This window comes from Neomonachus schauinslandi, chromosome 9, assembly GCF_002201575.2.
Source record: "Neomonachus schauinslandi chromosome 9, ASM220157v2, whole genome shotgun sequence".
Classification (NCBI taxonomy): Eukaryota; Metazoa; Chordata; class Mammalia; order Carnivora; family Phocidae; genus Neomonachus; species Neomonachus schauinslandi.
The window spans coordinates 28,151,511-28,223,151 of NC_058411.1; the positions used below are offsets into that span (position 1 = coordinate 28,151,511).

General features: G+C 45.3%; 2 protein-coding genes across 2 annotated transcripts in view; one reads left to right on the top strand and one right to left on the bottom strand.

The window, feature by feature from the left end:
* Positions 1-2,246: 2,246 nt before the first annotated feature.
* DCAF4 (DDB1 and CUL4 associated factor 4) lies at positions 2,247-31,814 on the bottom strand. The gene is made up of 14 exons (XM_021679543.1): positions 31,778-31,814; positions 19,667-19,763; positions 17,465-17,568; positions 16,891-17,048; positions 15,891-15,973; positions 14,726-14,828; positions 12,686-12,829; positions 11,714-11,763; positions 7,859-7,938; positions 6,525-6,623; positions 6,317-6,414; positions 5,281-5,454; positions 4,718-4,832; positions 2,247-3,281 (listed from the first exon to the last, which is right to left on the bottom strand). The coding sequence occupies exons 2-14, from the start codon at positions 19,753-19,755 to the stop codon at positions 3,088-3,090; spliced, it is 1,491 nt and encodes a 496-aa protein (XP_021535218.1). The 5' UTR covers positions 19,756-19,763; positions 31,778-31,814; the 3' UTR covers positions 2,247-3,087.
* Positions 31,815-68,034: 36,220 nt separating this feature from the next.
* Positions 68,035-71,641, top strand: part of DPF3 (double PHD fingers 3) — a 193,791-nt gene continuing 190,184 nt past the window's right edge. The window contains 3 exon segments of the mRNA XM_021679542.1: positions 68,035-68,115; positions 68,118-68,210; positions 68,212-68,234. Of these exon segments, the coding sequence (XP_021535217.1) occupies positions 68,035-68,115; positions 68,118-68,210; positions 68,212-68,234 (197 nt within the window).

The window sequence follows — 71,641 nt, forward strand, 5'->3', positions numbered from 1 at the left end:
GATGGTTGTGGAAAATTTCGGCCAGGACAGATCTAGGGCTGACAGATAAGGGGCTAACTTGGTCTCAAAGGACACTTCTGGGGACCCGTTGGGGGACACCAAGGAGGCTGTCCGCCCTCCCGAGCACATTAGGCTGGCTGAATTCTAAGGTGGCTACACAGCAGGATGGTGTGAAGCAGGTGTTTATCTTGTGGGCGTTTGTGATCCCCAGTGCTAAGCAGAGCCGCCGTCCTCTCAGCCGCTTACAAGGCGACAAACCAGCAAGTAGCATGTATCATCACAGCGTGGTGCTGCGTCCCATCGCCTGCTCATCCTCCACCTCTTGCTGTCACCGGGGAACAGGGCAAAATGCCCTAATAGATGTGCAGGTGAAGAGAAAAAAAATACTTCATCCGGACTGTGGGGCATTATGTTAACAAGCAAACAGACCATAATGTTTAATTTCTCAGCTAAGTCTGACTTTTCATACAACCTATACCAGATGTTAGAAGTGACTGCTAACCAGAGATCAAGAACAAATTTGCGAAGTTTAGAGTTTTTAAAGAACCACTCCCTCCCTTTTTAAAAAGCCTAGGGGAAATCGAAAACGATTTTTTTTTTTTAAAGATTACTTATTTATTTGAGAGAGAGAATGAGAGAGAGAGCACATGAGAGGGGGGAGGGTCAGAGGGAGAAGCAGACTCCCTGCTGAGCAGAGAGCCCGATGCGGGACTCGATCCAGGGGCTCCAGGATCATGACCTGAGCCGAAGGCAGTCGCTTAACCAACTGAGCCACCCAGGCGCCCTCGAAAACGATTCTTTGACAACTGTGTCTGCCTAACAAGGAACTTGGGCCAGGACACAGGTGTTGTTTAGAAGGTATATGGGGACAGGGCCATCATGTCAGAACTCACTGCTACTCTCCTGAGTAGTCCTGTTGTCTCCACTGCTTGGGGAGGGATCCAAGTTGGACAGGGTAGCCACCCATGGGCTCCCAGCTCCACAGAAACCATACAGAACTGTGGGGGAAACTGCGTTAGATGGCCAGTGCCAGCAATTTTAAATTGCAGATCCTGTAATGAACTTGTATATTGTGATAACCTAGAACTTGTGGGGACAAAAGTGAGTGTTCATGGCTCAGCAGTTCTGCTTGTGTGTTGGGCAGGGACACGCCACCAAAGTTGATCCAAAAGACCCTGCAGTGACAGTGGCCACCTGGACCCTTCGGTCACGTAGGTGTTTCCTGAGACCTCTGTGCAGGTCAGTGCCAGGGTTGCAGAGATACAGGGGCCAAATCTAAATGACTGACCACCTACAAATCCTACCATTGCTGAGGACCAGAAAAGTGCATTTACCTGGTGATTTCAAGATCCTGGGCTGTTAGCTGAACACGTATGCTGGCGCGAGGCCACTTCCTGATTTCTCCACAGCACTTGCCTTGATAACACGAGTGTCGTCCGCGACTGGAGGAGCCTGAGCAGCAGGGAATGTGGTCTCAAGTCTCTCTGCTGAACAGGCCTGAGATCTGAGCAAGTCAGTGTCTCTGTGCCCAGACCTCCCCACCTGTAAAGGGATGCTAATAATTTTTACATTACTCCTGCTGTGCCACCTTTATGGGTTGTTACAAGGATCAAGGAAGATGGGGGAAAGGTCTTTATAAAATGAGACACTAAAAATATTTGCCATAACGTGTAGCTCATCTATCAGATGACCAATCTGATGGTCTCATCATTTTTGTTTTTGGATTTGGTTCTTGTACTAGGGTTCTGGCAGGAAACAGAATTAACTACCACTCAAGGGAGTAACTGAAGAGTTTAACTGGCAAAGTTCCTGGGCTAGCAACAGTGAGGTGCAGTTAGTAGGAGATCTGAAGGGACGAATGGAGAAGCTGCTGGAACCCAGAGAGTGAGCTGTTCCAACAGGGGCTGCGGCCTTGGGTGGAGGGACACAGCCACAGCCGCCCACAACCCAGCCAGAGGGGGACCAGGGAGCTCACCTTTGTAGTCCCTGCAGGTCAGCTTCTTGGGGCGTGCACAGAGCAGGTGGGAAAGGGCACGGCGGCTCTGGAAGGCCAGGTGAAAGCTCTCTGGCAAAGCCATTAAAGCTGGTCTATATTACCCCGCCCCCAAGATCTGAGTAGACGTTACTGCAGCTGGTTCGTTGCTATAGTGGACAATCATCAATCCTGATCTAAATCATTCACAGAAGTGACGAAACATGCATGGTTCTTTCTAGTTTATTGTTTGGTAGAAAGACAGGTTCTTGAACGCTGTATAAACATCTCACAAAGTGCTTCTTCTAGATTACAAAAAGTCAAAGCCAATTTTCTTTGAGATGGGGCCCTTAAATCTGACATTCAAGTCACCGTAATAGAAACAGGAGCTGTTATACCTAACGTTCTGGAAGGCACCTCAACAAAGGCACACTAGGACCTGTTTAAAACCTTTAGCATCTAGAAAGATCCATCTTTCCTTCCAATGCCTATGAATGGTGGTAAAAGGAGAAAGCGAGGTCTGCTATGGATGCTGAATAAGTCTTGAGAAGGCTTTTTAAAAATGACTCCAAAATCCAGCCTTCAATCTTCATCTCTAGAGACTCAGAGAAATGACCCCCCTTCCCCCCGCGCCTTCCCGGTCTCCCCAGCTGACTTTCTCCAGTCCACGCGCACAGCTTTCTGGGACCCAGGCACTGACTGCACTAACAGCCTCACCCAATCTCCTCATTAGGCTTCTTAAGAGGGCTTTTGGTGAAAGCAGCAGCTTTAATTTAGTTACTGCCAATCTTCAGCCCTTAGAAAAGTATTTCTTGTTTAAAAAAAAAAAGGGAGGGGGGGCCACAGACTATTCTAAGGAATTTAACAAGGAAATAAGTACCTTTTATGAAAAGGACTTTTGAGTTCTCTGAGCTCACAACTTAACTGAAAGAACTTTACTGAAGTGTCTCCACATAAAACAGCACCTACTTCCCAGCAGCTGGATGGATGGGATCTGTGTACACAGAGCATCCATTTAAAATGCCCTCAGCGGAAACAGCAATTGTGGCAGAAGTCTGGCTGCTCCTTCCTCCCTTACGTCAAATCCACATCCCTCCAGGCTGCATCCTGTGGAATTAGGTGTAGGAGAAACAGTAAAGGTCCTGCTGGACGGCCATGAGCAGCCCTGGGGCTCCCCGGAAACCCCCAAGCCGAGAAGAGAAGGCCACACTGGGGATGTCAGCCTTGGAGGTGGGGTGTGGGGAGGGTATGGTTCTGAGCAGGCAGGCGTCATGGAAGCTCCAGATTCTCGTGTAGCAGTCCTGGCCCACTAAGAAAGAGGGAAGACACATGGCAGGTTAGAACACACAGGAGCACTTGTATACATGTGGACACGGCTTCTCACGATTCCTAAGGGACTCCACTGAGCCAGAACACAAACTCAAATGGAAATTATTTCTGCTGATAATCTGTACTTCTTGAAAATCAAAGTCACAGGTCTCCCTGGTGCTCCAGAATCACAACTAGTCGCAGGTACTCCAAGTGACAAGATGCACTGGCTGGTGTCCCCAGGCATCCTGGCGAACAGGTGGCCGCTCTGCTTCTCTTATGTCAAGGGCTGCTCAAGGGAGAGCCCAGCCCCCTGGTCTAGATGACATGCAACTCATTTCCTTTTTGTGAAAGAGTAACCAGGAAGATCTCTTCCCTTCAGTATATCCTGGGGACACACCAGGTGACCACTCTCACCAGAGCGGTTTCTGGTTTAACGGCTCAGTTTCTAACACCAGGTAAGTCTCTGGAGCTCACAGCTGTAAGGAATGTGGCGCCCAAGAAGCACTGTCTGCAGCAGCCCAAATAGGCTGCTGGAGACCTTCAGAGGAAAGGGGGGCAGATCTCAGGGTCTCTCGGACTTCACCTCACTCCCTCAGCTGTGATGGCTCAGGCTGCCTGGCACGTCGAGGACTGCACAGCCCACCACCCACGTCTGCCTCTCCACGGGCTCCTCTCCTTCCTGTTACCTAGAGCACAGCGGCTCTACTGAGGTGGAAACTAGGCTTAAACAGGAAGCTAAACAGCCTGAGAAAGTTCTAACAAAGTGATGCTTCTTTGGCACAAGAGAAGATTCACAGAGAATAAGTACATTCTGGAGGCGTATCTGCACATCTGAGGACATGTCAAGACCAAGAACATATTCCTTGATGTCAAGGGCTTACTATTTCATGTGTCAAACCACTGAACTTCCATGCTATCAGAATATTCTGTTGCCCCAGAAACAGCAAAATCTGCAATCAACTTGTAGCCCTTTTCAAGGGAGTTTAGTAGCTCAACACCTCTGCTCCTATTCTGCAGATAGGGATCCCCAGGGATTGTGTTAAGGGGACCAGGAACCAGTTCCATCACAATTACCTTAATTTCTTTTCTCAACATCCAAGACTGGAAAGTGAGCACAAAGTACAGGGAGCCTAAGCTTTTAAACAGGATAGGATAAAGGTCACACTGAATGCTGACCAGGTGGACACCCAAGTCTCTCAATGTTTTACTGCACGTAACTTGCCTGTTACTGAGGTGATGTTCTCCCACCAATGTGAGGACAAAGGGCTGTCCCACCTGGCGGCCATTTAACTGCTCCTTACTAATGTGCTGTTCTATGTCCCATCTAGTGTCTCCAACCAGCAGCCCACAGTCCCACGTACGAGGTTGTGAAGTGGAGTAATTTCTCCCTCTGGCATTTGATAGGACAGAAAGAGCTCCCCTTCCCCAGGTTACCTGCTACCACAATTCCTTCTTCCTCATGCACGTGCAGGGGCAGGTAGGCGTACTCGTTCACATGACCTTCGTACTGCCTTATACACTTAGTGGTCCTCAGGTCCCACAACTTGATCTGTGGAAAGCACAAGGGGCCATTAGAGGGTCCGGGAGGTACACTAGTGAACCCAGGCAGGGCAAGGTGGTCTCCAAACACCTCTTAGAGTGAGGGAAGTCTAAATTTCAAAAGCACCAAAACCAGTTTCATGTCAGTCTACACCAGGCTGGGCTCCCAGGTGGAGAAAGCAACTGCCCTACACAGCCCACAGCTCGTCTCCAGCTGCCCTTCCCCTGCTACTGTCTGGCGCAGGCTCTCTCTCTCTCCCCAAAGATTTTATTTTAAAGTAATCTCTACATCCAACATGGGGCTCGAACTCATGACCCTCAGATCAAGAGTCACACACTCGTCCGAATAAGCCAGCCACGTGCCCCACCACGAGGGTCTTTGCTGAAGAGTCCTTCACCTGGCAGAGCTCTACACCAGCGGCTCCAGTGGCCTGAGTCATCAAGTGCTACCCCCCTACCGTTCCTGCCATGTCGGACGCCATCAGGTTTTGCTCTTCTTGGAGGATTTGCACAGAGGTCACTGCTGAGTCATGGAAAAGGCGGGTGGCCTTCCAGCCCTTGCCCTGATTTCGACAACGCAGATCTATGGCAAAGATCTCCCCAGAACGACAGCCATTAAACAGCAAAGGAGCCTATGGAAAGAGAATGAGTGGTACCACCCCCTCTAAGGCTGGGAGGGGTGTGCCCTCCAGAATACAACTCCTGCCTCGCCTCCCCTCTCCCAGCCCTGGGTTAGCAGTGTGGGCGATGGTGTGGTCAGGCTTTGAGCCTCAGTATAGCTGGAAGGGGTCCTTATGAGAGGGTAAAAGAACTGGACCCAGGTGTCTTCCAGTGTCCTCCCCATTGGCTGCATTGGCCCCTTAGGCCTCACTCTGTGAAGCTCAAGTGAAGGTGCCTTCTCTCCACCAAGATCCTTTGGGAGAAGCCAGGGGGAGGAATATGGGGTAGGAGAGATCAAAGATCCAGGTAAGGCTTGCAGTCCCAAACACGGCAGACAGCTGAAGCAGCCTGAATAACACGCCCTGTGCTTACTGCACAAAGCAGGTCGGCACACTCCTCCATGCTTAAAGAAAGATGGCATTTTCAGTGAGCAAGTCTCTGAAATGTATTGTCTAAAAGTAGGATTTTTAAACTTATAAATTACATAACTTGAAAACTGTAAAAACCTAATAAGTATGATGAATTGGGACTTAATTTATACATTAAAAAAATTACTTGTCCTGCTGGCTAATCCAAGTACTCAAGAACTGCTAACAATTCATTTAAATAGGAAGCTGTTTAAAGCCAGTTTAGCCAGACCTTTCTGAATCAGCCAACTTTCATCCAGTGCAAATATAATCACCAAGTAACCCGCTAATCCTTTCTGATGCCCTCTTTTTTTTCCCCTGAAAAAGTGAGACGACCAGATGCCACACAGAGGGATCCAGTTTCAATCCAGCAAAATTTCCACCCTTGGGAAACTTTACATTGCTCTCCTCCCCTAATCCAACCAACCATGAGAGCAAACTGCTGGGCCAAGACATCACTGCTGGTCCCAAAGGACTGCCGGTGTCCCGTCACCACGTTGGTCACTAGGACCCGCCGAGACAAGCCTGACAGAGACAGAGGGGGCAGAGAGAGAAGCATCACTCAGTCTGGAGAAGGGGTTCGAAGCCTGTGAACGTCTTTCCTCTGGGGACCCGTCGGGGCAGCCGCGGCTCACCTGTGCTGAAGGAGTTATTCGCCTGAATGTTGAGGGACCACGCACAGGACCAGGCTCCAGGGATCCGGAAACTGCAGAGCATGCCAGGCCGGTCTCCTGCTGAGGGCAACAGTGAATATAAAAGGTGGCTGCTCTCGAGGGACCTTCCCTCCGTGCTGCCAGGCCAGTGACCACCCGATCTCGGAGACCTCCAGGAATGGTTGCTCAGAGATCTATACCTTGGCCTCTCTGGCTTTTACGGTAACAAAAAAAGACACTCAGCTGGGGTACCTGGCTCAAAAGGGGCTATTCTGAGAGGGAGCACATGAATCTTTCCTGACTTCGCAGTAGTGTTAGAACTAACTGCCGTCAGGGAGGCAGTGTGGCATCTTGACAAGAGGGTTCCAATCCCACATCATACTATTTGATGGGTGATCTCAAGCAAAACATTTTTAAAATAAGCCTTTTAACTAAGAATCCATAAAGGGCACACACCCCAAATAGAGAGTGCAACGAGTGATCACAAAGTAAATGTAGCCACATGACCGTCACTCAGGTTAAGAAGCAAAACATTCCAGAACCCTGATACCCCTCCCCGTTACGACCTCCCCACTGTTCCCGAGAGGGAACCACTGTCCTGGTCAGTTTTGTAAGGCAGGCTCTGAACTCTCTTCGCCTCAGCTTCCTCATCTGTAGAAACGGTGGTTAACACACTCCTGCCACACAGGCCTGCCACACGATGAAATGTCAGGCACCAGGCTGAGTCTGCATCACCTCATTTAATCCCCCCGTAACCCGACAGGGTGGGTGTTCTCTTCACAGAAGGTAAGCAACCTGTTCATGTTGGTAAGGGGCAGAGCCGGGATTCATGCCAGGTCTGCCTGAAGGCCTGCACTCTTAGAACCTTGAGCCTTGTCTAATAAGTCCTAAGTCTCTGAAAGACTGAAAACTTAATACCCAGAGTGCCACCTGGAAGGAGAAGTCCAGCTGCCTTCAGGCCCACAGATCGCAAGCAATGCCAGCAGCAGGTGCCAGGCTTTTCTGCACCATCTGTACAGGCAGCCCAAATAAATACTTTAATCTCGCACTTTTAACTGTTCTGGCTGCTGAAATGACCCCAAAGGAGGGGTATGTAGGGACGTGCGCACTTGCAGTCCGAATCCTGGGTCAGGTTGCAGGAATTCTCCGACAAGTGCTTTCGCAGGCTGACTCGGGCTCACGCAGCCTGTGCTTCCCACCCCTCCTGTCCAAGCCTTGGCCACGGAGTTTACACCATCGTGGGCTGCAGCTCCTGGAGGCAGGGACCGAGACCTCCCTCAGAGCACCTCCTCCTCCGAAGGGAAAGGACCTGGTACCTGGATGACTACTGACGAACAGCGACGCTGGGAGCAGGGTGGCACAGCCTGGAGTCTCTGCGATGCCCATGAGGCAAAGCCTGCAAAAGCTGTTAAGGACAGTCAAGTACAAGGGTCTCTTCTGGGAAGAGAATGGGCATTAGTACCCTTCAAGAAACTGTAACACCACGAGCCAGATTTAACACGTTCCCATATTCCATATTTAGGTTCAGATTTATTATTTATTTATTTATATATTTTTAAAGATTTTTGTTTATTTGACAGCGAGAGAAGGAACACAAGCAGGGGGAGTGGGAGAGGGAAAAGCAGGCTTCCCACTGAGAAGGGAGCCCGATGTGGGGCTTGATCCCAGGACCCTGGGATCATGACCTGAGCCGAAGGCAGACACTTAACGACTAAGCCACCCAGGCGCCCACAGTTTCAGATATTTTAAAAGGAAAGAAAATGTCACACAGTTGAAAGCCTCTCTGACCCCTCCCCAGTCCAATTCTTCCTTCTCCTCTACCCAGAATCACATTCTAAAACTGCTCTGAGTTCTGCGCCGTGCTCTATTCTTTCCACAGAGCATCTTTTACAACTCTCCATCTCCACTGTCTTCTAGATTCATCTAGGTTGATTTTGTAGCTCCAATCTCTTCACTTTCACAGTGGAGCATGCCTTTGTATGAATATACAACTCATCTGTCTCGTCTCCCGCTGATGGGCACTTCCGTGGTTTTGGGTTGTTTTGCTCTGCTGCTGGAATGAGCATCCCCTCCTGTTTTCCTGTCTCATACGTCATGTGTGGGAGGCTGCTTCAAGGCAGTGTTTTCTTGAACCCACGGTACAAGTTTCATTTTGCTACCAAGCTCTACATACACACAAAGAACTGAAACAAAAGTTTCATAAAGTATTTGCTCTTACTAAATATGGGACTCATTATTTTCTAGTCGGCTTCATTAAAAAAATGCCGCTCACAAATGGACGTAATGGCCCACAGAGGGAGGTCATGTCGTGCAGTCTGGAAACAGCCTGATCTGTGCTCATCTGAACAGGCATAATAACTGACACGTCATCATTTTAACTTCAGTTTCCCAACTACAACCGGGTGTGCTGATGCATCGGATCACAGTTGCTTGGGTTTCCTCTTCTTTGAACCTCCTGTCTGTGCCTTACCCATGTGTCTGCTGGGCTGTCTTCCAAGTGATTTGCATCCTCTCCCTTCACAGCCAAACTTCTCTCAGAGGAGTCTGTGTTTCTCCCATTCCCTTGGTCTTCCTTTCACTCTTCAGCCCACTGAAACCCAGTCATCGTCCAGTTAAATATCCTCCCCGAGGTCTCCAAGGGACTCTGTTTCTCACACTGATCAACACTTTCCAGCCTTGCCTGTGGCCACGCAGCACTGTTTCCAAAGACACGCTCGGTGATGGACTCCAGAACCCCCTCTGGGAGGTCCCCTTGGACCTTCTATCACCTACATTGCTTGGCCTAGATCCTGAGCTTCTTCGACTCGTGCCTCTCCTCCACCCCTGGCTTATCCACCACACCCTCTCCCCTGCCTGCAGTCTTACAGCAACCGCCCCCCTTCCCGCCCCAGTCTGAGGTCTCACCCTTGCCAGCTTTTCATAAGATACGCCTCCAGGGCCACAGTCCTCCAGAACATCCCAGCACCAGGTGCCCCACCTTGCCAGAGACCTTACGGATACTACTAGACCACTTCCCGCTGCCCCAGGTGCCATGCTCCCTCCTGCTGCTTCCTTCTGCTGGGAGCTCCGTCCCCTCCTTCCCATGCGGGAATCACCTCCAGGAAGGCCACCCCGATCCCTCCATCCCGCCAGCATCCTGCTGCCCCTCAGACATCACGGCAGAGACCGAGCGCCTGCCGTGCTGCCCGCTCTAGCACTCACAGGGATGCGTCTGCCCGACGGCCTCTGGTGGAGCGGACGCGCACAGCCCTCACTGAAAACTGTAAATGTCTGCAAAGTTTTCAGGCAACATTCCTGGTCGTCTGAACGTGTGACGTGTGCATGTCACGCTGCCTTGGATGGCAGGCCCCGTGTTAAGTATCTCTAGTTAGAGAGACTGCCGAAGCTATAAATGATAACCCTGCAGCTGGGCAGCCCAAGTCCTTCCTAAAGAAATCTCTTTTGCTTCTGGGTTTGGAGGGTGAGGATGTGGGGAGGAGTCCCTACCCAGGTGCACTTTTAATTACTAGGACTAAGATCCAAACTACCCTTACACTTCGTGTGATGCTAATGGGGCCATATCAGTTGGTCCTTTCAGAGGCCACAGGGGTCGAAGAGCCCAGGAAGGGCAGCCTCAGCCTAACCTCTCCCCATTTTGTGGGGGGAACTGCAGAGGACCGGGCTCAACAAGGTGCCATTTTGGTAAAGGGAGAAAGTTCCATGACCTTCAGCAGAAGCAGCAGGTGCACAGAAGCCTGAAGATTACCGAAGTGACCACCAGAGGGCAAGGGGCTGAAGAAGCTACCACAGACCACGCTCTGTAAACCCAATTATACGGATTTTTATTCTCTCCTTAGCGTAAGGAGAGAAACCTGGGAAAACGTCATCCTGTTTTAAGATCAGAAATGAAAGCAAGGTTCTTGTTTTCTCTCCTTTAAGATCTGGTCTCTTCTGTCCTCTGGTAAGATCATCACAGTAACAGGTGGTCCTATCCCCCCCACAGAATCCCATCAAATGAAAGCCACATAAAATTTTCAATTTACAGGCCACACAGTTTTGTGTTTGTCTTACGTAAAATGATAACCAGATCTCTACTGTACTTTAGGCTTTTAAAATAGAGTGCCGTGGAACAAATTCAAAAAACCCCAACTGGTTCCGATTCAGCCATCATGTGCGGAGAACCCATCATGTGCCAAGCACTGTGCTAAGTGCATTCACAGATGTTAAATAATGTTAGCACCGGAACAACTCCCGAAGTAGGTGCTAGGTACCGTGAGTGGTCAGAGTTTTAAGAACTCATTTATTATGAAAATGAACCATGGATAAGACTCATGCACATGTGGCTTTGGCTCAAACCGTATTACTCCCAGAAGCACAGGACAGACCGTTGTCTTGTCCATCATCAACAGCCCCCAGGGATTCCAGAGGAAGGGTCCAGACAGCCTGACGCTGTACTCCTTTGCTTTTAGCAAAAGAGCCTTGATTGTTCTCTAAGACGGCAGAGACTAGAATGAAGAGAGCTCTAAAGGCGGCTGTCTCTGGGGGCGCCTGAGGGGCTCAGTCAGTTAAGCGTCTGTCTTCGACTCAGGTCGTGATCCTGGGGTCCTAGGATCGAGCCCCGCATTGGGCTCCCTGATCAGCCAGGAGTCTGCTTCTCCTTCTGCCTCTGTCCCCCCACCCCCTGCTCATGCCCTCCTCTCTCTCTCAAATAAATACATAAAATAAAAAAAAAAAAGAAAGTAAGTAAGAAAGAAAGAAGGCTGTCTCTCACAGGGACCCTAGGCACAGAGCCCACACACTCATGTCCAATGCCGAAGGATTCCCCTCTCCCCTTTACTGATGTCCACCCTCAGTTTCCCCCCACAAGAGGCCCGGCCCACCCTCAAACCACTGTAGCTCTGAGCTCCTCCCTCCTTCACCTCAGGAGGATGTGGGGTTCCTGCCTAAGGCTTTACCGTTCCTAAGTGTCCGGCACACAGTGACATCAGTGTCACCGTGGGAACTCCGCTATTGCTCCATGGCAATCCTCATTCTCTACCGAGCTGCACTATTCTTTCCTAAAGGGTGAGATGTGCATACAAAATGGGGCAGACCTCTGGCCACTAAGATGCCACCTCACAAACCCCACAGATGCCCAGCTCCACACCAGGGCATGGCCTGCCCACCAAACCTCTTCATCTGCCAAAAGATACAGAATGTGGGAGTCCAGGTGATTCAGCGAGGCCCAGCACACAGAGTTTACCTGGTGAGGAAGCACACAGTAAGACTGGTTTGCCCACTTGTGGAGAGAAACGGACAAATGCTTTCCTATGGAATAACTAATGCGGATGTAGACACAGGACTTCTTTCTTCAGGTCTCACTCCTTTTAAAGGGGCTGGAACAAGCTCCAGAACAGGCAAGTCTCCCCTGCTCCACCATGTAGGGCCTTGAGACGAACAGGGAGGAAGTAACCCCCAGACTTTGGTCCTCTGTCATTAGCATGGACCTCACAGTGAGACCTCTGGTATACTCTCTGGTTTGGGGATGGAGTCTCTGCAATAGCAGGGGACAAACCTAACTCTGAAAGGCATACTGTATTCTCACTTCAACCAGAAACCATTTTCAACCTGTATCCATCTTGTGGCTCAGGTCCCAAATGAACAGAATGTCACTGCTTCTTACACATGCAGTCATCACCCCCGTGGAATTTAAAGGTTGCTCCCTAGACAGCAAGCTGTGCTGTATTATATTTATTTAACCTCTGTGTAGGTCACAGACCGGCTGAGTGACTGATGCACCAGAGGACTCCCCACTCAGCTACCTCAGCCCCCAAGCCCAGGAACTCTGTGCTTGGCAAGGGCTCCTTTGGGTCACTTCAATCCTCCTGGAGGGAAGGTCTGTCCAACCAGTTAAAGAAGCCTTTCAAGCATTAAGAAGTTTCATGCCTTCTCCCAACTATCGACAGTTATTTCTCTTCCAAGAAAAGAAACTTCGGAGGCCCTTTTCTTCCCCTACGGGTTCTCAAGAGCTACAACTCCATTTTCCTTGGGGAAAATAGGTACTCAAGCTCCACCTTCTTCACAAAGTTCTCTCCTCTCCTCTGAATTGGGCCAACTACAGCAGGGCCCTTGGATCCAAAGTGCAAAGGGGGCTGCAAGGCTAATTAATGGGAAAGGCAACGTACCTTCCGGTTGGTGAAGTAAAGGTTTTCGTGCATATGCACCTTGAATGAGGGGGCCTTCAGACCTCGTAGGCTGATGATGCCATACTTGGAGCCTCCGACTTTGACATCATTCACTGTGAAGAGCCGGTCACTGTTGGTATCTGCCTGGAGGGAAAAGAGACTACAGGTCACCTCCCTGGCTGAGCCAGGCGAGCTGAGCTGCCCAAGACCATCTGCCCATCTCTCTAGGATCCCATGCTCTGTGCATTTTCATGTGAGTGCGCCTACCCACGAGGGAGCGTGGAGCATGGAGGTCATTTAACTCGCCCCTACTCAGCCCAGCTGTCACCCGGCAAGGCTGACAGCTAGGTGGTCTCATAAGCAGGAGCAGGGCTAAGGGCAGTGAGGGAGCGCCGTCAGGAAGTCTGAGGTCTGTATAGTGACTCCACTCAGAATTGGGTTTGGAAGAGTCCCAATGTCCACCCAGGTGAACTGTTTAGATGGGCCATGTGGTGACATGTAGCCATCATGAAAGCCACACACAATGTCGAAAATGCTAGTTGTATCCCTGTGAAGGGGTAAAAGGAGGATACAAAATTGGATTCCCATTACACAAGCACTTTTCTCCCCACCAAGTAAAAAAAAAAAAAAAAAAAAGCAAGCCCACTGCACTGAAAAAAAATTACAATAGAAAAGACTGCATTGGGATCTGAGTTTTTTTTCCACTTAAAAAATGTGATTACTAATCACTTCACAACAAAATGTGTTTTACATATATTTATATATACATACATGGGTTTGGATGCTGGTAAAAATGTATTCACTTTCCAAGTTTATTCAGAAAGCACGCTTCCTGCAGAATCATTACAGTGACTAGAATCAGATTGGAAAAACTGATCTCTGGGTGGCAAAGCACCCTTCCCAAAACTCCAGTCCACACAGCCAGCCAATCAGCTCTAACTCCGGGTGACTGGGAAGGTCTCTGAGCCAGTGCAAGGCCTGTGTGAGGTGAAGCACGAAGACTGGGGGCTCGGGCCATACTAAGCAGCATGTGCATCCCTACCTAGTTTTACCGAGGAACCCGAGGGAAGGGGCTCCTGAGGAGAATGAACCGCAAGAAAATATTCTACTGATTCGGGTCAAATCGTACCCCCAGACGATTAAAGTAAAGCCACAGGAGTAAAGCCACAGGAGAGAATGTGAGTCCTGGAATACCCCTTATGTAAGGGTTCTCCTGTTGAGGTCTCCTGGGGCAAGACCTCAAGGGTCAGCTCTGTGGCTTCAGATTCCAGTCCTGTCCAGCAGGATCCAATCTGGATCCTTCTCCCATTCTCCTTAGCCTTTCCCCGGCCTCCAGGAAGGACAGGGCTTGCAGGGCAGGCCATGCTCTCCTGTAACCTTGAGCTTCTAGTCTAACTCGGCGGACCATGAGGTCCTCTGCCAACATTTCTCTGAACTCTGGGTTCAAGCAGTTGGCTCTGGCTTTAGCCTTGGCTTCCAGCCCAGGTCTAACCTAACGAAGAGAAGACTCTCTGCTCCCTGTAAACGATATGATAAAGGTGTGCCAGATGTGCAGGCCCAGGAGTCCAGGCCTGTGGGCCCCTGCTGCTCAGGTCAGAGCCAGCGAGCAAGGGAGTAACACATGGTTGCTACTGAAGGACACTGGAGCTTCAGGTGTGGCCACCAGATAATGCCCCAGTATAGGAAGGATTAGAAGCCCCTAGTCCACTGCATATCTTTTAGTCTGTAACCAACACACCCAAGGGAAAATTACTTTGTGACAGTTCTCAGTCAATGTGTGGTGGGCCCAGGCTCTCAGACTGAATGACAGAGCTATAGTGCGGGTGAGCATTATCAGCACGGCCCGCCCTGCCAGCTCACCACCTGCTAGCGGGTAGCCAGCAGGCACACGTTAGAACCGTAAAACCAAGGGGACACTGCCTGCTTTCATGGCACTGGCTTCCACATAACTAGGCCTGATGAAAGCCAAGGTTAAGCCACGCAGTGTCAGGGGATAAAAGCTATACCTCTGGCACCCACAGGGAGCTCCCTCCCACTCACCAGTATGAGGTTAAATCGGTCGCTTGCCAAAGCGGAGGGATCCGAGCTCTGAATCTGGACCTTTTTCCTCTGCATGCAGCTCACTCGCAGCTCATGAGCTAAACTGCAGGGGGAAAGAGGGGCGGGGAGGGCATGGACACTGTGCCTAGACACCCATGAAGCAGACTCCGAGGCTCTGCCCTGGCCCACACCCTGGAGACCACCTCCCCTAGTCAGCCGACTCTCCTCCCGAGTAATTCTCAGCAAGGGAGCTGAGCGGGATCCCAAATCATCTCAATTATAGAACTCTTAGGAAAACTAAGGCCAAGAAATGGGTGGACCATCCACAGGGTCAAAGAAAGTTAGAACTGGACAAATTTGTTTTTGGATCATCTAGTACAACTCTTTCCCGAGATGAAAAGAATGTGCCTGAGAAATGAAACAGCATGCCGAAGAAGAGGGCCCAATTAGAAGAACCAGGTATGGAGACCCTTCCCTCTCCATATCACGGCCACCACCCCACTAAGAACAAAGCAGGTTTTCAGGTGAAGAGAGATCTACCTAGACCTTAACTCTTTTCCTTCTGAAGAGGGGAATACAGGAGAGAACTGCCCTACCTACTCTGGCGGGTAACCCTTGCGTGGCCCACCCTTTCTAGCTTTACCTTGAGCCAATCGCTCTATTCTGAGCCTCAGTCTCTTCTGAAAACTGGGGGAAGTACCAATGTAGCTCACAGGGTTTTAGTTGGAGTATCAGTCATCACAAGTATATGAAGTTTAGTACACATACATCCCTTTAATGCTCTCTTTTGGGTGACAACTGATTGGAAGGGGAGGAGGCAGAAATCTCATGGTAATGAAGTTATAGGACCTTCATTACACTGACAATGATTTCGCGTAACACAGAGAAAATGTCTTGAGAAATTTCTGCTGAGTTTCTCTGCCTAGATCCCTTCTCCCTCTGTGGCCTCCTGCAGGAGACTCTCCCCTTGCTCTAAAGGGAAATAATTTTCTCAGGGCTGGTTTTAGCAGAAGGCAGGCTATGCTCCTCCCCCCTCCCCCCGCCCCCAACTGTGAGGACTCCTCAGAGTGGTTATGTGCTCTATCCTGACTGGCTTCTTGGACCATGGAAATAAGAAACAGGAAAAGAACATTCATGAAAAAAGCTTAACGAGGCTTTGTCTTACCGGCAGTAACTGGTGACATTGAGAAAACCCAGCTTGCTTTTCTGTAGCAATGAAGATGCATTAAAGCCCATTCTGGCTATTTTCTAAATAAAACCAAAAAGATTCAATGAAGTTTTAGGTTATGGGATAATGGAGAATGTTTCTAGTTTCATAGGATCTAATGAAGAAGCAGGTGTACTAAGTTGGCAGAAATTATATGCATAGAGATCTGAGGGACTCCTCTCCTTGGCAAGAGGAAAAGTCCATCACAAGAAAGCACATGTGAGCTGGAAAGTTGGCCTGGTGCCCATGTCTAAGCTCCCCATCAATTCACCTGGGGAGCCAGGTGAAGAGATGAAGCCACCCCACTAGTGAGCACAAGAACTGTACTGGTCACTCGGGTCTTCCCCATGCTTTCCGTTTGACCAGGGGTGACCACGGAGCCCCCATAAACCACTGAAAGGTCCTGGCATTTAATCCCCAGAAGGGATGCAGGAAATCCTCATATCCACACACCTTGGTTTTCTATTTAAGATATACAGTTACTGAAACTGTATCATACCAATTCCCAAGATTCCTCTGGGGAAGGACAAGATGTGAGTATCACTGATGAAACTTCGCAGGTAGGGCGCCTGGGTGGCTCAGTTGGTTAAGCAACTGCCTTTGGCTCAGGTCATGATCCTGGAGTCCCAGGATCGAGTCCCGCATCGGGCTACCTGCTCGGCAGGGAGTCTGCTTCTCCCTCTGACCCTCCTCCCTCTCATGCTCTATATCTCATTCTCTCTCTCAAATAAATAAAAAATCTTTAAAAAAAAAAAAGAAAAGAAACTTCACAGGTAAGAAAAGGGGCGGTGGGAGATTTCTTGCCTGTTCTCATCAGAATCTCTTCATCAGATCCCTATAGGGGGAGCTCAATGCCACACCCACAAGTGCACCATGCTAAGTGTTATAGGGGCATCTAATCGGCACCTCCCATCACCAGTGGAGGGGACACGGTGGCCACCAGGAGTGTGGAGCCCACCTTTTTCTGCTTGTCTTCTTCCTCCAGCAGCTGCAGCCTTTTGCTTTCCATCTCCTTCTGCCGGATGCCCTCCTTTGTGAGGGGGTTGCAGTTGTTATGTCCAGGGAGCAAGCGGAAGTATCGTTTCTTTTCAGGGTCAAAGTAATACCCTGGCAGATCTTTAGTCAAAAGAAATGAAATCCACTTCAACTTAGAACACTGCACAGACCCACCTCTGAAGGAACCCAGGGGTCTGTCCATACCACCCCACAGATGTCTGTCTGTTCTGAGGGGCAGGAGGTGGGCTAACGTTGTCAGTCACCATCCTGTGCCCATGGGGGGAGCCGTCTGCCTCAGGATCCCCATTCCTGACACAGCCAGGATGTTTAGTTAGTGTTTCAATTTGCTCCAAAATTTCCTCCAAGCCAGGAAAGGGCTGGTGACCCACATGGAGTGTACCCACATGCAAGTGAAGACACACAGGGCTAAGCAGGGCAGCCAAAGCAGACGTAACCAGATGATGAGGCGGGACGAGGTTTCATCTTTCCCCACAGGCAGGGCCACAGGAGGTCTACTGTCCAACAGACAGCCTCACCTGGCACAGAAGAACTCCCAGCTGTGCCGGATGAGGTCGATGGGGCCTCGTCATCGCCGACATGGCCAGAATCCTGTGAGCTTTGCTGTGTCACTGAGTTACCCCTGTTGACACATAGTCATAGTAACTCACAGTGAAGGGCTGGAGTCCCAGTCATTCTCTTACCGTAGGATCCTGCAGGGGTCAGTTCAGGCAGTTCCATGGCCTTCACCCCAGCCCTCTGACCCTTCTGATTACTTGGGGAGCCCTGACCTCTCCCTTCTCCTTGAAAGCAGTTTACCTACTTCAAATATACAAAAGTTAGGACAAGGTTTTGGTTCCTCATCCTTAACAGGATGTGTGTCACAGTAAGTCCCTTTCCTTATCTCCTCACTTGAGCATTTTGTAAGGTCTTTTTGAAATTTCCAGATGAAGAGAGGAATAATCTTTGCCAATAAGAATATTATCAGCTAGGCTCATTTGTCAGTTCAACAGCAGTTACAAGGCAGGTGCATTTTATTCTTTACTGGATTTAGCAATACAAAGGGTTTAAATTTTACTTGGGCACACCACCTTACAGATGGAGAAACTGGCGTTCAGGGCACAGAGGTGATTTGCTCAGTTAATACTGGGATAGAGCCATGGTTTAAACAGTTGATTTGCAAAGCTACAAGCAGCTTCTGTGGCAATTACAGGCTGAAGGATATAATGATAGAGCAAAACACCTAATTTTAGAATCCTGACAAAATCTGCTTTAAAATCAAGAACTTCCTCCCCATCCCCCAAAGGAATACAAATTGAATAAGTATGCTGAAGGAATGAAAGAACTTTCTCTTTTGTCTGTAAATACTAACCATGCAGTTTCAGAGAAAATTATTTATTCTCCCTTTTTATGGCCTGGAGCTTTCTGAGGCAGCTCATGTGTGATCAGCAGCAAGAGGAGGAAGGATTAAGTGTCACAACAAATGTCTACATTTCTAGTCCAAGGACTGCTGCTCCATTCTTTCCACACAGAGCCCAGAAGGTGGCTGCCCAGTGTGTTTCCACATGACTCTGCCAAAGTAGAGTTGAGACTCTCTTCTTGCACAGATCACATTTTGCTACACATTGTACTCTTGTGGGAAGGCCTGGGGCCCAAAAAATATCCATGGTTCTCCTTACAAAACATACAAACATTGGGCACTGTCCTGATTGTTCTACAATATGGGTCAAATCTGCGACTCTGCCTTAGAGTAATAGATTTTATTCTGCCCCACCATGTATGAAGGGCCTACTCAGAGCCAAGCAGCCCATCAGAGGCTTTCCATGCAGTATTGCAAACCTCGTATTAGCTCTCTTTTGTATAAGAGTGACTCAGAATGATTAAGTAACTTGCCCAAATTCATATAGGAGAAGGCAGAATGTCAAATCCGGACCTCCTAATTCTGAAGCCCTGTTCTTTCCACAATATTTTGATGGTTTTTGTTACTGTTTAGGTTCACTTGTTCTAGAGAAGCATCTTGGTATTTGTCATCTTCTGACCCTGTAGCTAGAAATCTGTCCATTTTAGGAGGAGGTCTGAAGTGTGGAAGAGTTTTAAAATTGGCATGTGGGCCTCTTCTGGTGCAAAGACTTCTGCACGAAGGAAATACAATCTAGTCTCAGCACAAGATAACCCGCCCACACCAGGAGAAGACACCTCCTCACAGTCCAGGGCCAAAAGGACTTCTGGCCATAAGAACAATAAGCTGAAAGTGGAAAATGTTTGCACTGGGGGCTTCAACTCAGTATAAACTAGGTTTTACTTTCTAAGCGGGGTAGTGGGTACATGATGTTCACTGTATTATTCTGTATACACTTTTGTATTCATTAAATACAATATGATATATTTAGCCTTTCTAAGGACTTAGGCTGAATTAATGAAATTAGATCTCCAGGAAGCTATTTTCATTGGCTGGGAAAAAAGGGAGAGAGACAGAAAAAGTGCAAACTAGAAAAATAGCTTTCCAGTTCTATCTGATACTGTCTACTTCTAAGCCTCTGGCTAATGCTCTGGCCAGAGGTCATGGTTACTCTGAAAAGAAAGAGCGTGGCCATATCTCCTGACTACTCCTACTGCAGCAGGCGGGCTGACTTGCGGCAGTGGCGCCCCCCTCAGACCCTGCGCTGCGGTGACAGCCCTGGTGACTCGCGCGCACCTGAGGCCGCCACAGGGCTCGCGTGGTCCTGGGTAGCAGCACTTGCCTCTCGTCAGAACCCTGTTGCCTGAACCGAGGGTTCTGCTGGTTGCTCCTTCTCCCACGTCTTCTATTCTGCCAGCTGTTTTTATGCATTTCTTCTCCTAAAAGAGAAAAAAAGCAAGTTCACATGCAAATGTGTGTGTGTGTGCGCATGCGCATGCACGTGCTTTGCTGTCTGCTTGACAGCTCCTTCATGCTCGGAGCTAGGCAAGGGGGTGGCCCGACCTGGGTTCTCACCGGAGCCACCACACCACGCCTCGCCTGTAAGGGCTGCCTCCAGGTGGAGACAGCGATGAGACCCCAGGCTTCTGGAGCCACTTCTCCAGCTACAGTTCTTATCTCACAGTTGACACCTGGCCTGCCAATCTGCTGACCTTCGCTTCCTTGGGTCACTGTGTGAGGTGATGACAGATTCTCGCAAGTACTTTAGATGGCAGCTGAAGCTGGCATGAGAACTCTTAGGTTATTCTTCTTTCTTTTCTTTACCAGATAACACCAGAGCATATAATCTTTCAATCCACACACATCCCTATTCATAGAGAATAGTTGACAGTGAGCACTTTCTCCTACACAATTCCAGCACTGAGCAGGGAAAACTGTGAACACAGTTGAACAACAGCCCGTGTGTAGGATTTCTCAACGTGCTTTATAAAAGTTTTAGCTTCCCGAAGTAAGCAAGCTGTTAAAGGGACAGATGTGCACATGCATTTTTTTTTTTTTTTTAAATAAGGAATGAGAAAAGAACACTTCTTACTGATATTGCCATATTTCAGGTGGCTTTTTCAAGTCTTATCTTGTATAGCCTGAATCTATCACTTAACTGCCAGTTTCAACATTGGGAATCACATTAAGAGTTTTTTTTTTTTTTAAGATTTTCTTTCTTTATTTGAGAGAGACAGCGAGAGAGGGAACACAAGCAGGTAGAGTGGGAGAGGGAGAAGCAGGCTTCCCACCGAGCAGGGAGCCCGATGTGGGGGCTCGATCCCAGGACCCTGGGATCATGACCTGAGCCGAAGGCAGACGCTTAACAACTGAGCCACCCAGGTGCCCGACACATTAAGAGTTCTTAAAAAGACCAAAATGGTACCTGGACCAGCTGCTGTGAGTTCCATGCCTTCCCAACGCCTGATTTTTCCCCCACTCACAGGAGACAGTGATGACATCTTACTGAATATGCTTTTATTTATTTTTTACTGAATATACTTTAAAACCACATTCAAATGCCATAACAAAATTAGAAAAACATTTCTAGGGCTGAACGAAACCCAAGAATAGATTAGAAAACTATTTGCCTTTATTTCCCAACTTCTCCTTCTGAGTGAGGAATGCCTGTTGGCATCAGAGCACCAGAAGTCTGGACTCCCGGTCCAGTACTTAACCCAACATTTTGCGAATTCTGTAACCAAGGCCTCAGTTTGCTTGCTTCAGACAGTCTGCCACCCCCACGGGGCCATTCCACAACCTGGATTACTTGCACCAGATGCTCTCCAGTCCTGTGCCAGAATTAATAAGCACCACTGAAGAAAAGCATGTAGCCGTGCTGAAGTGGAGCTATGAGAAATATCTTATTTTCATCCTCTGATGAATTAAATGACTTTAATTATTCCTAGTCTGAGTCACTCCTGACAGCCCAACATATCCCTTTCCGCTTTCTTCCAGTCCTCCTTCCTTGCTAGCATAGCTCCCTACCTCACAGAGAAGAGAGATGTTGCCAGGTATGAATACTCCCAACTTCTCTCCCTTCCCTTCCACAAATACCTGCCTTTAATATTTCCAATGGTCTTCCCGCTTGTCTCGGGAGAAACGGGTGTCCTTGTGCCTTTTCCTGGCAAACCCACCCCACCTGGCTATTGCTCTCATTCCTTCTCAGACCCTACAGATACCTTTCCCGTATGTTTAACCAATTTCCCCTGTCCTTACCTCACCTATGGACATGCTCAGGTTTTTCATTTGTATGTGCTTCATCTCTGACCCAAAAGGAAGAGGATATCCTGAGCATGTGGTCTATGTGCACACATCCCACTGCTTGTTTCCCAGTCACTCTTCAACCCACTGCAGTTAGGGCTCCTCCCTCGCCTTTCTGCTCAAATGCTCTTGTGAGGTATTTAACTAATGATCCCCCTACCTGCCAAAGTTAGTCGTCTCTCTTTATTTAGCCCTTATTCCTAAAACATGTGATGCCACGAAGCTTCACTCTTCCTTTGGCTTCTGGAATAGCTTTCTCTTGGGTCACCTGCCCTGTATCTGTTTTCTACTGTTCTGTCCTAGATCCTCTTCTTTTCATACATATACCATCTCACCTGCCAACACAGGTTCATCTCCAACCCCTAGCATCCCTCCTGGGCATCAACTTCTACCGCCACTCCTCCTTCCACAGCGACAGCAGTCTCAGCAGGTTCGGAGCCGAGAATCTCTCCCTACTTCCCTGCCTGCTCTTGTACCTATCCATATTTCCCTTCTCTGTAAATACCACTGCTGCCCTCACCCCTGTCCAACAGTATAATAACTTTATTCAATTTCCTAAGCAACCCACTTTCATGGCTCCTGGACACCACACGCATGGGTCTCCCTAAGGATCAATCACCTTAATCTTTATTTACGAATAAAGTTGTACTTACTAACTAGTTAAGTTACAAGCTAAGAGGCACTATGCAGAGGAAGGGAAATAGGGCCAGTGTTAAGAAAACTGGTAAGGAAAAGAAGCCATATTGACCTAAAGATTATTATTAGCAACTCTATAAAAAGATAAAAATTTCTCTAGATTGCACATTCTGTACATAGGACTCCAGTTTGCTTTAATTATGAAATAATGCAGGACTACATTGAAGAACACATATAATGGTAAGTCAAAGGCTTCAGATCAGGAGGCAGGAGCATGGCATTCCTGTATCCTCAAAAGAGGGGTGCGGGGTGCCTGGGTTGCTCAGTCGGTTAAGCGACTGCCTTCGGCTCAGGTCATGATCTCAGGGTCTTGGGATCAATCCCGCATCGGGCTCCCTGCTCTGCGTGGAGCCTGCTTCTCCCTCTCCCACTCCCCCTGCTTGTGTTCCCTCTCTCGCTGTGTCTCTCTCTGTCAAATAAAGAAATAAAATCTTTAAAAAAAAAAAAAAAAAAAAGAGGGGCGCAAAATCAAGGACATAGTAAATAATGAAATAACTGGTGACTGCTGATTTTGGAACATTTCTAAACCACTAACTCACACAAGCACAGGGTCAGGTCCTGCAACACAAGGAGAGGCTGACGACATTAACTGATTTAATAAACATGATCAAGCCAAAGTCATTTTAAAAAGTCACGATAAATAGAAGTTGACTCAACACAGAAAGGGTTAGAGTGGGATGAAATGATACCTTTTCGTACTTTTAAGCCTATTTCAGGGGTGGGGAGAGTGTCTTCCCCGAATGCAGACATAGTTCACGCTCAGTATCCACTTTATGCATTATGCTTGCCCTTATCACTCTGTACTAAACTTTGTACTCCCATCTCATATTAGGTGTAATGTGAATTCTCTAAGCAAAGATCTTGCCTTGTTCCTTCTGTTCCTAACACCCATGACCTAGTTGGTTCTCAGTAAATGTTCACTGAACTAAACAAAAAACAAACCCAAACAACCCTGCAGCTACTTTAAAATCCCAGGTAGCCCCTTTCTGCTCTAGGCATTTTCATTTGCTATTCAACACAGATTTACGGAGGGCCCACTGGGCCCTGGGGAGCAGGCAGAGATAAACTGTGGTTCCCATTCTCAAGACACTTGCTGATCACCAGGGACATAGTCGTGAATGAACCGATTCCTGCAGTGCCTCATAAGTGAAGACCCAGGTCTCTCCAGGTGTAGCAAAGGAGGAGAGTCATTCTTTGAGTGGAAGGGCTGGAGGAGAGACAGAGTTTGAACTGCATCTAGAAGAATGAGTGTCAGGCAAGGGGGTGAGGAAAGGGGCCTGCAAGCAGCTTGGTATGGCCAGAGGCTGGGGGATGAAGGTGGAAAGGGAGGCAGGGCCAGCCCATGAGGGCTCTGACAGGATTAGACACACATGTTGGAAAGGGCACTTTACAGGTAGCAGAGAGAATAAGCTGGAAGTTAAGGACTGCTGCAGCAAGCTAGGGGACATGAACCTTCCCACTATGGAAGTGACACTTGGGACAGAGGATCTTGAATTTAGAGAGACTCAGGAGGTGAATTTCATGGGAGAGGTGGAGACAGAGAAGTGAAGAACCAGTAAGTGACTGACTGGTACGGTCCTGACCTGGGAGACCAAGATTAAGGACGAAGAGCAGTTTGGGGGAGAGAAGAGAATCAGTCTCATTTTGAACAAACCAATCTCAAGTCGCCTGTAGAACACCAAGGCAGGCAACTGTACACAAGCTCTGGGAATCCAGAGAGGAAACAAGGCTAAGGATAGAGATTTGAAAGTCATCAACACATGGTGACAAAGACTCAGACAAATGTAGATCCAAAGCCAAATATATAGTGAGGCTTTGATTTCAAAATTAGATATAATTTTATTGGATAGTAATAGGAAATCCAGCATGTATCAGTTTTTAGATCAGTGTGTCTTAATGAGGACAATTTTAACCACCAGGGGACATGTGACAATGATGGGAGACATTTTTGTTTGTCACAACTTGGGGGGGAGGAGGTGGGGCTGGTGGTGGCTGCTCTTGCCATTTAGTGAGAAAAAGCCATTGATGCTAACCATCTTACAATACACTGCGAGTTAATCCAGCAACAGTGCTGAGGTGGAGAAACTCTATTCTTGATAGAAGTGCTAACAATTTGCTGGATCAAATGCTGACTCCTGGCTCCTTTGGAGCTGCTCTGCCAGGCAGGTACTAAGATGTGTTCTGAAAGGCTGGACCTGGCTTTGCCTTTCAGAGAATCTTTTAAGTACTTGAAGGAGTAAAGAGAAATAATTTCTGAGAGACCATTAGTCTGGAAAGACAATGTTAATCTCAAACAAATAAACATGATTTAACTTTTTGGAAAATGACTAGGCAATACTTATCAAGTAATTTAAAAATGTACAAGCCTTCTTTTGGGAATCGATCCTAAAAAAATAATCCACAAGATTATAAAAATTACAACTTTCCAATCACTTTATGAGGCTAGTATTACCCTATTACCAAAACCAAAGACATCACAAGTAAACTATATATTGGGGTGCCTGGGTGGCTCAGTCGTTGAGTGTCTGCCTTCAGCTCAGGTCATGATCCCAGGGTCCTGGGATCGAGCCCCGCCATCGGGCTCCCGGTTCCCTGCTCCGCGGGAAGCCTGCTTCTCCCTCTCCCACTCCCCCTGCTTGTGTTCCCTCTCTCGCTGTGTCTCTTTCTGTCAAATAAATAAATAAAATCTTAAAAAAAAAAAAGAAAGAAAACTATATATCAATATATCTAGGACACAGACACACAAAATACTAGCAAACCCAATCCAAAAGCTCATGAAAAGGATTATACATGAGGAGCAAGCAGGATTTATCCCAGGAATACAAGGTTGATTCAACATAGGGAGATCAATCACTGTAATACAGCATATTAGTAGAATAAATGTAGGGGAAAACCCCATGTGACTATCTCAATAGATGCAGAAAAAGCACTGGGTAAAATCCAGTGGCCTCTCATGATTAAAAACTAGGAATAGAAGGTAACTTCCTCAACGTGATAAAGGGCATCTACAAGAAACTCAAAGCTAACATACTTTATGGTGAAAAAATACAAGCTCCACCCCCTCCCCCATTCAGGAACAAGACGAGGATGTCTTTTCTCACCACTTCTATTCAACACTATACTGGAAGTTCTAGCCAGGGGCAATTAGTCAAGAAAAATAAATAAAAGACACTCAAACAGGAAAAGAAAAAGTAAAACTACTTCTATTTGTAGATGGCATGATCTTATAAACAGAAAATCCTAAAGAATCCACAGTAAAACTATTAGAGGTGATAGATACATGAGTTAAAGTTTCAGGATACAATCTGAAAATGAAATTAAAGAAAACAATTCCATTTACAGTAACATCAAAAATAATAACTTAGGAATACATATAATAAGGTAAGTGGGTAACTTGTATATTGAAACTACAAAAGAAACTATAAAATACTATGAAAGAAATTAAAGAGGACCTAAATAAATGGAAAAACATCCATGTCAGGAATTGGAAGACTTAAGATGGCCTCCAAATTGATCTAGAGATTTAATGCAATCCCTATCAAAGTTCCAATTGCTATTTTTTGAGAAATGGACAAGCTGATCCTAAAATTCACATGGAAATGGCAAGGGGCCCAGAATAGTTAAAAAAAAAAATCTTGAGAAAGAGCAAAGCTGGAGGACTCACATTTCCCAATTTCAAAACTTACTACAGGGCGCCTGGGTGGCTCAGTTGGTTAAGCGACTGCCTTCGGCTCAGGTCATGATCCTGGAGTCCCAGGATCGAGTCCCGCATCGGGCTCCCTGCTCAGCGGGGAGTCTGCTTCTCCCTCTGACCCTCCTCCCTCTCATGCTCTCTGTCTCTCATTCTCTCTCTCTCAAATAAATAAATAAAATCTTAAAAAAAAAAAAAAAATTAAAAAAAAAAAAAAACTTACTACAAAGTTACAGTAACTAAGGCAATGTGGTAGTGGTACAAAGACAAAAATATAGATCATTGGCGTAGAACTGAGAGTCCAGAAATAAACCCACAATCTCTGGCCAATTGATTTTTTAAAAAATTTTAAGTGGGCTCTACACCCAATGTGGGGCTTGAACTCACGACCCTGAGATTAAGAGTCACATGCTCTACTAATTGAGCCAGCCAGGTGCCCCCCAATTGGTTTCTGAAAAAGGTGCCAAGACTATTCAGTGGGCGAAAGAATAGTATTTTCAACCGCTAGGACAACTGGATATACACCTGCAGAAGAATGAATTTGAATCCCTACTTCACATCATAGATAAAAATTAACTCTAATGGATCCAATATCCAAAACTATAAAACTTAAAAAAGAAAGTTTTTTTTTTAGAGAAAGAGAGTGTGAGCATGAGCAGGAGGGGTAGAGGGAGTGGGAGAGGAATCCCAAGTAGACTCCATACTGAGTGCAGAGCTCCACACAGGGCTTGATCCCACAACCCTGAGATCACGACCTGAGCTGAAACCAAGAGTTGGACGCTTAACTGACTGCACCACCCAGGTGCCCCTAAAACTATAAAACTCTTAGAAGAAAATAAAGATATAAATCATCATGATCATGGATTAAGTAATGGTTCCTTAGATAGAACACCTGAAGCACAAGGAAAAAATAAATTGGACTGGAAGAGGTGGTTTCCAGGGGGCTGGAAGTAGGGGAAGAGAAGGCAGAGAATGGGGAATGACTAACTGGCACAAAGATCCCTCCACTCCCAAATATTCCTTTTGAAAGAAGCTTGTTGGGAGTCTTTTTTTCTGTTATGAGTAAGTGCTTTTCCCAGTCACCCCCAATTAGTTTATAAAGGCTCTGATTAAATCGTTTTATATTTCTAGGAATAAGAGTCACTGTTATGGGCGCCTGGGTGGCTCAGTTGGTTAAGCAACTGCCTTCGGCTCGGGTCATGATCCTGGAGTCCCGGGATCGAGTCCCACGTCGGGCTCCCTGCTCAGCGGGGAGTCTGCCTCTCTCTCTGACCCTCCCCCCTCTCATGCTCTCTCTATCTCATTCTCTCTCTCAAATAAATAAATAAAATCTTAAAAAAAAAAAATGTTAAAAAAAAAAAAAAGAGTCACTGTTATATCCTTTCATTATCTAGGTGGTAGCTTAGCAAAATTTTTATAAAACGTTAAGTGATTTACAATGTTCCATGTGTACCTGTTTATGTTTTCATGCCACCAAATTTTTAGCTTTGGTACCAAAAGCAATAGTCACATATATAATACTTCACTATGACAGTTTTGTTTTAAAACCAGAATCAGGTTGAATGTGACTTTTATTTAAACTAAGATTTATGCCTGTGCATTCATAAAACACTGATACACTAGTACCATGTTTCCTTTACTTTGTTTGATTAAACACTTACTGAAAGGTAAATACATAGATCAAATGATGAGACTTCATGTTTCAGTAAAAGTTAAAAAAAAAAACAACTTGTCTTTTTACTTAACACTTCATGAAATAGAATTTTTTTAAGAGAGTGGGTAGGATGAGGGGCAAAGGGAGAGAGAGCCCAGCACCCAGCCCTATGCGGGGCTTGATCTCACAACCATGAGATCATGACCTGAGCCAAAATCAAGAATTGGACGCCTAACGACTGAGCCACCCAGGCGCCCCTGAAATAGAATTTTTTAATCAGAACAACTAGATAGGATCCTTTCCTGGAGTCGAACTTAAAGAACTGGAATTGGCAGATTTCTTTGGTTTCTGTTATCTACTTATTATAGCATTCCCAACCAGGAATAGTGCAATAATATGAAACACTTTGAAATCCATAATCTTAAAAAAAGGAGGGGAGGGGATTATACAAAAAGACCACACATCACAAGGTAAGAGGTTAAAATGACTGAGTATGTAATATTTTTTAAAACCTTCATTTTAGGTCAGCACAAACTTCCTTTATTTTTTCCCCCTATTTTCAGTAGCATTTCGAAGTTTAACATAGCAAGCCAGTATAAAGTTTTACAATTCAGTCCAGCAGACCCCCTGACCCAGTTTCACTTTCCCCGGGTTCAGTTATCCTCCATTAGATCCAGAAGCAGATGATCCTCCTCCGGATGTATCCTTGGGAGATCAGTTAACAGTCTAATGCCGTGTCACAATGTCTATAAGTTGTCTCATTGCACTGGCATTTTATCATCTTACATTATCACAAAAAGGGTGAGTACAGTACAATAAGATTTTGAGACAGATCATGTTCACATACCTTTTATCACAGTATATTGTTGTAATTGTTCTATTTGATTATCAGTTAATTGTTGTTCATCTCTTACTGCCTAATTTATGAATTAAACTTTATCACAGGTATGTCTGTATAGGAAAAAAACAGAATATACAGGTTTCGGTACTACCCATGGTTTCAGGCATCCACAGGGGGTTTTGGAATGTGTCTCCCTGGATAAGGGGTACCACTGTAATCCTGGATTGAGTCATTTTAAGATGAAAATGGAAACAAGTATAAGAAAATTAATTTTCTTCTGTAACATCTCAATCATCTGCTTGTTGACCCTTTCTTAGTCGACAGGTGATGTCCTGTTGCAGATATACACTTAGCTGACAGTGATCTCTGGAAACTCTGAATTTGTTCTTGTCAGTGAGCCTTCTTGCTTAACTACAGATCCCAACAGTTAAAACCAGAAATAGACAGGATGCCTAACTCAAGCTCTAACTGAAACCTATTGCTCTTATTTCTAATCATGCTTTCCTGAGGCACTGATGAAGAGGTTTTGCAATGACCAGAACATTGGAACCGCCAGGCCAGAAAAGCCCCAACAGCAACAGAATGCCTAGAAAGACCACATCCCATACATCCCCTCCCTGCCCACGATCATGGGATGCACACATACCAACCCCCCAACCTGTGATCACACACTCTGTCTGTTCTTTGGCACGTACCCCTCTGAACCTCTCCCTATAAAACTCTAGGTATCCAACTTGTGGGCTGAGAGGTCAGTTAAGGCTTGAGTCTGCCACCGCCTCTGGCTGCTGGCACCTGAAATAAATTTCTCTTTCTCTTTTCCAAACCCTGGTCTCTTGAGTTACTGGCTTCTCTTGCGATGAGTTATCCGAGTTTGTTCCGCAACAGGTTTGTTGGCAAACCTAGCCAGGAGCTGTGCTTTTGATTTGTCCAGCTCCCTCGGTATTCCTGGAGATGGAGCACTTGGCCTCACAGTGCACAAAAGCTTTCCTTTTGGTTTCCGGAGTTACTGGCTGAGCTAGATCATTGGGTAACATTCTTACATTATCTAAATGAGGTTGATAATCTGGTGGATACCTAAAGCTTCTGAAAAACCTGTAAATCTTCCTCATCAACCTTTGGTGCATTTTGGTAGGCAGCAGTGTATACCTCTAATGCTTTGCTTTACTGCTTTTCAATAGTGATAAAATTGAAATACAGTATCGGTATCCTTTACTCTTTGCTTTTCAGAACTGCCAATAGCTTTCTCCAGATGAAAGCTGTTTGGATAGTATCCACTGCAGCTGCCTGTAATTGGGTTCCGCCCGTGAAATAACATGCCCATCAGATGGGTTTGCAGCCTTGCCCTTTCTAATTCAGTTTAGCTTCTCCATTCTTTGCTGTTATGTTGCTATGAAGTCATTCCGTTTCATTTTTACCTTGGTTGCAAGAGCTTTCAAAGGTTCACCTCCTTTGGCTCCAAGTCTGAACCCCCGCTTGTCGATAATCCTGAAGTTTGGCAAATTCCTGAGTTTTTCAGGCCCTGCTTCAAATCTAGTCTCTGTAGAGGCCCAGTTGTGGGATCTCATCTGGAAGTTGGGTTGGCCTGGAAGTCGGGCAGTTCTCCCCATAGGAATGGCCAAGATTTGGCACAGCTCTCCCAAAGGCTTGTGGTTGGAACATCCCACAGTTTCTTGGATAACTGGCCCTCCCCCTCTCCCGAGACACCTCCCCATGCCAGGGGGCTGTGGGGCAGCCTCTACCTGGGCCTCTGCTCAGCAGGTGTGCTGGGAGCCCAGGGCTGAAATTCAGGGTGGGAAGAGGCTCCATCTCCCCCACCCAAGACCTCAGGTTGGGAGGCCCTGGCAGCTGGGCCACAGGGTTTCTTTTTGGGGTGATGAAAATGTTCTGGAATAAGATCGTGGTGATAGTCACACAACCCTGTGAATATATTACAAAACCCACTGAACTGTACCCTTTAAAATGGTGGATTTTACGGTATGTGAATTATATCTCAAAAACAAAAAAGATTTACTACAGGAGAACTATAATACTTAAAATCCTAAAAATCCAACGGGGTAATTACGATTATGGAGACTACCGGATTGTAATACGGAAAATGCTAATGCTGAATGGTTTGTAAAGCCGAATACAAAATGGCCTCTACAAGGAGCTTGCCATGCCCACCTTGAGTTGGTTTTTCTATTTTTACAAATGAGGAAACTGAGGCTTCCAGGACTAAGTATCTTACCCAGCAGGACACAAAGAGTGGAGAAAAAGGAATCTCACCCCGGCTGGTCAGGCCCCGGGGGTTGGTTACCCACCGAACACCACCTCAAGTGTAATTTCCATTGTTATTTAAAACCAGACTTTGGAATTTCGGAATTTCGTCTGTTTCCTCCAGGAAGTTATGACAGCTTTCTTTCCGCCTTGCTGTTTCAGTCACAAGAAAAGAAAGGACTGTGGACTACCCCACGCCCATGGTGGGCGGGGGGAAGGGGGTGGTATCACCGTTTCTGAGGTCAGCGGGGGCGGGGCGCGATGAGGCGTCCAGGACCCCGAAGGCACAAGTACGAAAAGGTGGCTTTCTCGCCAACACACGACTCGGTGTGGAGGTAAACTCGGAACGCCTGGGTTCAAACCGGGGCTCTGCTACTGACTAGTTCAGTAGTTATCCTGGACAAGCGAAACCTCACTAGGCCTCTTCCTGCGTCTGACAAAGGTACTCCTACCTACCTCACAGGGCTGGTGCGGGGGGAAACTTAGTTAAGGGTTGTAAAGCAGTTAGCACGGCGCGGAGCACTCAGTACGCGCTCAAGGTGCGTTAGCTGTTCTCACAACCTGAACTCTCAGGGAAACGGCCACCAAGGGTCCGCGCTCCAGCCAGAGGCAGGTGTTGGGTGCTACCTTCAGCACCAGGGCTTAATAAAACGCTCTTTCGGGTCCGACACAGAGCGGCGACACTCGGGGTCCCCCCCACGTTCCACCGTTTACGGCTGCAGAACCAACCCGACAGGACGAGCCGGGCTGTACACGCCTACGGAGCCCGCGCAGCCGGAGCTCGCCGGCCCAGCCCCCCATCCACGCCACGCTCAGGCCGGCGTTCCACGTGCTCCGCTGCTCCCCGCCCCTTTCTCGGGCCTTCCCCCACGGCCCGTCCCACCGCGAGCTCTGAGGGAGAGCAGCCGCAGGAGAACTATAATATTTAAAAGTGAGAACATCCTAAAAATCCAACAGGGTAGTTACGATTACCGGACCGACGCCAACGGCCACCGCCGCGGCAGACACTTACTTAGTAGACGGTCCTTTCCGGCTCGCCCTCAGGGCCGGGACCCACAGGAGTACGGTCTAAGCGGGGAAGGACCCGGAAAGACCACGGTGTAGCGTCTGCCAGTTAGTTGCGTCCGTTTTTTGTGTTGTCGCAGCGGATAGGACCAGGCGGCCGCCCGTTCCGTCTCATTGGACGTGGCTTCTGACTGTCTACGCCAATAGGATGGATCTTAGGGGGAGGGCGGAGATTGGAGCTCGGCTCCGCCCAGGCCAGGCGAGGGGGCCGCGTGTCGGCATGCGGGTCTGGGGCGGGGCCGAGCACGTTGGGGGCGGGGCCGGGCGGGGTAGGAGGCTGAGTTCTGATCCCGGAAGCTCGGAGGAGTCGGCTTCTTCTGAAGAAGTTGGGTGTCTGACCCAGCAACGGGTACCTTCTCTGTCCGCAGCCAACTGATCCAGCCCAGAGTCGTCCTCTCGCCGCCCTGGGCTACTGTCTTTAAACCTGAGACTTGGGGGGAGGAAAGATTTTACTGTGGGAAGGACAAAGGGGTCTCTGAGATGAGGGAGAGAAAACAGGTGGTGACGTGTTGGGCAGTGACCGCAGGTGGCTGAGTCGGCTGACCCTAGGTCTGTATGGCTCCAAGGTGCAGAGGAGCGTGGCCTAAAGGGCCGTCATGGAGGGTCACTTCTCGGTCTAGTTGTGTTTTCCTGCTTTGTTGTGTGACTTAGGTCGAGTCTCTTCTCTTTTTTGTGCCTTCATTTCTTCTGTTGTTGAACAATGAAGTTGATCTGATGTTCTCTTCAGTGCAAAGTCTGTTCGTACGACTAATAATTCCAGAATGTTCTGTGTGCTTTGACTGTTCCAGATATCAGCCGGCAGCTATCAGAACTTCTAGAAGCCTGTGATGGGCACTTGGCCAGAAGTGACAGTTTTGTGAGAAGATCTGGGTTCAAATAGGCCAGGCTTGGAGGGGAAAAAAAATTAAATAGGCCAAGCTTGGTTGTTGCCACTAGCAGACCTGGCACACCATGTGCGTTTTTAATCCGGGTCCCTGTGAGTGGCTGGACCAATCAGAAAATAGGTCGTGTGGTTTATCAGTTGTATCTCAGTGTGAAAACATTTCAATCAATAATGAAGAAGGTAGAATTTCAGCTCTCAAGGAGTTTACAAATAAATGCAGGGTGTGGAGCAGGGAGAGGTGGTGAGCAGAATGAGAAGTGAGTATAGTCAGAATAAAGCACAGCTTTGTGAAGCTTGAATGGCCCAGAAGAGAAGGCAGACAGAAATTCTAAGCTGAACGAACAACCTCACTGGAAGTCTGTTCAAGGAATAGTGAGGCATTCATTTTGGCTGTATGGGAGGGGAGTCTTGGAAGCAAAACTGGCAGGGTAGGTTGGGTCAAATATCAGGGAAAGGAGCAGGCAGAGGGGACCTCAGAAGGTTTGGAAGTTGGGGAGTGCAGGACTAGAGCTGAGCTTTGGAGAGATCACCCAGGTGGCACAGTGGGAGAGACTGGAGACGACAGATTGTGGAGGCTGGGAGCCTCCTTAGGAGCTTAGTGCAACCACAGTCCCTGTGAAAGGTAGTGAGGGCTGAAGCAGAGTGGTGGTTGCTGGGATGGAAGGGAGGGCAGATGGGGGACACACTTAAGAGGAGGGAGGATCTGCAAGGTTTGATGAACCCTGTGGGAGGAGTCAAAGGGGATTGCAAGCTGAAGAGCTAGGGTCACTGGAGGAAGTCAGGAAGGAGTTGGCTTGGGGCATGCTGAGTGAATGGCCGCCAGCCGGGCAGAGGGCTCAGACGCAGGTTTTGCCTTCGTGATGTGCAGTAGGCATGCCAGAGAAAAAAGATTTAAGAATATTTGCAAATCAAGGCACAAAGGGAGCTTGGTCTCAGATGAGAGTCATTTGGTGTCTGTGAACCCCAGTTTCTTCATAGATAAAAGGAGGATGATGCTATGTACTGAAGAGAATTATTGTGAGGAGTAGATGTGGTGACTATAGAGCACCTCACTGCTTGGTCTACATGCCCATGGATTGAGACCCTCCATTATGAGGAAGGCTGGATATCTGGATGGTACATATTACCATCAAAAGTAAAAATAGGGTGACCTTTGGGTGGCTCAGTCCATTAAGCAGCTGCCTTTGGCTCAGATCATGATCCCAGGGTCCTGGGATTGAGTCCCGCATCAGGCTCCGTGACCAATTTAACAATTAGTAATACAGGTTTTTTTTTTTTTTTTTTTAAAGATTTTTCTTTTTTTATTTGAGAGAGAGAATGAGAGAGAGCACGAGAAGGAAGAGGGTCAGAGGGAGAAGCAGGCTCCCCGCCGAGCAGGGAGCCCGATGTGGGACTCGATCCCGGGACTCCAGGATCATGACCTGAGCCGAAGGCAGTCGCTTAACCAACTGAGCCACCCAGGCACCCCAGTAAAACAGGTTTGATGCAAAAATGTACGAAACAGAAAAGCATGAAGTAAAAAAAAAAAATACCCAAATTACCTATGATAAATCCATTCCTTGAAATAAACCACTGTTACTATTTGGATGTCTTTATTTCTAAGCATGTGTTTGTTGTACTTGTTTATATAGTTCATTAATTCATTCAAATATTTATTGAGCACTTGGAATGCCATGCCTGTTCTAGGTGCTGGGGATGAGTTGTATTTTTTTTTAATAATTAAAAACTTCTTTTTGAAACAATCACAAACGAATAGAAAATTCCAACTGTAATACAGAGGAATTTCACACTGGAATACTCTTAGTTTGTATTTTCCACAGTATAACCACTATATATATATATATATATACATATATATATATGTATATACACAATATAACCATCAAAATCAGGAAATCAGCATTTTTCTACAATCCAATCCTCGGCCCCACTCAAGAATCACCCATCGTCCCAATAATTTTCTTTATGGCAAAAGGATCAGAATCACATTGTATTTAGTTATGTCTCAAATCTCCTTCAGTATAGCACAGTTCCTCAATCTTTAATTTTCATGACCTTGACACTTTTGAAGATTACAAGCCAGTTAATTTGTAGAATGTCCCTCAATTTGGGCCCTCATCTTAGGTTTGCCTGCTGTTTTCCAGGATTAGATTCAGACTGTGTCTCCCAACAGGGAAATCACAGAGGTGACACTGCATTCTTCTCCTTGCATCCTATCAGGCTGCACATAATTTTGATTTGTCCCATTACAGATGATGTTAACTTTCATTTCTTGATTAAGGTCATGGTCAGACAGGCTTCTCTAATGTAAAGTTGCTCTTTTTTTAAAATTAAAATTTATTTTATTTATTTATTTTTAAAGATTTTTATTTATTTGACAGAGAGAGAGCACAAGTAGGCAGAGTGGCAGGCAGAGGGAGAGGGAGAAGCAGGCTCTCCGCTGAGCAGGGAGCCAGACGTGGGACTCAATCCCAGGACCCCAGGATCATGACCTGAGCCGAAGGCAGCCGCTTAACCGACTGAGCCACCCAGGTGCCCCTAAAATTAAAATTTATTTGAAATTATGAAAGAATTACAGACTCACAGGAAGTTGCAAAAATAATATAAAGAAGTCCCTGTACGGGGCACCTGGGTGGCTCAGTCGTTAAGCGTCTGCCTTCGGCTCAGGTCACGATCCTGGGGTCCTGGGATCAAGCCCCGCATTGGGCTCCCTGTTCTCAGGGAAGCCTGCTTCTCCCTCTTCCGATCCCCCGGCTTGTGTTCCCTCTCTGTCAAAAAATAAATAAAATCTTAAAAAAAAAAAAAGAAAAAGAAGTCCCTGTATCCTTCATATAATTTCCCCCATGGTAGCATCTTACATAACCATAGTACGACATTACCTTTTTTTGGTAACTTGGTAAGTATTTGTCTATGTAAATATCCTATTCTTTACCAAGCATTCAATTAATCAACTGATTAATGTGCTCAGAGTTTCCTATGTTATTTGATGGGTTAAATTCAGTCTTATCATTATTTTTATGCTAAAATACTCCCAGTTTGGCTAGTAGAAGCTTTTCAAACTGACTTCTGTGTCCTTTTGACATGTCTTCATTATTCTTTGGTCATTCTTTTCTGGCAAAAGATGTTGTAGGCTCATCTTGTACTGCTCCTGCCCCGGGCCTGAGTCCTAGTATCATTTAGTGGGACAGTGGTATTTAGAAGCCAAGATCTAGGGGCGCCTGGGTGGCTCAGTTGTTAAGCGTCTGCCTTCAGCTCAGGTCATGATCACAGGGTCCTGGGATCGAGCCCTGCATCGGGTTCCCTGCTCAACGGGAAACCTGCTTCTCCCTCTCCCACTCCCCCTGCTTGTGTTCCCTCTCTCTCTGTGTCAAATAAATAAATTAAAAAAAAAAAAATCTAAAAAAATAGAAGCCAAGATCTGAGTGCTAAGCATACTCATTACTATTAGGGTGTCCCTCTTGCAAGGCCCACTCAGGGTCACAGTTGGGAATATACACCCACATACTTCCACACAGAATGTACACACTAACACATACACACATTTACATCTATATTTACTTGTACATTTATCTATCTATCTGTCTTGCTATCTTCACTTGATCTTAGCCAAAAGGCTGAGAAGTAATTAACTATCTTGAAAACCGTGAATTCACACCAATACCTCTAATTCCAATCCATCACCATAAGGCTCATTCAAGTTTTCTCCCTTTCCATATTTGTATCTTCTCTAACAGTGAATTATCTTTTTTTTTTTTTAAAGATTTTATTAATTTATTTGAGAGAGAGACAGAGAGAGCACAAGCAGGGGGAGGAGCAGAGGGAGAGGGAGAAGCAGGCTCCCCACTGAGCAGGGAGCCCGACACGGGGTTCAATCCCAGGACCCTGAGTTCATGACCTGAGCCAAAGTCAGCCGCCTAACTGACTGAGTCACCCAGGCACCCCAACAGTGAATTATCTTTAATGTATTTACTTATTTGATCAATCCTTCTAGATGTAGCCATACATACAGGAGTCTCTGCCACCATTCCTTTCCCAGCGCAGATGCCCTCCTAACCCTGTACATGTTCTGAGAATGTGTGCTGGGCCATACTCTCCACTGCCCTCCAAAGAGGATGCCTTCTTCATTCTTGGGTTCCAACACTCCATGTGGGGATATAGTTTTGGAGAGACAAAAATCCTTGCTTTCAAGGAGCTTACATTCTAATGGTGGGAGAGGGGGAACAGAGAGACAAAAATAAAACATCAGGTAATGATTAGTGCAGTGGAAAAACCGGATAATGTGATAAGAAGGAACTGAGATACTACTGTGAATTGGTGACGTGAATTGATGTCATGCCCCACTCTCCATCCTTCTCTGCCCTGTTCCATGCATACCCACACAATGCATTACTTTAGGTCCTCTGCTGCCTGCTTTCTGATTGAATTCAACCAGTAGGAGACAGGTAGGTGAGAGGAGAGAGAAATCTCTTCCTGCTTTGGGAATGCAGTGGGCATTTCTTGGGCTTCAGCTCTCACCAGGCTCCAGAAATGCCATTTCCTCCCCTTGTCCCTCCAAGCCTCCTGGTAGTAATAGCTTCCTACTGTCGCTAGCGTATGGGTGTCCCAACGATCTTGTTTCTCTTTACCCTGCTTCCACCTTTGTTAATAGTTCCATCATTAAAGTCTCCTGAACCATCTGAGCTGGGTTTTATTTCAGGAAAGTGCTCTTTGAGGAAATGACTCTTTTTGTTTAAACAATTTTTGTGAACCATGTTTTTTTCAGGTCAATATATGTTCTTATACAATATGATTTTCAAAAACTCAGTCTGATCAGTTAAAAAATGAAAACATCAGCCGGGTTTGTCTTTCTGGAATTGAGTGCAGAATGGACTGCCTTCTTGTCCTGCCCCTGACCTGAGGGCTAAGTGGCTTACGCTGTGCTTTACTGGGGGTGGAATGCATGCTGTTGTGACTCCCTCCCTTCCCCCCACCCACCGCCAGACATCCAGTTTATCCAAATAATTCCATTTTGGGCTTCTTTATGCTACAGACTGTAATTCCTTCATCAGGCTTCATCCTCAGCTGTGCATTTCTCCAGTCGCTGCCCCCTAAGGAGGGATCTCAGTCATTAGGAGTCAATGGAGGCCTTTCTTGGAAACAGGCCATTGCAGGAGCCTACTTTTTCCACTTTCTTATGTTACCCTGTCTACTTGGTGCTGAGAATTGTGCTTCCATTTGGGGGATTCTTCAAATAATTTCTAAAACTTTTCTCCTCCTCTGCAAATACTGAGCATTTGCAAGCCTGGGGTGTTCCCAGGGTGGCCTGGATTTGAGAATGAGAAGGGGCCTGCAGGACGGGTACTTTGCCATAGCTTCAATGAGCATCACTCATTTTCTCGGCAAGCTAGAAGAATGTTAAAAGGATGTGCCTTGTTTCCCGTGACTGGCTTTATTAGTGACAACAGCTTTATAGACATAAGAAGGTATGGATTGAAGAAGGAGAAAAAAATCCTGCAGATTAAGAGCAGGAAAAAAAATTGAGGCATGTAATTGTTCTAAATCTTACTGCATCCCTGGTTTCTTCTGCATTTGGATTTGTATTTAACACTGATGGGGGAGGGGATTGTCTTTAGGGGACATGAGGGAGGGAGCAGGGAGAATTGGCTTCAGCTTAGCCTTAGGAGACAGTGAAAGACTTGAAGCAGAACCTGCTTTATCAAGAAACCTGTGTAAGCACGTGCCTGGGGAGGCTTTTAGAAAATCAGATGGGCATGTTGTTCCTGACCTCAGGAGAGGACATAAGGGACTGGATTAAGCTTTTCTTTTGTTTTGTGGGATCACATATGTAGAAAATCAGATAACTCAAGAAGGCTAAAGTAAGGGACCTCTTTAGCCCCCATTTCTCAGATGAATCCATACTGAAAGCCAGGTGCTTTCACAAAATTAATTTCTTCCTTGTTCTGTCCCAAATTTGATTACCTAGACCCCACCTTTCCAGATTAGAAAAGTATTTCACCATGGATAAGTGTGACGACATATTTGAAGGTGTTTTGTGTATTGGAAGGAAGACACACAACATTGTGTTGCCTAATATTGTTGGTCATCACTTGATAGAGTTAAGACTATATGCTCTGGAACCAGTTGGCCCATGTCCAAATTCCCATTCCTTTACAGTTTAGCTGTGGGCCCCTGGGCATGTTAATTGGCCTCTCTAAGCCTCAGTTTCCCCGACTGAAAAATGAGGCTACCAAGGATATCTACTTCAGTGTGAGGGTTAAACGCGTTTGGTTCCCACAAAGCACTTAGAACAGTGCCTGACCCACAGTGAGCACTTGAGAACTCAGGGAAACTGAATGCAAACCTTCCCCCGACTCCACCCCCAAACCGAAAAACAAACCTTCTTCTCCATAGTGGGAGTCCTAGCCGCTTCGCTGGACCTCCTTGAGGAAGAGCTGGGAAGGCAAGGGAGAATTGCAGAGGGAGGTTTTGCAGGCACCTGTCTTCCCAATCTGAGGCATGGGTGTGATTTCCTACCTCCCCCTGGAGAGGCCACTCCTTCCTACAAGGCTCAGCGTCAGCCACAGTGGGCTTTTGCTGCAACGGCTTTAACTAACACTTCATCTTGCAGCAGAGGTTTCAGCAAAATAAGCTTCTCTTTCTATAAATGGCTTCTTCCCACCTCACCTCTGTGGGCATTGTCTAATGGGGTGGGCTCATTTTCTGGAACCAAATAAACATTTGTTCCCTCTAGCCCCATGGTGATAGATCCACTATTAATGAGCTGCAGTGTTGCCCATTGCTTCAGGAGCCATTAGGGAAGCCCTAATAGAGTTCTGTTTATTGCCAGGGGAGGTGTCGGAGGCAGAGAAAGCACAGCTGGGGCTTCCAGCCCCCAGCAGGTCGTGCGGTGCAGACAGCCGGAGCAATCATTCTTGGACTTGTGAAGTCAGGACATAAATTCCAAGAGGAATAAAAATGAGTGAGATAAGGGAACTGGGGTCTGTGATTTAGAGTCATTTTTCAGGTTTCCGAAATTTTGAGTCAGTTAAGGTAATATGGTAGTGCAAATGAAAGCACACTGCCTAAAGGGGTAGCAATCTGAGCAATGCCCTATTAAGGTACAAGCTCTGAGTTGGTTTCCTTGTCAGAGATTGCACTCTCCGGTGCTCAGTAAATATGCATTGTAGGTGCTGCGGATTGGATGAGCCATTTGGGAGATCTTCGGAATGAATAGGGTCTATCGCAGTACAACATACATAGAATATATGTTGTGACAAAATCCATTGGTTCCTTCACTAAACCAGCCTCTACAAACACTGAGATTGTGCACGGCTAGTTGGTTGGCAGCGAATACTGAACTTAGACGAACGAGAGATCGCTACAGAAATAGGTGCTTCTTAGAATTCACTGAAGGCAGGCTGGGCCATCCAGCACAAAGCATTTGTAGGCACTGGTTTTCGATGCTGTTTTTGGCTGGATCGACTGCGATTTGCAGATAAATGAATGTCTAACACACACCTCTCTGTGCAAAGCTCCAGAATCCCAATCAGGCTAGCACAAGCCAAAGGAGAATTAGTGGAAGCATTCTGGGGGTATGTTCTGTCTATAAGGAAGCACTGGAATTAGAAACTGGAATGTCAGGAACCCAGGTGATTTTTTTCTCTGCCCCCTGAGAGCTACATCATCTCTTAGCTCTGCTACTCTCTGTAATCTGAATGTTCTTGTTCCTCCCCCTCCCCCAAGATTGATATATTTATCTTATTGAGAGAGAGAGAGAGCGTGGGGGCCAGGAGGGGCAGAGGGAAAGCGAGAGAGAGAGAGAGAGAGAGAGAGAGAGAGAGAGAATCTCAAGCAGACTCCCTGCTGAGCGTGGAGCCCAATGCTGGGCTTGATCCCATGACCCTGAGATGACCCCAGCCGAAGTCAAGAGTTGGTCACCCAATCCACTGAGCTACCCAGGCACCCCTGCAGCCTGATTGTTCTTGACACAAATCTCTGCAGCCTCATGCCCACTCTGATGAGCTGTAAAATAAAATAGAAAAGGTATAATAATGTTTTAGAAATGAGTAGATATAATTAAAAAAATCTAAGGAAAGGAGTCCTCTGCCCAAAAAAAGTAAATCCCAGAGTTTAAGGAAAATGAAAAAAGGTTCAGATCTCCAGTTGGCATCACCAGCACCTCAGAGAGAGGAAACATCCAGGTCCCTGGATTCTAATAACACCACAGTGGAGGGGACCAGGACTGTCAGACCACCCTGAGTGATTACCAGGTAGGAACCTGGGTTGAGTCAGGAGACAGAACAGAAGGAATAGAGGCTTTTATATTATATAAATGTCCAACCAGGTCTGTGTGCTTGAGAACTTTTTGATTTCTGCAGGTCAGTCCTGCTGACTCAGGTCTAGGCAATGTGTGTAATAGATTGGACACATCCCTGCAGCATCCCCGCAGCCTCATCGGTTTTTCTAGTTGGCACCGATGCCCAGAGAAAGCTGGCCTGGAAAAGGTGAAAGTATCTTGGAAGAATGAAGGTGAGATTTAGTCCAAAAGTCAGTGAGTAAGGCTAAGCAAGGTAAACATCCATGTGATGACGTCTGTGACCTGGCACAAGGTGTCTAGGCCTGAGTGGGGCAAGGGGGGTGCTAGAACGGGGGAGGGAGTGCATCAGGGACTGTGGTGGTCCATTATGGGGAATCAGAGCCTAGGCTGGGTGAGGTGGGCAAATACATGGGGGAGTGAGCTTAATGATGTTAGTAGCAGCAGGGTCAGCCCAGTATGGTGTGTTGGAGCCTGAATGGGGTAAGGAGGGTACCCACTCAGCTGAGGGGTGGGTTGGGAGGATGTGAGGGACCATGATAAGAGACTGGTTACATATTGGATGGGGGAGGGAGGGAGGAAGGGAGATTGATTTGTATTAGTTCACTACGGCTGCCATAACAAAATGCTACAGACAGTGTGGGCTTTAAACAATAGACATTTTGGGGCGCCTGGGTGGCTCAGTTGTTAAGCGTCTGCCTTCGGCTCAGGTCATGATCCCAGGGTCCTGGGATCGAGCCCCGCATTGGGCTTTCTGCTCCGTGGGAAGCCTTCTTCTCCCTCTCCCGCTCCCCCCGCTTGTGTTGCCTCTCTCGGTGTCTCTCTGTCAAATAAAGAAATAAAATCTTTTAAAAAAATAAACAATAGAAATTTATTTCTCACAGTTTCAGGGTCTATAAGTCCAAGATCAAGTGTTGGCAGGGTTAGTTTCTCCTGAGGCCTCTCTCCTTAGCTTGCAGATGGCTGCCAGCTCACTGTGTGCTCTCATGGTCTTTCCTCTGTGTGCGCATTCCTGGGGTTTCTCCATGTGTCCAAATTTCCTCTCCTTATGGGGACCCCAGTCAGATTGGATTGGAGCCCATTCTAATGGCCTCATTTTAACTTAATCACCTCTTTAAAGGCTCTCTGTCTCCAAATACAGCCACATTCTGAGCTACGGTGGTGGTAGTGGTGGGGGAGCTTGGGGCTTTAACATATGGATTCTGGGGAGACATCAGTCCGTAACATGATCCAATAAATAAATATATTGAGACTAATAGGAGATAGGGTTCTCACTGTCAAAGAAGGGAGCTAGCAATACAGAAAGATAGAAAGCTAGATTGGAATTGAGGTACTAAAGTGAATCATGATTTTCAATAGAAAGAAAACAAATACAGATATAAATGTGTGTGTGTCCGCATGCACGTATTCCCTCCCTTTGGCCCCTGAGAGGGCCCAGGAGCAGCAACCCCGTAATGACAATAAGCATACCTACTGTTCAGATCTTGGCCCCTAAACACTATTTTTTAGTAAAAGGAACCAATTTTTTTTTAATTTAATTTTTTTAGAAATGTCTGACTTCAGGGTTAGGGCAGAGAAAGTCCAAGATGAATCTGGAATATCCAGTTTGAAGGGACTCCTGTTGGCCCAATCTGGGACTATCTGAGCACCTAAATGAATGATGGTATTAATGGATTCTAGCCCACTGAATAAGTAGGAGTCGTTGTGTCCATACTGATGTAACAAACTAAATGAATAAACAAATGAAGAGAGAAGAAAAGTTTTTCTTCCAGCAGAATGCCAATGAATAGAGATGACAGAGTTAGAAAATCATGATTTGGCAACCATCATCATCATAATTAATTCAGCAAAGAAACGCCAATGGATGATGAAACTAGGGGGCAAGTGTTTGATGAGGTAAGGACATAGACAAAATTTCAAAATAGCTGCTAAAAATGCTTATTAATGACCAGGAGGGAAAGAGTAATTACACAGTAGAGAAGTCTGGCAGATACCACCTTGATCAAGTGACCAAGTTAATATCACCGGTAATAGCACAAATTTTGATTGGATACCATCTGATAGATGCAACGAAAAGAACACAGCATCACTTTTGTCATATTCTTGCCAAAAACACAGAACCTGAATCTAACCATGAGGAAACATCAGGCAAACCCATATCTCCAAAATAACTGTCCTGCAATCTTAAAAAATTTTAGGGTCATGAAAGATAAGGAAAGTCTGAGGAACTATTCCAGATTGAAGAAGAGTAAAGAGACATGACAATTTAATGCAACATGTCATCTGATTTGGATCTTCTAGTTTTCCAGAGGATATTATTGGAACAATTGGCAAAACTTGAGTGGGTCTCTAGATTTGATAGTGGTAGTGTATACTGTTAATTTTCTGATTTTGTTGTTTGTATTCTGATTATATAGGAGAATGTCCTTGTTGGTAAGGATTATACATTAAAGTGTTTAAATGTGATGGGGCATTACGTTGCTACTTATTTCCAAACGGTTCAGGAAAAAAAGAGGTTATGTTTACAATTCTTTCTTTCTTTTTTTAAAAGATTTTATTTATTTGAGAGAGAGAGCATGAGCAGGGGCAGGGGCAGAGACAGAGGGACAAGCAGACTCCTTGCTGAGCGTAGAGCTAGCTGCGGGGCTTGACCCCAGGACCCTGAGATCATGACCTGAGTCAAAGTCAGAGCTTAACTGACTGAGCCACCCAGGCACCCCAAAATTTCTATTGTCCCCTACAATTATTTCTTTTTTTTCCTTCTCTACCAATTTTATTTATTTATTTATTTAAAAAATTTTTAATTTTATTATGTTATGTTAGTCACCATACAATACATCATTAGTTTTTGATGTGGTGATCCAGGATCCATTGTTTTCATGTAACACCCAGTGCTCCATGCAGTACGTGCCCTCCTTAATACCCGTCACCGGGCTAACCCATCCCCCCTCCCCCCTCCCCTCTAAAACCCTTTTGTTTCTCAGAGTCCATAGTCTCTCATGGTTATTTCTAAGTTACAAAATTATCTAGACAAAAAATGGGGATAAAATTAAAACAAATCTTTTTTTTTTTTTTGACAAAAACTGAGAGAGTTTTTCTATCAGTAGACTCACTAAAGGAAATTCTAAAGCACATTTTTTTTTCCAGTCAAAATGAAAATGATCTCATATGGAAGGTTAGAAATAAAGGAAGGAATAAAGAAAGGGGCAAATAAATCGGTAATCTAGAAGAATAGAAACTGTAGAGTTTTAAAATAAAATATATGTCAATAATGACACGTAAATTGGGAGGGGGATATATTGAATTTTCTGGGAAGAATGTAGTTGTACTGATTGGATTAGATTTTGATAAGTCAAAGATGCATTTTTGTAATGCATCTTTGTAATTTTTAATGTGCAGCACGCTAACAGTAAAATAAGATAATATAACTTCAAAAAATGTAAGAAACTAAAATGATAAAAAATGCTCAGTTAATCCAGAAGAAGGCAAAAAGGAGAGAAAAAGGAACGTAAAACATATGGGGAGGGGGGCAGAGGGAGAGGGAGAAGCAGGGAGAAGCAGGCTCCCCGCTGAGCAGGGAGCCTGATGGGGGGGCTCCATCCTGGGACTCCCAGATCATGACCTGAGCTGAAGGCAGACACTTAACCGACTGAGCCACTGAGGCGCTCCCACCCCTATGTTTATTGCAGCATTATTTACAATAGCCAAATTATAGAAGGCGCCCAAGTGTCCATGGATAGATGAATGGATACAGAAGATGTGGTGTATATAAACGATGGGATATTATTCAGCCATGATAAAGAATGAAATTTTGCCATTTGCAACAACATGGAGGGATCTAGGAAGTATAATGCTAAGCGAAATAAATTAGAGAAAGACAAAACCATATGATTTCACTCATATGTGGAGTTTAAGAAACAAAACAAATAAGCAAAGAAAAAAAAGAAAACCCAAAAAACAGACTCTTAATTATAGAGAACTGGTGGTTACCAGAGGGGAGGTGGGTGGGGAAGTGGGTGAAATAGGTGATGGGAATTAGGAGTACACTTATTGTGATGAGCAGTGACTAATATATAGAATTGTCAAATCACTATATTTTACACCTAAAATTAATATAACCCTATATGTTAATTAGGAATACTAGAGTTAAAGAACAAAGCACATAATATTTTTTAATCCAAATATATCAGAATTTACATTAACTGTATCTGAACTAAGTGCTTCAGTTAAAGACAATGATTATTAGACTGGATAAAAAACAAAACAAAACCTAACTATCTGTTACTTATAAGAGACACATCTAAAAACATAAGGATACAAAAATTTTGAGAGTCAAAGGAGAGTAAAAACCTCATGTGAGCTAGTGGAGACAGTTGTGTGGCTGTGTTTGTATTAAACAGCATGGATTTTAAGGCAAAAACCATAACTAGAAATAAAATAGTCACTTTGTAATGATTACATGTTCAATTTACTGGAGTGATGTGAAGAATCTACCTTTGTTCTTTTTTTTAAAAGGTTTTATTTATTTGAGAGAGAGAATGTGGAGGTGAACAGGGGGAAGGGCAGAGGGAGAGAGAGAATCTCAAGCAGACTTCCCGCTAAGCACGGAGCCTGACACAGGACTCGATACAACGACCCTGAGATCATGACCTGAGCCGAAATCAAGAGCCGGCTGCTTAACCAACTGAGCCACCCAGGTGCCCCAAGAATCTACCTTTGAATCACCTGATAATGAAGGCTTACAATGTATAAAACAAAAATTGACAGAACTACAAAGAGAAATGGGCAAAATCTTAATAACTGGCTGTTTTAGCATATGGGTCTCAATAACTGATAGGATAAGTGGACAGACGGTAAGCACATGGAAGATTTGAACAACATGATGAGCAAACTTAATTTAATGGACCTATTAGTAGATAAAACCACATCCAATGACTCTTTTTAAGACCAGATAATATTTGTAAAACCCGGGTATATATTTGGCTATAAAGGAATTCTTGACAAACTTCAAATGATTGGAACAATAGGGTGTGTGTTTTGTGACCACAATGCAATTATACCAGAAATCAATAACAAAGAGATAATAGAAAATAAATCCCCTTGCATCTGCAAATTGTTTTAGTTAGCTTTAGTTAGGTTATTGTGCAAACAACCTCAGTCTCTCCTTGACTTACAACACATTTATTTATTTCTCATTCATGTTCATGTTGTCCGTATTGCAGCTCTGCTCCAAGCCATAGGCTAGCTTCAGGTCTCTTTTCTGTACCTTTTTATTCTATTTATCATATCTGGGATCCAGGAAGGAAGGAGCAACCTCCATGTGGGACATGCCTTTCTCCTGGCAAAAGTCACTGGAGTGCAAAAGGCCTAGCCAAGCCACACAAGCAAACTTAAAACTGCTGTAATATAGTGTACAGATCTCCCTGGACTTATGGTGGGGTTATGTCCCGACATACTCATTGTAAGTTGAAATCATTGTTAAGTTGAAAACACATTTAATACACCTAACCTACCAAACATCAGAGCTCTGCATAGCCTACCTTAAATGGGCTCAGAACACTTACTTAGCTTACAGTTGGGCAAACTCATCCAACGCAAAACCAATTTTACAATTAAGTGTTGGATATCTCATGTAATTTACTGGATGCTGTACTGAAAGTGACAAACAGAATGGTCATATGGGTGCAGAATGGTTGTCAGTGTATGGGTTGTTTACCCTCCTGATCATGGCTGGAAGCTGTGCTGGCAGCCATTGCCCCACACCCTGAGAGAGGATCCTACACGTATCACTAACCTGGGAAAAGATAAAAATTCAAAATTCAAAGTACAGTTTCTACTGAATGAGTATGACTTTTGCACCATTGTAAAGTAAAAAAAATTGTAAGTCTAACCATCCTAAGTGAGGGACCATCTGTACCATCTGCTCAGTAGTCCATTGGCCCAAGAAAGCCACATGGTCAAATCTAAACTCAGTGGGCATGTATTATCCTACTACGGGTGAGGAGGGAGTAAATAATTGAGAAAAAAAATATATCTATAACTTAAATGAACAGATTCTAAATAACCCATGGGTTGAGGAAGATTTGTTTTAAAGATTTTTATTTATTTGTCAGAACGAGAGAGAGAGCACAAGCAGGGGGAGTGGCAGGCAAAGGAAGAAGCAGGCTCCCTGCTGAGCAGGGAGCCCGATGTGGGACTCAATCCCAGGACCAGGGGACCATGACCTGAGCCAAAGGCAGATGCTTGCTTAACTGACTGAGCCACCCAGGCGTCCCAAGGAAGAAATTATAGTGGACATGAGATTAAAAAATTGAATTAATAATGAAAAAAACCCAACACATTACAATCCTAGGATGCAGTTAAAGCAGTTTTTATAGGAAAATTTATACTTAAATACATATGCTAAAAATGAAGAAAGACGGACAATTAGTGGGATAAACATTCATCTCCAGAAGTGAGAAAAGAGCCACCCTGTAGTGGTTGTGTCTCAGAAGGTGCTGAGTGGCTGGAGGACATGAGCAGAAAGAATTACTTTCCACTGTCTTTTTTTTTTTTTAACCTTTTAAGTTTCATATCATATGCACTTATTTATCTTTAGGAAAATAAAGTATTGAATATGGCTTATAATGCATCCGTTTCTTATATACATTTGGTTTGAGGGGCTTGAAAGGAAAAAGAAAAAGCAAAAACAGACTAGTTTAGGAATGAGAAGGGAGACGTAATCATAGTACAAAACAGAAAAAGATTAAAGGAATTTTGGTAGACTGCAACATACAACTCTATGGCAGCAAATTTGAAGTCCCAGAGAAAATGGGTTGTATCTTATCAAAATACAAACTATCAAATTTGACCCAAAAAGAAATGAAAAAGCAGAATAGATTACTTACCAGAGAAGATAGCAGAAAGATGTTTCAAAATCTACCATTAAAAATGGGGACCAGGTAGATTTAAAGCTGAGTTTTATCTAATCTTTAAAGAATGGATGATTCTGAAGTTATTTAATATATTCCAAGCTACAGGAAAAAATTAACCCCCTCAACTTGTTTTACAAAGCCAGCATAATTTTATGGCCCAAACCGGATAAAGGTAGTACAAAAGAGAATTCTAGAACAATCTCACTAATGAATATATATTTGCAGAAACTCAAAATAGCAGTAAATTGAATCTAGCAAAAAGAGCCTAGAAGTTTATCAAACGCACGCACGCACACACACACAAAACAAACAAAACAAAGCAAAACAACAAAACAGCAAAAATAACATCCCTTCCTGATATACCAGGATCAGGAAGGCTTTCTTGAGATGATTCAATATCAGGAAACTTTCTGATAAAATTCATGATAAGAAAAACTATATGATCATATAATAGATGCTGAAAAGGTGTTTGATAAAATTCATCTCATTCCTAATAAGAACTCTAAGGAAATAGTAACAGAATGAAACAAATATGACAAAAGCTATTTACCAAAAGCTAAAAGCAAATAATGTCCTACGTGGTGAAACATGAAAATAATTTCCATTAAAATCATTATTATAATTTGACTGGCAAATTGGAAAAAACAGAAAAACTATCTTTTTTTCCCTGATGATATGATTACATACCTAGAAAAAAGTGACAGACTCCAGTCAAAAAAAAACAAACAAACAAGAATTAATAAGGTAATCTGGTAATGGGGATGGAATTTAAATACTTATAAAGATCAGGGCACCTAGCTGGCTCAGTAGGTAGAGCATGTGACTCTGGATCTCAGGCTCACGAGTTCAAGTCCCACATTGGGTGTAGAGATTACTTAAAAATAAAATCTTAAAAAAAAAAAGTGGAAATGGAAAAAAGTATTACATTTACAACAACAACAAAAATAATGAAATACTGGGCGCCTGGGTGGCTCAGTTGGTTAAGCGACTGCCTTCGGCTCAGGTCATGATCCTGGAGTCCCGGGATCGAGTCCCGCATCGGGCTCCCTGCTCGGCAGGGAGTCTGCTTCTCCCTCTGACCCTCCCCCTCTCATGCTCTCTCTCTCTCTCATTCTCTCTCTCAAATAAATAAATAAAATCTTTAAAAAAAAATAATGAAATAGTTAGATATAAATCTAACAAGACACAGGACTTATAAAGGAAGCTACAAAATATTATGATAAAAACACAAATGAAGATCTGAATAAATCAAAGGTCTATCATATCCTTGGATACGAAGACAATATTTAAAATGTTATTTCTGGGCGCCTGGGTGGCTCAGTTGGTTAAGCGACTGCCTTCGGCTCAGGTCATGATCCTGGAGTCCTGGGATCGAGTCCCGTGTCGGGCTCCCTGCTCGTCAGGGAGTCTGCTTCTCCCTCTGACCCTCCCCCCTCTCATGTGCTCTCTCTCTTTCAAATAAATAAATAAAAAATCTTTAAAAAAAAAAAAATAAAATGTTATTTCTCCACAAAATAATATATACATTTAATGCAGTTCCACTTAGGATGCTCATAGGTTTTTTCTGAACCAGATAAAATAATCTCCAACTTTATACAAAGAATAACTGATATGCCATGGGAAAAAAGAATATCAGCTATCAGAACTTATTAGTATAGTTATTGGTGTTGGTCTAGGAATCATTAGCTAGAGCAGTGGAAAGCTGAGAATCCAGAACTGGCACATTAGAGATTAGTATTCACAAAGGAAGCATTCGAATTCAGTAGCTAGAGGATGGGATACTTAAAAAAAAATTATTTATTTATTTATTTATTTTAGAGATAGATAGCATGCAATGAGTGTGAGCCCGGCGGGTGTTGGGGGTGTGGGGAGAGGGAGAGGGAGAGAGAGAATCTACAAGCAGACTCAGCCCTGAGCACAGAGCTGATGCAGGGCTTGATCTCACAACCCTGAGATCATAACCTGAGCCTGAGATTATGACCTGAACCAAAATCAAGAGCTGGCTGCTTAACCAACTGAGCTACCCAGGGAGCCCAAGGATGAAATTCTTTAAAACGATGTGGGTTTGGGGCTCCTGGCTGACTCAGTTGGTGGAGCATGCGACTCTTGTTCTGAGTTCAAACCCCACCTACAGTGGGCATAGAGCTTACTTTAAAAAAATTTAAAAAAAATAGATAAAATGATGTGGGTTCAACTGGTATCCTGCTGGAAGAAAGTAAATTTGGACCTCCGTCTTACTTCATATGCACAAATAAATTCCAGGTGGAAAAAATGGTAAATGTAAAAAATAGAATAAATATTTTACAAGACAATTTAGGAGGCTACATGTGTTTTCTAAGGATCAAAGAGGTCTTTTTAACTAGGACTGGAAGCCCAGAAGTTATAAAAGAAAAGATAAACATATTTGATTAGAAGATTAGGGGTTAAAAAAAAAGGGGAAGGGGTTTAAAAAAAAGATGGAAAAAATTAATATCATAAATAATACCATAAGCAAAGTTAAGGGACAAATGATAACTAACATCTATATATTGGAGATGGTAGTCAAATAGTTTCTATAAACTTAATCTTACAAATTTCATTTCTTGTAAATCGACAAGAAAAATATTAAATAATGCCAGAGGAAAATGGGCAACTGATTATAAAGAGAGAATTCACAGAAGAGCAAGTTCAAATATCCTGCCATGTAACTGCCATATAAGAAGATGCTCCAATTTCTTGAGGTCAGGACAGGAACATTGGCAGCACCTTCCCATCAACTAGAAAAGGTCCTTCCTCTGCACTGAACACAGCCAGGATGGTTGGTTTTGCAAGCCATTTGTGGGCTAGATTTCAGACCCAGCAAACTATGCACACATTGCACAATGCAATGTGTGCTCTCGTATATTGAAGTTGTAAAGCGTCCCAGCCTTTTTGGAAGGCAATCTGGCACTATCTGTTAAAATTAAAAATACATATTCCCCTTGACCCTAGAATCCTACTCCTAGGAATCTATTCCATAAAAATAAAAGTGCTAATTTGTAAGGACATGTGTGCAAGAATGTTTATTGCAGGATTGTTTGTAGCTGCCAAGAACTGGAAACATGTGAATGGCCATTAATCAGGGAATGGCTGAAAAATTAAAATATATTACTCCATAGAATATTGCATGGCCATTAAATGAAATGAATTATAGCCTTACCAGATGTCTGAGAGAGATTTCCATGAGATACCAGTGAGTCAGAAAAGCAAGATGCAAAATGAGTGTAATATGATTCCATTACGGCAAAAAGCAGAACATAAAAACCTCCCTATATATGTGGGCACACAGGAATATGTATATGTGTGTGTGTGATTGTAACAAAGGGAAATCTACATGGACACACTCTAGTTAATGTTAAGGGGAGAGAGGAAGAGTTGCCCACAATAAAAGCAGCAGGTGTGATATAATCCCGTTCATGTAAGATTGTGGAGGTTTCTGTGCATAGTGTGTGTGACTACGTGCATACATAAATGCATCGAAGGATGCACCCTTCAATGTCACTGGCTGGGATGGTGAGATTTCAGGGGACTTTTATTTTCATGATCATTTCTTGTGTAGTGTTCTGATTCTTTATAAGGGACATGTATTATTTTTATATCCAGAAAGAAGACGAACTTATTTTCATTTTGAAAATGAAAAAAAAAAACCAAATAAACCCCAAACTCCAAATACTAATATGACTCCGTAATACACACATTCTTATTTATAGTTGGCTCGAGGGGACTCAACTTGAAAAAGCTATGCAAAAGAATGAACAAAGCAAATGTCTGTTGCTCTGAAGTATTACCTTCATCACAAATTATGGGGCAGTTGGGAAAATGTTTAAAGTTGCACGTATATTTTGTTACGGCACATCTTCTTGATGGTTTCACTGTGTCAGCAGAATTATTTGCTGCCTTTCGTAAACTTTTCAAAACTTTTAGTAGAAGTTTGATAGTTTGGTGTTTGGTTTTTCTTTATGGGAGGACATGGAGGGGGGAGGGCCGTGGGAGGGGAAAGAGCAGTGTAAGTAAAAGGTGGGGAGGCGTCTCCAGCAGTTGGGGGCACAAGCTCAGTGTTGCCTGCTGCCTTGAAGGTGTATGGTTTTAGCCATTAGAGAGGGAGGTTTCCTCTTTACTTTTCAGATGACTAATGAAAATAGCACTATGGGATATTACAAACCCAGCATTGCAAATTTTAGATTTGGGGGAGAAACTCATTTTTGTGTTTTGGACTTGAGAGGAGAATTATTGGCACTGGGGTTTAGAGAGCGGGAAACGTGTTGACCTAGTTTTAAGTCAAGGCTGCTAGTTAGTAGGTGTTCGCTTTTACCCAATTATCCCTTTACAAACCGAGAAAACAAGGGAAATCTTTCCTGCCTGTTGAACGAGGGTCCTAAGAATACGTACATTTAAATGGGCTAAAATGAAGAAAGCGCTTTAGAACGGTGCCTGCACTTGGGAAGCACTATGTAAGTGTTGCTCTATTATTACTATTACTGTTATTAATCTTGTCTCTTTGGTTGGGCTCAACTGCTTGCATAAGAAGCACTTACTTTGTTTTGGGAATGGCTTACAATGTAAGGCATTGATGTAGTTTAAGATTCTGACATGCTGTCTGAATTACTTTGTGTATGATACTTCACCCAACACTGTCAACTTGAGGGCACTCTATTTGACGGCAGAATTAAATCAATAGTTACTTATAGTCACCTCATAATGACACTTAGCAGTTTAATAGGATATTAAAAATACTTTTGATCCTTTTAAAAGATTTTATTTATTTATTTGAGAGAGAGAGTGAGCGAGAGAGAGCACATGAGCAGGGGCAGAGGGAGAGGAAGAGGGAGAAGCAGACTCTCCTGCTGAGCAGGGAGCCCGATACGGGGCTCCATCCCAGGACCCTGGGATCATGACCTGAGCTGAAGGCAGATGCTTAACTGACTGAGCCACACATGCCCCAATACTTTTGATTTTTAAAGATAAATGTGTTTTTCAATAAAATCAGGTGTTGCCCATGCTCAGTTTGGGATGGGACACGGAGAAAGTATAGCCTTATTGGGATATCCAGCAGTTTTCACCAAGGATGTCTTTTTCTAGTAATTAAAAGAAGAACCTTTGAAAACATCATGCGATGAGGATGAATTAAGGAGTTTTGCTTTTGGGTTTGGTGTTTTGTTTCATCCTGTTACAATGTCCCACCACCTCTGTGACCTCTATAGTTCTGAGAGCAGAGTCTTCGAATGCCCTACTCTTTCTTCCTCCCTTACCCTCCCTGAATTCTGGATAAGCTATTTTGACCCACCCACTGGGAGAGCACTCCTGGTGTGGGAAGGTCAGGAGCCCAGACGAGAAGGCTGGAGAAGAGAAGGCCTCATTCCTCTGTGTTAGCTGTGAGCCAGAAAAAGCAACCCCCTGCAGGGCTCCCACGTTTGAAAAGTACCCTGGTGCCTAATGACAATCGTGCGAGTGCAGAGCAAATGTAGGAGGACTCTGCCCCTCTCTGACCTCATTCCTTGTAGTCCTTACTTAAAATAGTAACCAGTTAAATGTGGTGGCCAGTGGTAGCCTGAATTTTTACTCCCAATGCTCACCTGCCTGCCTTACTTTTGGAAATGACGAGTAAGTGCCTGTTGGGCACCCTCTCCTAAGGGATTTTATCTGGGGAACAGATTTATACCCCCTTCCCAATGACACCTTCTGCCCTTGATGCATTTAAGGCATCTGGTCTCCCTTTGTCCTCTTGGTCCTGGAAAGGAGATTGGGAATGATCATTGGAGTTCTCATAGTTTGTGCTCTGGGTGCCTCTCGCCAGAGTGTCCGAGGCACAAATCTGTCTGTGACTTGTAGGCCAAATGAATAGTCATCGGAAGCATCAACAGTCAGTAGGTATGGCTTTGGGGATTTTCCAAAAGGCAGGGCAGGCCTGATCTGTAAGATACCATCTGAGGCAGTTCTGCTTGGATGTTCAATTTCAGGTAATCGACCATCTGGGGGACATAGATACAGGCTAGAGATACAATACGTAGGTATACTAGGCTGCCATTCACATCGGAAGGAATGGGAGGTGTTGCAGATTTGGTAAGCTAAGAAAGTAGCATGGTGCATGTCATCATTTGCACTGCAGTTGTATAGGGCATGTCTTTCGAAGTTCTCTCCAAGTGGGGATAATGCAGGTCCCAATACATTGCTGGCTTTCCCAGAAATCCAGGCACCTGATTAAAGTGGGTCATTGCATGCTAGGGCTTCTGCGCCCCCCCCCCCGCCCTTTAAGACTTGCGATCCTTCTTGGCAAAATTGGAATAGTCAGGGAAGAGTCGTTCCATATTATGTCGAATCTACTGAATCTAAGTTTCTGACAGCAAAAGAAACTGGAATGGCAAGCAATTTGAAGTAAGGCTGTGTGGTTAATTTTTTATGCCCACTCTCAATGTAGTAACACATCTGATGCCAAAACAGCTTTGGCTATAGAACTGAGCATGTTTTTTCCACCTGACTCAGCATGGGTGACAAATAAATCAAGTACGTTTTACTTTTCTAACAGTATGTAGGATCATGGGTAATCTTTTCTCAGAGGCAAACCATGTTCCCCACTCCCCCCAACTTTGCAGATGGACTCGCCAGAGCTTAGAGAGGAAAAGACGACTTGCTTTTATGACATGCACATTTTGGTTGACCCAGTGGAGCAGTTTCCTTAATTTCAACCAGGTGACCTAGCCGTAGTTCTTACTCAACTGTATCACTCAGAAAGTATCCTAAAATCCAGACAGTCAAGTTTTCCATTGCTGCATCAGTTTGACAGGTGGTGTATTCATTGCATGTCAATGCCCTGATGTGGCATTAATCCAGGACCTAATGCCATGGACCTAATGCCATTCACTCATTCAGCAAATATCTTGTGAATACTGCTATGTTCCAGAACATCATGAAAAAAGTACTCAATTGTGTCATACTGATGCGTTTTCAATCTTTTTTTTTTTTTTTTTTTGCCTTCGAGGTATCCATGTGAACATTGCTGTGTTTGGCAGTTTCTTCCAGAGTTGGAACCCTGCAGGGTTTCCCAATTTTATGACTTTCGAAGGGGGCCTTCCCCACTGGTTGACACTAGAGGGCGCTCAATCGCCAGTAACAAATTTGGGTACTTGGATTTTGCGCACTCTTTCAAGACTTTGGTTTTAGTCTTTTCAGGAAAGAACAGTTGCACAACTCCATTCCCCTCCTAATGGAATGTCAAAAGAGGGAACCTTCTAACGTGGACTACACGTTCGTTTCCATGAAGGCTTTCTCCCTTAAAATCCAGACTTTTGAAATATCCCTGTTGTTAATAGTGATTAACTTGCTAGGAACTGCACGCGCTGCACATGACATTTAATCGCATCGTACTGCCATCCACCACATCCACATCGAGTTCCATGATACGCCAAAAGGAAATTCTGGAAAGGACGGACTCCTTTATGAACTCAAAGAATTTACCGACAGGCCAATTCGGCTCTTATTTACTGTTGCGTCCAACGCCCTTTCCCCTTGAGCACAGGCGAGTCTGGCCTCCCATTTTGGCCCCAGGATTTTCTGGCTTCCGCCGATTTAACGGATCACATTCTGTTACCCCTGGACTCCACCTAACTCCCCCATCCTGTATCTTCCGTTCTTTCTTTTTTTGTACCTCTTCAGCATCAACCAGTACTCAATCCCTTCAAATGCTCACTGTGGGTCAGTTGCTTTTCCTTTATTTCCCTTACTCTATCACATGTATGCCTCACCACCACCCTTAGAAGCTGGTATCAAGCTCCCCATCTTAGAGATGAATAAACTGAGGGTCAGGATTAAGTCACCCGCCAGAGTTTGTGTACCTTGTAAGTAGTCAAGTCAGGATCTAGTTCTAAGATTTTCTGATTCATTTTGTTCTGCACTGCCCTCCTTAATCAGACTTTCACACTGTTTAGTACTGTCATCCACTTGTATCATTCCTGGTCACGCTCCTTGGTTTTTACCAGGTGAGAGTTGAACCAAAATTCACAATGCATGATAAAAACTAGCGAAAGACAATATAAAAATGGAAATGAATCTCAATTGGATGAAATTGCCTCTCCTACTCCCATTATATTTCAGAATTAAAAAGAAGCCAAACTTGAGATAGGAGTCGCTTTGGTCCTTAGGTAAAACGGGTTCTTGGTTTGGCCCTTCTATGATGAAGATTTCACCTTAGGAGTCACGCCAGAGTGGCTAATATGCAAGATTAAAATATTTGTATTTGACTTTCTAGGAAGACTTCCTAGAAACCCAAAGGCTTTCAGGATCTCTGTCAATGAGCTCATTTGTTGGGTCATAGTTACAGCTTCAATATTTCGAGTTTTTCAGGGCAAGGAATTTCTGTGTTACTTAGTATGAAACGAGGCTAACATGAATATAGAATCACCAGGTTGGAAATTGAATTCCCTCCAATAGTTTACATTTTCTACATGTCTAATGTGGTTCTAAAGAAGAAAATAACCACGGAAATGTCTGGGTTAGCGAGTGTTTGGCATTTATTATGAGTAGAGATTTTTAAAAACACAGCTTTATTGAGATATAATTTATATACCATACAATTCATCTATTTAAAGTGTATGATTGAATGGGTTTTAGGATACTCACAGCTACGTACAGCTATTGCCACAGTTGGTTTTGGAATATTTTCATCACCTGCAGAAGAAATCCTGTATCCTTTAGCTGGCACCCTCCTTTCCCCTATACCTACCCCCACGTCCAGCCCTAAGTAACCACTAATCTACTTTCTGTCTCTATGGATTTCCCTACTCTGGACTTTCACAGGCATAGAATCATATAGTATGTAGCCTTTCGTATCTGGCTTCTTTCACTTAGCATAATGTTTTCAAGGTTCATCCACATTGTGGCATGGATCAGTGCTTCATTCCTTTTTTATAGCTGGCTAATAATCTATTGGATGACGCACCACCTTTCATTTATCCATTTATCTGTTGAGAGGCACTGAGGTGTTTCCACCTTTTGGCGATTAGGAACATTCGTGTATGCATTTCTGTGTAGACATGTTTTCCCTTCTCTTGGATATACACCTGGGAGTGGAATCGCTGGATCATAGGGTAACTTATGCTTCATTGTTTGCAGACCTGCCAGATTATTTTCCAAAGCAGCTGGACGATTTTACAATCCCACCAGCGTTGGGTGAGGGTTCTGACTTCTCTCCATCCTTGTCAACACTTGCTGTTCTTTGACTTTCTGATTCTAGCCATCCTGGTGGGTGTGAAGTAGAGTTTTTTTTTTTTTTTTTTAAATAGGGTGGGATTTATGTCCCTATGTAGTTATTTATGTTTTTATTTAGTCTTTCCACTACCAATTATTAACCATCTACCAGGCCTTGGGCCAGGCTCAGGAGATTTAAAGGTGCCACACCTGCCCTCCACATCTCGTGGGACAGGGAGCCAGCAAATGGGACACATGAAAATACAAGTATTTCTCCCCCTTTTATCTGTTTTACTCATCTCCCCAGCCCCCTCCCCTCTGGCAACCACCAGTGTGTTCTTTGGAGTTATTAGTCTATTTCCGATTGTTCATTTGTTTTGTTTTATAGGTTCCACATATGAATGAAATCATATGGTATTTGTCTTTCTCTGTCTGACTTATTTCACTTAGAATAATACCCTCCAGGTCCATCCACGTGTCACAAATAGCAAGAGCTCATTCTTTTTTAATGGCTCAGTAATACTCCATTGTGTGTGTGTGTGTGCGCGTGCGTGTGTGTGTACACCACATCTTCCTTATCTGTTCATCTCTTGATGGACACTTGGGTTACTTCCATATCTCGGCTATTGTAAATGATGCTGCAATAAACGGGTGCACATACCTTTTCAAATTAGTGTTTTCATTTTCTTCGGGTAAATATCCAGTAATGGAATTACTAGATCATATGGCATTACTATTTTTAATTTTTTGAGGAACCAAGTATTTTAATATAGCTATGGATAAAACTCTGTGAATGCCAACAGTAGCAAGTGACTAATTTGAGATCCATTTAATCTGCATAGGTTTACATTCAAGCTATGAAATAGATAAAAGTATTTAATATCAGCTTTATGAAAAGCCATTCTAGAAACATGATGGCTTTCAGAGTCATCATCATTGAACCCACTCATGTCTAGAAAATAGCCCTGGTTTTCAGAATCGTCACTGAGTTCCAACTATTACAATATGGCAACAATACAAGTTTTTGCCTGTTGAATGGGGATAAAATAAGTTGATTGGTGAGAACAGAGGACAAGAACATATGGTAACTTTGGGAATCCAGGTACCAAAATAAATTTCATTTCTTGCCTAGACCTTAATAATCCCATTTCATTGGATTTGTGCTTTTCTCCTTCACCAGAACCAGTTGCTTCCATTCTGTCTCATCTCCCAGAAGTACCCCTCACTCATTTCCATGCCCGGTTCCTTTGCCGTTAGTTTTTGGGGGGTTTTAGACTGCCAAGCCTCTGTCCTGGAATCCAAAGATGCATCGCAGAAGTGATCATCAGGGTGTCTGCCCCTGTTGGCTTAGATGCATTGAAAACGCACTGGGCCCTCTGTGGGCTTCTGGAACATTTTCTTACCACCTCCCTCTGCCCTCTTGAGTAGAATAAACATGGAGTTGTCCTTTTGCAGCTCTGCAGACCAGAGTTCACCGCCTAGAGCTGTCAGAGAACAGAAAGCACCTGCTGCAATTCGGCAGGGCCGGGTCCCACTCTTTGCCAGAATGTGGGACATTTTAGGTCCCGTGGCTTCCGTCCCTCTCTCCTGCTTGTGGACACCTATTTTTATGGGGCGTAAATATCTGCAGAACAACCTGACTTAATGTGTTCTCCTGTGCTTGGCTTTCAGACTTCTCCTGGATGAGCTTCTCATGGCAGAGGAGAAGCCTGAGGTCAGAGAAATGGTGTGAGTGAGAGAAACAGATGCCTTGGAAGTGTCACCATACTTAAAGCCATACCCCACAGAAAGGCCTCTCTGGGGGCCCTTGGGGCAGCCACTTTTGCAGATGAAAAGACATTTCTTTCCCCAGGAAATGGCTAAGGGAATACATTTATTTCTTTATACGTGGACTCAGGCTTAAGAGAAATTGGTTCATGCGTGTCTTGGTCCAAACATGGTTCCAGTCCCTCCCCATGGTGGTAATGGTGGAGTTCTTTTTTCTTTTGTTTCCTTTGTTCCATCCTGTCCTTCTCTGCAGGAGGACCTTGCCAGTTGCTTTGATTTAGGATGCAGGGGCTGCCAGGCAACGAGGCAGCTACGAAGGCAGCCCTGACCTTCCTGTCTGGTTGGTGCCAGTATTTCAGATCTGGTGTCCACGTAGACGGGCCAAGGGGGGACTCGGAAAACATGGATTGCCAGGTAGAGGGGAGGATAAGAGAGCGGAATTAGTTCTCTTAGACAAATAGACACAGCAGAAGCTCTATAAGCAGTGGCTCTACCAGGAAGAAGAACCAAGGCCCACTGGTGGTTGTCTAGCATTAGTGAGGGAGAAGAGGGACCTGGGCCAGTTCTCAGAGTAGACTGTGATTACTCTGTGTGATGTGAGTGGAGAAAGCTCCTGTATAAAAATATCCCATTCGCTGTCTTTCCTGGTGCCTGAGATTCTAATCAAGCCATTGCTTCTGCATGCCTGCATGCGTGTGTGTGTGTGTGCGCCTGCGTGTATATGTACACCATGTCTCATGAAGTCTTGATTCCCCTCCTTGTGAAGGTTTTGGGGTGTCCTAGAATCCCCTATTAAGATGCAACTACCCAGGAGGGAGAGTCCTTTAAGCCGATTCAGAGCATGCCCTGAAAGAAAGGGTGGGGATTAGTAGGAAAGGATTTGGAAGAGGCCCTTGACACAAGGTGGAATCCATACGGCAAGGAGGAGCCAGAGGATGGGGGCTAGAGAGAATCCCAGCCTAGGTCACTGTCCTGCCGGGAGAAGAGACTTATACCAATTTCAGGGGGTGATAGGTGATAGAGGGATGGGGGCTAAGGTATTCGAGTGAGGCAAGCCCCTCTCCCACAACTGAAGGTCTCAGTGCTTCATTGGCCTCCAGCCTTCAGGCCTTGGCTTTGACTTCATGTTTCTCCAGGCAAGTGGAGCTGACTGATGTCCATTCCCAGAAGCTCAAAACCTGGCAGCATCCTGGGCCTTTCCATCTCCTGCAGGCCCCATGGCCTGCCTGCCACCATGGCCTGCAGGTTCTAATTCCTTAGAAATCCCCAATTCTGCCCCTCATCTTCTCCCTGATGCCCCAGACCTTCAGCTCGCCCTCCCTCCAATTCATGGTCACACTGCTGATGGAAAGGGCTTTCTAAAAAGGCAACCTCTTCATTTTCACCCCCAGCTTAAAAATCTTTCAGTGTTGCCTGGTTGCCTTCCAGATAAAACTCTTCCTCTCTTAGTGTCGGCACCCACTCCTCGTCTCTCCAGCTTCTTCGGGCTCGCTCAGATCTCTGCCACTCCCTTCCTACCAGAGGGATCCCTGAAATCACGGTGCTCTCTCTCACTTCCCTGGGGGCTTTTCTGCGTGCTGCCACTTCCGTGGGGACATCTTTCCTCCTACAGGGTATTCGGGATTCAGCTCAGGAGTCACTTCTAGGAGGGCAACCCTGACCTTCCTGTCTGGTTGTTGTGCCTCATCCAACCCCACAGTGTCCCCTGTTCCTCTGCTTCATGGCTCTGTGTTGTCACTGCCTGCTTCTCTCTCCCTCCCCTTTAAAGGTGGGAACTGTCTTAGGTCTCTCTGGATCCCAAGGCCCAGCATAAAGGAGGCATGGTGGCACAGAGTAGGGAATCTACAAATATTTGCTGGATGAATGAATTGTTCTTGGATTATGGTTTGGGTCTGGAAAGCCTGTCATTCCTTGGCTCATTTCTGATGTCTACCCAACCAAGGCCTGAATTGAATGGGACCGTCTCCATGAAGCCTTTCCCTGCCCCCAGTGTTGGAGGTCCTTGCTCCCTCCATGAAGGTTCCTTGACATATATCACTTCTCCCCTGTTTTAGACCAATTTGTGAAAATCTCAATACCATGAAACCTTGAAAACCCAAAAGAGTGAATGCACTCCATAAACACCCAAGGATGCTTCCATTGGGATTATGGGCATTGTTCCAGGAAAAGGAGAGCCTGGCTGGGCAGGCTGCTTTTCCCTTTTAAGTCGCATCAAGTAATTACTCTGCTTGCTTGTAGGGTTGGGCCTACTATCTTTATTCTCTCTCCAGATGGATGGGAATTGCTTTTTGCGGGTTTTTTCCCTGTCTGGTTTATTTTTATTTTTTATTTTTTATTTTTTATTTTTTTTTTTTTAAAGATTTTATTTATTTATTTGAGAGAGAGAGAATGAGAGACAGAGAGCACGAGAGGGAAGAGGGTCAGAGGGAGAAGCAGACTCCCTGCCAAGCAGGGAGCCCAACGCGGGACTCGATCCCGGGACTCCAGGATCATGACCTGAGCCGAAGGCAGTCGCTTAACCAACTGAGCCACCCAGGCGCCCCTGTCTGGTTTATTTTTATTTCGCCACCTGTGCCTAGCACAATGGCTCCCTCAAAGAGAGCCTCCAGTGGATGAGTGAATGAATGGACTGAGTTAGTGGGAAGCAGCAAGCATTGGTTTCTGTTTGGCTTTACCTTGAAATAAGCGGTTTCAGAGGTCTGGCCCTGGGAGCATCTCAGATACCCAGAACTTGACTTTTTTTTTCTTCTTCTGTGCTTTGAGATATCGTGAGGGGAGTAAGACCCTCTCCATCCACATCCCCAAGAGGAGAGAAAACCAGATTATAGTTTTGATGTCCCCTTTTCGGCTTAGTGTCTAGAACATACCAGAGCTGGTTCTGGATCTCAGGGAACCAGTGTGGCCAATCAGCTGCCAAGGCCATGACTGATTGTTCTGTGGACGAATAGAGGGATTGAGGGTGGGAGCTTGTTCTTATTTTTTAAATACCCATAGGACATAAAACTCCTTCAGCTCCCCGAGACTGCTAGGTAGTGCATTTATTTTGGATGGCTTTTGTGGCACACTTCCTCTTTCAAGTGAACTCTTTGGCTGTTGGTGATTTCTGCATCTCCTTCCGCCCTCTCTCTTATTTTGATGTGCCTCAAAAAAAGTCAGCCACAAAGGCCAACACTTGCTGCAGAAATGCCATTCTTCCCTGCTTCTGCATGGGCATCTCCTCACAGCTTTGACTCAGGGTCTGCTGAAACAGCCCTCAAACTTTTTTTTAAGATTTTTTTTTATTTATTCATTTGAGACACAGAGATACAGAGAGAGAGCATGAACAGGGGGAGAGGCAGAGGGAGAGGGAGAAGCAGGCTCCCCGCCGAGCCAGGAGCCGGATGTGAGGCTCAATCCCAGGACCCTGGGATCACGACCTGATCTGAAGGCAGACACTTAACCATCTGAGCCACCCAGATGCCCCAGCCCTCAAACTTTTTAAAAGAAAACAGATTTGGGTGCCCGTAGTGGTTTGGGTCCTTGGGTCTGTGGTCACACCCCCCAGTGATCCTTTGGATGGTGGTGTTGGACACATACCTGAACTGGGCCCAGGGAGTTTTGCTAACTGATATTAAGGCTGAATTTGAGAAGGGTCTACAAGATGGATTAACATGATTGAGAAAGGCCTCATCCTCCCTCCCCTGGTCACACACACTATCTGGAGCAATCCTGTATAATACAAATACAACACCTGCCACATGAATAATTTAAAATTTCCTAGTAGCTACATTTCAAAAGAAACCGATGAAATGAGCTTTAATAACATTTTTTTACTTAACCTAGTAAGTCCAAAATATTGTCATTTTAATGTGTAATCAATATGAAAATTATTAATGAGCTATTTTACATTCTTTTTTTGGTACTAAGCCTATGAAATTTGGTGTGTACTTAACAGTTACAGCCCACCTCCATTTGAACTAGCCACATTTCAAATGCTTAGTAGCTACATGTGACTCCCAGCTCCCATGTTGGATAGCACAGCTCTAGACTTCCCAGGTGAGATGGAGAGTGGTTATTCTGGGCCCACTCTAACCTCCAAATTAAGCTACCCAACCAGCTGAATCAAGATGAAAGAGATGGGCAACTATACCCCCCTTCCCGCCCAAAAAAAGGAAAGAGATGGGGAGGGATGGAATGTATTTAAATCTATATCTATCTATAGCTATAGAATATCTGTAGAGCTTTAGAGATGGGATTTTAAAAGCGTCTTGATGTCACAGTCAGCAAGAAGACATTTTTTGGGTTTAAGTAGTTATATGGCTCCTAACTGAAGTAGTCTGATTTATTATTTTGTTCTCATGAAAGTTGTTCTTTGGGGCACCTGGGTGGCTCAGTTGGTTAAGTGACTGCCTTTGGCTCAGGTCATGATCCTGGAGTCCCTGGATGGAGTCCCGCATCGGGCTCCCTGCTCAGCAGGGAACCTGCTTCTCCCTCTGACCCTCCCCCCTCTCATGTGCTCTCTCTCTCGTTCTCTCTGTCTCAAAAAAAAAAAAAAAATCTAGAAAGTTGTTCTTTGTTCATTCTTCTCGAATTCATGAGTTTAAAAAACTAAACTTGATAGACAGTTTTACTTTTTGTAGTGTCTTTTTGTTCAGATCCCCTGCATTCCTTATGCCATCAGGAAAGAATTAAATATCTAAATAAAAAATGATAATCAACATGTATTGAGAGCTTGCTATGTGCCAGACACTTGATACGTGTCCTGAAAAAGAGCCATATGAAGTAGGTTCCATCATTATTGCCATTTTTCAGATGAAGAAACTGAAACATTCAAGTTGCTAAGTAAACTTGACCAAGATAACCCAGCTGGTAAGTGGTGAACTTAGGCAAGTGGATTTGAAGGCCCACACCTCTAACCATATATACTACTTCTTTGCAAAATTAATGTAAAACTTAACATTCTCCAGAACTGTTCAAGATTCCAGTCTCCTTTAAACATGTCCACTCTAAACACCCTTGCTTTTGAGTGTTCTGGCAAAAAATATATGTCTTTTTGTGGGGTGGGATCAGTACATTTTAAAGTCCTATTTGGAAAATCTGGCCTCACTGCAGAGGGATCAGGCCATTTGCAAACTGACAGAATCTGCCTTACCATTGGCAAAAAAATAACTTGATCTGTTATGTAAAAACCAAAGTTAAGATAATAACTCTTACATGTCTTAGAATTATAAAAGGTAGATTCACAACAATTCTGTTTACTCAAAAGTCATACCACTGATAGACTTAAAATGACATTCCATTAGATTATAAAAAGCATGCGTATCCTACCTAAAAAAAATTCTGTCTTTAATTCATTATTTTTTTCAGTTCAATCATTATAAAATGCAACTTAAGTGTTTAAGTTCTAGGTTAAAATTTCTCAAAGTGAAGACGGATCTGATCTGCCATTTTCAAGTGTGCCAGGTAGTTAGTAATTATGCTGGTTTCTGCATCTGGGCCTTAACACATAAATAATTATACATGCTGAGAGTCTATATATTTTTAAAATTTGTAATATGAATTTGTCTTCCCTCTCCTATTAAATTGTAAGCCTCATTCAGGGTAGGCTCCACATTTCCTGCTTCCTTTATCAAGCTGTGTATATTAAAATATGCTGTTGTCTTCCAGTCTGAGTTGCTGTGGTTTTGATACCTCAAAGAGGTTGGTGGGTGTTCTGGCTGATACTTCAAACTCATTGTAGTTCTTGGGTCTGAATACAGTTCTTGCTTTTTGATGTTCTCAAACCCCATCCCAGGCCAAGAACTAGCTTCTGAACCATTCCCTTGACAAATTAGTAAGAAAGGGATTTTTAAAACTTTAATTTTAGAAAAATGGATAACTTATTTTCAAATGCCAAGATGCTGTGCAAAGGAGTTACAAAGCAATCTATAGGACTCGCCTATGCTATTACTAGGCAGAAAGGAGTTAAAAATTTCAAGTCTTACACACATACCCATTCAGCCTTGTGCTGTTTTTCTGTAAGTTGAATAGTGTATAGAATTGAACTCTGAAAGTCCTGGAGCTTTATTTTATTATTATTATTATTATTTTTTAATTCATTGCCTTGAGGAGCCCTGAGAAAGGAAGTGAGAGGGCACAGCTCTGAAGAACTGGCAGTTTGGCATCTCCTCTCCCCCTTTCACCCCTCCTCCGCTATTTTAGCTATTTGACCTGATTAAACAACTTTGGGATGTTAGCCAGATTTCTGTATGCTAACGAGGCCCCTATTCATGATGTAGTGAGATTTCATCCACCGGGAAGCTCGGGAGCTTCCCGGCTGCTCAGTGGAAGCCTGGCTTCACAGAAGTCTCCCAGTTTTGTCAGGGGTTCGCTAGTGAGGAGTTCACGCTGACTTGGAGCAGATACAGACTCCAGAAGCCTCGGGTCATACCGGATTATTCAGTAGCAAATTTTTCCACCTTGTATCTAAGTAGTGAAAAGTGACGCCAGAATCGCGTGTGCTACTCCCCGAAAGAGACTGGCAACACCTTCTGTCTAGTTACTCTTTCCTAGTAGCAGAAAGCGTTTCCAAAGTTTCCTTAAACCTCGTCTGTCCCTAAGCCTAAAGGTCAGAGCGCCAGGTCCCACTTGGCTCCCCAGCCGGCCGGAATCTGATCGTTTCAGAAGTTTCTGCGGTGTGTTTAGATGAGAAGTGGTGGTAGTGGGGAACCGCGCCGAGTGACCACCGCGCATTACGTAACGAAAGCCCTGGCTGCAAGAGGGAGCGAGCCTGACATTGAGACATTCCAGGGGGAGGGGAGTTGCTGTCCTGGAGTCGCCAGGAACGGCGGCAGCAGTTCCAAGAACAGAGAGAGAGAGAGAGAGAGAGAGAGAGAGAGAGAGAGAGAGAGAAGGTGGCTGAGATAAAGAAAACACTACGGGAATGAGAATGTTAAAAAGCCTTAGGACCCAGAGCATTAGCAAACGGCTGGGCACGTGTAGTAATTTGTTAGACGAAACGGCAGCCTTCCAACTTTTGCACGGGAACAAGGGGATTTGCCCTTTGGGGGATTAAAAACGTAACAGCAAAGCCAAAAGCTAATGAATGGGGTTCAGTGGTTTGTTGGCAATACTTAAATATTTCTGTCCAGGAGCGCAAACTCTCTGCAATTATTCAGAAAGTAGGGGCTCAAACCAAACTAGAATACTCTCCCGTGCGTCTCCACTTTTCCAAATCCGAAAAGGAGCTGCTCGCGCGGTACTGCCCCTTTAAGACCTGCTTGCTCTCGGGCTCTACAAAAGGGAGTGACCTCTGGGCTTTGACAGCTCCCCTAATAACTACCACCGTGCAGGCCCCGCCCATCTGGCGACCAGCAGCGCCAATTGGCCAGCGGGCCGGTATCCCGTGCTCTGATTGGCTCGCCGCTTCCCCTGAGCGAACCTTTAGAACTCTGAGACAGACAATATTCTGTTACATTGTAGCAAAATGGCGACTGTCATTCACAACCCCCTGAAAGCGTAAGTAAGACTAAAAAATGTACATATTCCGCCTGGTTTCAATATGAAAAAAAAGGCGCCTTCCGCGTGCCGAGCGCTGCCAGTGCACTGCGCTTGCAGGCGCCTGCAGCCGCGGCGGGGCTTCTCTTTTCTTTCAGCTCTTACTTCTTCATCTTCTTTTTTTTCCCCCCAACGCGCAGAAATGTCAAGAGATGCAATTAACAAGAAGAAAATTGTTACATTTGTGTTCTGCTTAATTGGAGGACGCACCGAGAGGGGTTTTCGGCAGGGGAACCAGGCGCTCGAGCTCTCTACAGGGGGGTCGTGGGCAGCTCGGGGACAGCACGGTCCCCCGAGTGCCCGGCCTCGCGGGGCGGCGAGCGCGGCGCGGGGGGCGGTGGAGCTGGGGGCGAGCGCCGGGCAGGGGCCGCCTGGGTGCACTTGGCTGAGCCCCGCGCCTCTTGAGTCCGCAGCCCCTGTCCGGCTGCTGGGTCCGCCGGGGCGAGCGGACGGTGGCAGCTCCGGAGTTTGCAGGGCGCTTTACGCCTTCCGATCGCTTGCGGGGAGTTTGTGCAAACCTTCCGGAGTTGGGAGGACCGCAGGGGGAGCAGTAGGTCCCGGGAGCCCTGCGGCCCAGGTGGTTGCCCGGGGCTTTCCTGCCGGGGCAGCCCCCCCGAGCATGACGGCGCTCCGGGCGGTCACCGGTGTGTCTGTGTGTGTTTGTGGGCGAACTGGCTGTAGTATATTAACGACTCGGGTTAACTTGGGGTTGATTTGGACGCAGGGAAGCTGCAGGTCTTATGAATGGTGTTCTCGCCTTCTCTGGGTGAAAAGCCGAGGCAGGCGGAGAGGCAGCTTGGGGCTCCCCGCCTGAGCGGGCAGCTTCTGCTCCCGGCCAGAGCGAGGGGCAGGTGCCTCTGGCCGCCGCCGGGAGACTTTGAGCGGACACCCAGATCCCGGACGCAGGGGGGCGGGCTGGGCGAGGACATGCGGGGACCAGTCCCCGGGTCCGACAGCCAATTCCTGCCTGCCTTCCTTCCTCCTCCTTTTCATCCTGGCTTCCTTCCTTCCTTCCTTCCAGTCGGTGGAACTGTTAAGCCGCCAAGTCCGATCGTGATCGCGGAGCTTCGGAAAACTAGCGTCGCTCTACAAGGGGTGCTATTGGCAATGATGTTGGCAGAGGAGAGCTCCCCTCCCGATCGCCGCGCGACGTGGGTCGGGGTCCGCGCCTCTGGGACCAGGACTTCCCAGCTGGGCTGGAAGCCGAGGGCGAAGGGAGGGGGAGGTGCGGGTGGGGGGCGTTTCATGCAGAATTTTCCCGGGTGTGTGGCCGATGCCCGTGCAGGTTCTTTCAACTCAACACACCGCGTTGGCACCCCGGGGTCCTCCTGGAGTTGAAAACCAGGTTCGCACCGGGGGCGGGGGAGGGGGGCGGCAGGGGGGCCGTTCCTAGCGCGAAGGAACGCGCGAGGGTAATCGGACGTGTTTGCACCAGCTTATCTCCCATCAGTAATAGGGAAAAAGGTAGTAATATCCCCGGTATCGGAGTTTTACATGTACATATATATTAAAGCTGCCGTTAAGAGGATCCTGGAAGCTGATGTTCATCACAGAGCAGCTCCCGGCTTTAGTTCTCGCTCGCAGGCTCGGATACACTGCACTTGAACGCCACAGCGTTTCACCCAAGAAAGAAAATGTTTTATGGCAGAATAAATGGGCGTAACTTCGCCGCATCCTCGCTCCCAGTCGCTCGCGCAGCCACACCGCTGATGCTGAGTTTCTACTGAACCTACAGCTGATTTGCAGTTTCCCCATTTCCAGCCGAAATCACATAGGCGGGCCGCTGCCACCTGGTAAACTCAAGTTAGAGAAATCTATTTCATATGTGCGCCAGGTTTGTTTCCTACTGGGAAAGCGGTACCACCGTTACCCTGGAGCCCGCTCACGCGCGGGCAGGCGCAGTATCTCTACGCTCCAGGGTTTCCCAGCTCGCTCCAGTTTTTTTTGTTTGTTTGTTTTTTGAACTGCAGAAGGGTGCGTGTTTGGCGAGGGTGTCTGAGTGGGGTGGGGTTAGAGGTGGAGGAAGGGACAGAGCATAGGGCTGGTTTAGTGGAATTAGTTCTGAATTATTATACTTGTACTTTGTATAATTAGAGACAGTTGCAATGAGATGTTTTGTAATTCTGTGTCACCACACACACACACACACACACGCACACGCACGCACGCACACGCACGCGCTAGCATATACACAACACCCTTGCCTGCTTTTTCTAGATGGGAGTTGAGTGGTCATTTTTAATTAGCCCCTCCTTTTTGAATCCCAAACCCTTTCCCTGGAGATAAGGGGGTGTAAACAATACCCACCCCCTCTCCCCAACTAGCCGAGCCTCCTGCGCTCCGGACGGTTTTTAAACTCCTAATGCAGCAGCACACGCGTTGTTATTGGGAGACCTACACCATCTGCCTTTATTTTTGAAAACAACTTGTTTAATAAAACATCTTATACATTTCATTTGTTTTTTAAAAGTTGCTGATCGGGAAACAATACACACGTAAATAAATTATGCATGGGATAAATTAGAACAAAGCGCAGAGACACATCCAGCTAAAGGGTTGGATGGTGGTGTTGGGAGGAGGGGAGCAGGGAGAATGGTTTGGAGAGCTAGGTTTTTATCCTCTTGTGTCCCTCCTGACAATGAAACGGAGCTGAACGACATTAGCATTTTCTCTGTGTGCGTCCGAGTCAGTCTCTCCCTTTCCTAAAAAAAAAGCCAACAACACGGACGCCCCCTACAGAAACCAGTCACACAAAGGTTTCCTCTAGGATTGGGGAATAAAGTGGTGGTAGGTTAATATGCTGGGGAGAAACAAGCTCAGGTTTCATGCAACACCTCCGTGGGGCTCTGCCTACCCTGAGTATGAACTATTTTTCATTATACTGGCTTTTCCATGTAGGACATTTAATAATTCAGTAGCTCGGGTGACTGGATGGTACAATTTGAATCTCATTGCTTTGGGGTCTTCCTTAGGGTCCCAAGCTCCTGGAACCACATCTCCTCTCTTAGCAGTTTGGCTTTCTTCCTGCCTGTCTTTGATCTCCCCTCAACTCCCTTTCTTATTCCTCCTCCTTGTACCCTTCACCCCCTTTCTCTCTGAAGCTGACAGCCTGGCTTCTCTCTGTTGGCGCCTTTAACATCTTATTACTGCCCAACAGGGTGTTAGAGGCAGAAACAGGAGCCGCCTGGACTGATCAGATCACAAAGAGGACACGGCGGGTGGCCCCACAACCAAGCAGTCACATCTGGACAAATAGAATTTAAAAGCATTGATAGACTTGTATGATGTGTAAATGGGTATTACACATTATTTAATTTAGCAGCTACATTGTCTGAGCTTAGATGTGTGAGTAACCCTCATTTCTTACATGGACAAGCAAGAGAAGGGCTATGTAGTGAGGTAAAACCCATGCAGGTAACATAGATATGGGTTTGGTAAAGGTCTATGTAGAAGTAAGTCACATAACATATTCTGGTTGATTTCTGCATACCTAGGAAACATGATGCTTTTAATATAAATTCTAATCTTACTCAATATTCTAGTTCAAGTAAACCACCTTCCCCCAAATCTGCTATCAACACTTTAAACAACTTACTCTTTTATTAAGTTATCAAAACCCTGGTTTGTATGCACTTAACTGGGAATGTCTGCCACCTTCTGCCAGACTTGATTATGCACATATGTATCTATTATTATAACTGCCTGCTTAGAAAAGAATAACTTATTATTATTTAATTATTCTATATAAACCAACAGGGCTTTTCCTCAAGTAACTATTTGTTTAAAAAGAATGAGACCAGCACACTATTTTGTCATGCTTCTAACTGTGAACATACAAATACATTACTGTATTGAAACTTTCTTTGGTAAGGAGTTTCCCTGGCTTGGAGGTATGTGTCTATATCTCTGTTTTGTTATTAAGGAACAATTCTGGGAGAAGTAAATACACACTTACTTAGCCAAGGTCAAACAGCAGGTCATGTTTGTAGATGGACTTCAAATCTTCATCTCTTTATACATCCTATGATCTGGATACACTGTATTATAATCTAAAGTGGTTTTGGTGCCTGTGAAAGTTGTGCGATTGTGGCCACTTACAAGCCAGACCTCACTCTTGCTGTGGCACTCAGTTTAGATATCAGAGAAGAAGGGGTGTGTGTGGGGGGGCCACATTCCTGGTTCTAATCTCCTCTTAGCTCTTTCGGTCGGGGAGTGGGGGAACGTGGGTAGGTACTAAGTGGGGAATATGGAGGTTGGGACTTTGTGAACTTGTAGCCTTTTATGGACATTATTTTAGCCCCTTATGAAAAAGGACCCTCAGATATTTTAAGCCAACAGATGCCTAAGAGCCACCTTCTCCATCTGCTTATGGTTGCCACTCAAAAAAAAAAAAGCCCTGAATTCCCCAAACTTCATTAGCACACATTATTTTTCAGCAGGAAGAATGTCTGGTTTTGACGATACACCCATGAAGGATATTAATTTCTGCCAGAACCCAAGTAGAGGCATTGTCACAGGGTAAACCTCTGAAAATAGCCTGTCTTGCAGACCACCTGGGAGACATCCAGAGATGGCCAGGAGAATGGGAGCTGCCGAGATCCCTAAGGTGGGCTGGCATTCAGAGGCCACTTAATTGGAGACTTCTCATCTTCCTCTGTGTTTATGCAATCATGCAGGTAGCTGGAATTTGGATACATCTGAGAAAGACCATAGTGTCTAAAGCGGCTTCAGAGCCATCTGCTCAGATCAATGCAAAAAATAAAATGCTATGGTCAGCAGGCTTTGTTTTGCACCAGAAACAGAAAGGAAACTGAGGCTGACTTCTCTGTTTTCAAAGTGCAGCCTCCGCTGATTGTAGTGGCAGTGGGGGCTGGGTCATAAAAAGGCACAGAATCCAGGTCTGTTTATTATCCCAGCCTCTGCAAAGTAACTTTTGTGGTTTTTGAGTGTTCTGAAAGTCAGTGGAAGACAGAAATGTAGCCAAATGTGGCAAGCCCCTGGCCAAAGAAATGCCCCAACCACTGAAATAGTTTTTGCCTCTACTTGGGTTTTGGCACCGTTTTTCCAGCAGGGGCCTATGTAAGCATGATCCTAGCTCCAAATAGTCTTTAAATATGTAGCTATTTAACAAAGAAAGATAAAGCGTGGTCTGGGGGTGGGGTGGGGTGAAGTGGGGTGGCAGGAAGGGAGTAGGTGAGTGGATAAAACCTCTGTGCGGTCCGGAACTTTGAAAAGATTATT

What these genes read in the sequence shown, in the direction of transcription:
- DCAF4 (XM_021679543.1), bottom strand. Translation starts at nt 19,755, where the DNA reads ATGCATAAAAACAGCTGGCAGAATAGAAGACGTGGGAGAAGGAGCAAC. An exon ending in TTTACTTCACCAACCGGAAG is followed by an intron (nt 11,764 to 12,685) that starts GTACGTTGCCTT and finishes CTTCCTCACCAG; the next exon opens with GTAAACTCTGTGTGCTGGGC. An exon ending in AGAAGGAATTGTGGTAGCAG is followed by an intron (nt 3,282 to 4,717) that starts GTAACCTGGGGA and finishes CCTCTTTCTTAG; the next exon opens with TGGGCCAGGACTGCTACACG.